Source organism: Psittacula echo (assembly GCF_963264785.1).
Source record: "Psittacula echo genome assembly, chromosome: 2".
Classification (NCBI taxonomy): Eukaryota; Metazoa; Chordata; class Aves; order Psittaciformes; family Psittacidae; genus Psittacula; species Psittacula echo.
The window spans coordinates 13,368,317-13,429,264 of NC_137737.1; the positions used below are offsets into that span (position 1 = coordinate 13,368,317).

Genomic DNA, 60,948 nt, shown 5'->3' on the forward strand with positions numbered 1-60,948 from the left:
TAACAGGAATATTTTGTAGTAGACATTTTAACAGCAGGATGATGATGAAAGAAGAATTCAAACATGGCAAACCTCCTGTCCAAATAAAACATGAACCAACATTAAAAAGTTATCAGAAACACTATATATTGTGTTGCTTTCCTTTAAGTCTTTTCATATTTGTGATGGATGATGGGGTTGAAAGAACTAGCTGCTAGCAAATTCATACATTTCTCACACAGTAATTGGAGTTGTAGGTGTGGAAAAGAGCACTGAAAACCATATTCATAATTTATGTCTATGGCTTTTTTGTTACTTCAGAAAGCTGCAGGAATTTAAAGACAGCATTTTAAAAATCACATTAGATTGGCTGGAGGCTATATGCATGAATACTTCAATCATCATTAGCAACTAAGATAGGTTGAGATACTATCAATTCTTTCATTAACAGAGTGGCTTGTAAACAACTTGAAGCAGCACTAGGTGGGATTAATTCAGATCCTGAGTGGTCTGAAACAACTCTGGCAACATAAAGCTATCCAGCTCCTGCCTGCCTCTGTCTTGCAGCAGCTCCTGTACTCAGGGGACTCAGCACAGCAAGTCAGCAGAAAATCATTCGCTCTTTTGTCAGGCTAGTTTTCTGCAGACTCAACATGCTGAAATGACTAAGGGAAGGTCTGAAAAGCACTGGCGCTAGCACAAGGCAAGGAATGGGACTGCAGGGATGTGTGGGCCACTGTTGCTGACGATTAGAGAAGTCTAGACTGCTATGAAAACAGTGTCTTTTACATTTATGCTCTATTCCCTTTCCCACGGAAATACTTTGATGACTGCTATAGATTTCATTTCGAACAGACCTTTATTCTTAATTACCTACCATAACAAGGGCTGTTTGCAGATATACATTTATCTTTCACAGACAGTACCAAAATGTCGTATTTCTCTTGTTTTGCCTATGGTAACTGGTGTACTTAAGGAAGACAAAAAAGGATGGGCAAATGTTCACTTTCAGCTACTACTTTTAACTTTTTGCCCATCTTCTTAGTCTGAGTTTTCAGAAGCCCGAGAATCCAGCACCTCAGTGCTAACAAGTAAGGGCTTACAAACCCTGACAGCGCCGGGGTGCATAGGGGTTGCCACACCTCCGTTCTCCCTCACTGCTGACCGAGCAGCGCCTCCTCTCCGCCGCTCCCGCACGCAGGCCCGGCGGGCGGGCCTCCCCGGGGCGGGAGGAGGAGGAATAACGCCGGGCATCCCGCCGGGAAGTTTGTGCCTCGATGCACCCCGTACCGCCCGCGGAGCTCGGCTCCACGTTGGCCGCGCAGGCGCAGCACCGCGGTGTTCACCTGCTCCTCCGTTGGGGGGGACCCAGGAAGGAGAGGGAGCGGCGGCGGCGGCTCCGCGGGGCCGGGGCGAGCCGCGCTCAGTCCCGCCGCCGCGCCCCTCACCCGCGCCGCGGCAGGCACTGCCTGCTTGACAGGCCGGCGGGGCGCACCGCGCTGCCCTCGCCTCCGGCCCCCCTGCTTCCTTCCCTCCCGCCACCATGTTCAAGAAGCTGAAGCAGAAGATCAGCGAGGAGCAGGAGTCACCGCGCGGGGCGAGAGGACGAGCCGCCCCGCTGCCGTCGCAGGTACCGCAGAGGGGCCGCGGTGGTGCGGGACTGACCGTAGGGTCGCTGCAGGGGGCGGGCTGGGACGGAGCTCCGGGCGGCACGTAGTGCCCAGCCGGACAGGGCCGCGGTTCGCCCGGGAAGGCCTCGGCGTCCCGGTGCCGGCGGCAGGAGGGTCGTGGAGCGTAGGCTTTGGCTTCCGTGTATGGCGGCCGGTCAAGGGCTGTGGGGCCGGCTCTGTCAGTGTCGGGCGGCTTTGCTGTAACTTGGAAGGGTAGCTGTGTCGTTAGGGGAGAGCTTCTCCGGGGGTTGCCCAGGGTGTTCTTTTCAGCAGCTCTGCTAAGGCTAAAGGCTGGATTCTGGACGAATGTGAAAACCACTTCTTTCTTGAATGTCAAATGGAGTGAAATAGACGCGGGGCTCTTCGTCAGCATTTAAAGAATTACAGAATGGTTCGGGTTGGAAGGGACCTTAAAGCTCATCCAGTCCCAACCCCCTGACACAGGCAGGGACACCTTCCACTAGAGCAGGTTGCTCCAAGCCCCGTCCAACCTGGCCTTGAACATTGCCAGGGATGGGGCAGCCACAGCTTCCCTAGGCAGCCTGTGCCAAGAGTTTCTTCCTAATGTCTAATATCAATCTACCCTCTGATAGGTTAAAGCCATTCCCCCTTGACCTGTCCCTACAGGCCCTTGTAAAAGTCCCTCTCCAGGTTTCTTCTAGGGCCTCTTTAGGTATTGGAAGACTGTCACAAGGTCTCCCTGGAGCTTTCCCTTTTCCAGGCTAAACAAGCCCAGTTCTCTCAGCCTGTATGTCGCTTTCCTGTGCACTGGATAATGATCCGGCATTGTGATAGCTAATTATCTTTTTATCTGTATGTTTGTTCTTTCAGTACCTGTAAGTCCCTTCTGTTTCCATCATTTAGGGGGCTAATCTGCATACCTTATTCTTTTTTTTTAACTGTGGAAAAACTGACAATGTAGTATGAAGCTGAGAGCGAGGCTTTTTGGGTTTTTAGTCATAATTTAACTGGCAATTTTTCTCTTACGTACTTTCACAAGGTTATGATTAGTGTTAAATTCTAGACACTACTGGTTTTAAATTATAATAATGCACATCAGATACGACATGGGTGCAGAGTATCTATGAAGTGACAGCAGCCAAAAAACTGTTGTGATGATTTCATGCATGTGTTGAAGCAGAATAAATGCTCTCTACCTGTTCAGATTTGTGTAGAAGGACTTCCACGAGTTAACTTTGTATTGATAAACTCTGTGCTGAAAAAGGTGATACCTGCTTGTGTTTCTTTGGCTTTTTGCTGGCTTAAGTATCCTTCTCATCTTGGAGTCTAAAAGAATAAAACTGGTACAAGCTCTGTATCACATGAGTGTTAAGCTAGGGTAGATAATTTGGTTAATTCTACAAGTAGGCCATCAGTTGCCTGGACTCGATCTGGATGTAATTTGAACCACAGGGAGATCTGACGCTGCATAGTCACAGTATTAGACCATGCTTTCAAAACTGCTGACATGGAGCTATGTAGTATTTATTTAAATGACTCGTTTGTCAAATGGGGACAGTATTTTTGGAAATGGATCTACTGTAAAGCTTTATGTAGCTGGTTGGGTTTTATTTTAAGCTTTTTCATAGTTATTAACCCTGAGTCTTCTCTAGTTAGTGGAGTTAAATACACTTTTGCCAGTGAATTGGCATATGTGGTGAACTTTGAGTACAGTGTGAAGAGATTGAGCTGCAAAGCGTACTATTTTCAATCAGCAGCAGCTAAATTCAATGAGCAGCATGCAATATTGTGACCCACTTAGTTCAGGATGTTTGGTGCATGTGTTAAGGGATTGGTACTTGCTGAAAATCAGCCTTGTGAATAAATTTAGGCTTGAGTGAACATGTGCACCCAAAAGTGTAATATACTACAGTCTTGATTTGATTATGAAGATGAGCATGGACAAGTTTTGTGAGACCTAATAGAAGAGCTTACAGTAAACGATACTTTCACCTAGTCTGCTATACTGTGGACAGAGTGGATCATGTCACTCAAGGCTTGACATGAAGCAGAAAATAAGAACCGCTTTTCAACATGTAAAATAGTTGTCTTGCAGTATTGCTTATTCTTCAGTTGCTCTCAAGGAACACCAGCAGGAAATTGGAGTTAAATTTGATTTTTAAAAGTAAAATAGGCAGCTCTGCTCACCCCTCATGTCTCATTTGAAAACAGATTCTGTGAATTAGGAAGGAGCAAGAAGGTTTGAGGCCTGTAAAATGTGCTGGAGTCTTGAAGAGAGCGTGGAATTTGCTTTTGTTAACCTTGCGTTTAGTAATTTGGATCCTTAAAATGCATTACACTCATTGGGTACTCATCATATAGATTATCATCTACTTTCTGTCAAGACATTTTCAACCCAAATTTTGCAGACACATCACATTTCTTAGTTGCATGAGGCTTTTGTTTGCATTCATTTTTATACTTTTCTATACCCTGTTGTAGGGAGCCTTCACTCACCATGGCCTCTCTGCTCTATTCTTACCTTCTGCTTTGAGACTAGAAGTTGTCATTTATATTCTGTCTGGTTTGTTGTGCCCGAGATTAACTTTGCTGACCTAAGACTGCTTAAATCCAGAGGCAGAACTTCTCAAGTGTAAACACTTTTTCTGAGGAGGCCTTTGTAGCCTTCCCTCTTTCATCTGAATGCTTAGCTGACTGGTGTCTGTCAGATTTAGAGTACCTGTGCTCTGCCCCTCACAGGCTGAAAACACATCAGTATCTAACTTCTGACAAGGAAAAATGCTATTGCAATTCTGCTTGTCTCCTGAACTGATACTTGTTGAAAATGGTCACCTGGCAAAGAGGGATGAAGAAAAGGCAGAGACATTCAGTGCGGTTTTGCATCAGTCTTTAATAATACTGACAGACCTTGGGGTCCCCTGAGTTGGAGGACCACAACTGCGGGAACAGTGACTTCCCATTTGTGGACATTGGAATTATAAGGTACCAGCTGTATTGGCTGAATGTTCACAACTCCATGGGACCTGATGGGATTCATCAGAGTACTGAAGGAACTAGCAGCTGTGACAGCAGGACCCCTCTTAGTCCTTTTGGGAGTCTGGGGACGTCCTTGCTGACTGGAAGCTAGCCAGTGTTATTCCAGATTACAAGAAGGGTGTGAGGGAAGACCCAGGAAGCAACAGACCTGTTAGTCTAACCTCAGTTCCTGGAAAAATTACAGAGAAGGTCATACTGGTGCTGTTGAAAGGCATTCAAAGAACAATGCAAGCATCAGGCACAGTCAGCATGGGTTCACAAAGGGAAAGTCCTGTTTAATTAATTTTCTATCCTTCTATGATAAGGTCACCTACCTACTGGGTGAAGGGGAGGTGGTGAATGTGGTTCTTCTGGGGTTTAGTAGGGGGTTTGATGCTCTCCCTCCCAGCATCCTTCTGGACAAAGTAGCACGTGGTATGATGGCAGGTCGTGTTGGAAAGGGAGCCGTGGTGGAGTAGATTCCATGCATACCAAATGTCCTGGAAGTACCAACTGTATTTCACCCTAAAACAATTCCTTAATACTACAACTTCTAGGCTGCAGTTTTCTCTAATTCCACTCCCACCCCTTAATTTTCCCACAGACTGTAATACCATGCTTGAACTTTTGGTCAGCCCTGAAGTGGTCAGGTAGATGGACTGGGTGATTGTTGTAGGTCTCTTCCAGCTGAACTATTCTATCCTGTTACATTATCTCTGTTCTAGAGCAGTGAAATCTGTAGACCCATTAAGGGCGGAGTGAAGAGACGAAGAAATACGTTCGTGCTCCTTCCCAACAGCACCAAAGTGGCGATGGTGAACTTGTGGAAACTGTTTTTCTGCTGTTTGGTGAGGGCCAGAAGTGATCTTTAAATCACTGTGTCATGGTTTAAGCCCAACTGGCAACTCAGTACTATGCAGCCGGTCATCCACCTCCCTCCTTCCCCTGTCCCTGGGTGGGATGGGGAGGAGAATCGAAAGAATGTAAAAGCCACAGGTTGAGATAACAGTTTAGTAGCTAAAGGATAGGGTACTACTACTGCTACTAATGATAAGGGAAATAAGGGGAGAAAATACAAAATTAAAAGGGGAAAGGGAAGAGGAAAAAAACAAACACAACTGATGTACAATACAATTGCTCACCACCCACCGGCTGATACCCAGCCTGACCTGAGCAGCGATTGGTTTCTTCCAAGCCCCCCAGTTTATACACTGAGCATGACATGCTGTGGCATGGAATACCCCTTTGGCTAGTTTGGGTCAGGTGTCCTGTCTCTGCTCCCTCTCAGGTTCTTGTGCCCCTCCTCACTGGCAGAGCATGAGAGACTAAAAAGTCCTTGATCAGGGGAAGCAGTAGTCAGCAACAACTAAAACATCAGTATGTTACCAGCATGATTCTCAGACTAAATCCAAACCATAGCACTGCACCAGCTACTAGGAAGAAAACTCTATCCTGGCTGAAACCAGGGCACATTGGTACCAGGTTAGGGAGCAGGAACAAGAGGAGGAGAGTTGTTGGCATGAATAGATCATTGTTGTTTCTCAAACCCTGTGAATATTTTTGGTCTTAAATTTTGCAGCAGGGCATAGAGCTTTCATGGTGAATGGTTTATTTGGTATTAGGCAAGGTGTTTGACTTTTGAGTTGTATTTTCAGGTGGGAGCACTGTGCCAACTTGGGTCAGACCTGTAACTGTGATTTATTTTGGAATAGTCTTGTGTTTTGTATGATGTTGATGTTAATTCATTAGTATCCAAACTTTACAAAATGTGCTTACTGAGTTAGGCTATAAGTTGAGTGTAATTCTCTGGAAAAAGTGTCTTTTTTGGCAATATCTTTTCAGTGGTCTGCTACTCTGGCAATCATGTTTTATTACATCCAACTGTCATGTGAGATAAGTATTTTATAAGGCAGAATTTATGTATGCACCCTCAGTGATGGCGCTGCAACAAAATGTTAAAGGATTTGTGGTAGTTACTGCTGTTTTTGGTGGTCATTTTTGGTTTGTTGGGGTTCTTTTTAAACACTTTGTTCATTCTGATGATAGTGTAGTATATACCTAATGAGAGATGCTGCAAAATAGTTTGTACATGGAAGCTTGTTGATATTTTAATATTCAGTGCATTTATACTGAAGTTTTTACTTGAATTTTGAAGTATGAGGCTGGCAAGCTACATCTGGGATGGGTTGGTGTGGCTTGCTGCAATCTCACCTAGCATGAAGTTGTGAAATTTCAGGAAGAACAGGTTCATATAGATACCATAAAATGTGTCATTTTCTTCTGCTCTTTGTTTAGATTCATTTTTATAAGCATGTTGTTTTTTTTCCTTCTTTTGTTGTTTGTTCTGTTGTTGTTGTTGTTAATCTCTTAAAGGAATCTGATGGTATTCCATATGTAAGTGCTTAAATCCCTTTTAGTTTGTGAAACTTTTAAACCTCAAGCAGCTGTACTATGTTGCTGAAGTATTAGGAGGATTGAGTTTCAAATCTGGTCTAGGAGGAGCATGGTCAGAAATAACCAAAATAACTAATTTTGTTTCATGCTCTTGTAGCTGATTCATGACCTATTCTGCTCTAGAAGCCTTGTAGTAAGGTAGAACTCTTCACAGACAGTATGTGGAACTGGTTGTTTTCTTTAAAAGGAAAATCTAGACCAGGCTTTACTAAGATGCTACAGTTAGTAGTTGTTGAAGTAAATTAGAGATGCTACAGTTAGTAATTGTTGAATTAAATTATAATATGGAATAACTAGTTCTGGACTTTAATATTATTACTTGTTGATATATGTGTTTTCTCTGTAGGTCCCTTCCAAATCCCCTCCACCACTTGGTAGAAGCAGCAGCACATCTTCGTTTACGGATCAGACTGATGAAGACTCTTTACCACCAGACAAAGAGGTCAGATGAAAACTGTGTTTCTGGTTTTTTAACTTGAAGAAACCCAGTCCAACTTGTGTCCTTGATTAACCTTTTTTTCTTTGATTCCTCAGTACCACTATTTTCTGTTCATTTATAGATACAAATAGTCTAAATTTTACGTTAAATGTAGGTACAAATAGTCTAAGTTAAATACTGAAGTGTTTCAGATGAGTAAACCAGACTTTTAAGCTGTAGTGGTTAACCCCCGTATTAGGAAACCTTTTAAATCCTCAGGTTTTAAGTCTTACCCATGAACTGAACCCAGTGGGGTAGTGAGACAAAAGTCACATGCAGAGAGGCTAACTTTGGTTGAAAAGTTGGGGGAATCCAGTTAAGTGCTCAAGTAACTTAAGGCAGGTGAGCCTAAAGGCTTAAACTGGGCCCTTGTGAATGTTTCTAGTCGTACCAGTAATAATTATAAAAATTAAACACCACCCTCACCTCTCCCTGCAAAACCCCACAAACAACAACAAAAAGCTACATTATCCACCATAAAACATCATTAAATTCACTATCGGGGTGATCGGTAGTCCTGACTAGCATCCTAGAATGAACAGAGGAGATAATCTGCCATCAATATTATTTCATGTGTTCAGATATTGTTGGGTACTGCTGATGTCGCCTGCATATATCAGTGCTTTCTGTAGAACTACATTTTGTCTTGTAGTGCTTCATTAGATATATGTTGCCTCCAGCAGACTGCTTTTTTCAGACTACTTTTCCAGACAAACAGCAAAAGCAAAGGATTCCCTGCAGCACATGCTGAGTTATGTTGGAAGAACTATGTGCTCTAAATACAGTGGTTACATTGGGCTGATCAGAGAGGCAGAATGAGAAATACGGAAACAGAGTACTAAAGTGACTTCAGGTTTACAGTTATCCTTGGGCTTGGGGAGCTGTTATGAGAATTTTATTTGTGAAACATACCCTGTAATTAGGAATTCAGAAGGTAGAGAAGCTGCTGAGGGGATGGAAAATCTCTTCTATTTTTTTTTTATAAGAACTGGTTTTACAACAGATGGAAAAGTTTTCTAAACTGATGACAAATTTAAATGATCAAGACATGAAATGTCTTTTCTCCAACTATTTCTTATAAACACTGATAATGATTAAAAGCAAATTGTCTTGGAAATCTGGTTGTTGGATTAGATTTTCATAAAATTCAGTTCAGGGGCAGTATTACTATGCTTTAAGAAGATGTAGATATTGCATACTATCTCTAAAAATATATACCCTGATTATATGGATGCATTATGTCATTTGGGGGGCATGTTTTTCTGCACTGTTCTGTTTTGACCAGGCAGATGTTTCATGTACAGAGGGCAGTGGCATTACAATGAACTGAAGTTGGACAACATTTAATACATTGAAAATGGTTTTTTGAAGAGTATCGCATGCTAAAATGCTCTTGTAGTACACAATTGCTAACCCTTTTGGTACTGAAAGTTAAGCAAAATTACAGTGTTTCATAGTTGTCTTGTATGTTCTCTGTCCTCCCTCTGGGATATTATGTTTTAGTATGCCTTTAATAGATCATGTTCTCATTTTTTTAGTGCTGTAATATCAAAGTTGCAAGTATACATGTGAAAGCTTGAATTTAAACTCAATATTTTTAGAGCTAAATCAATTTCAGAGTGAATTGAAGTTGTAAATGACAGAATTAGTCTGCTCAAAGAATAGAATAAACGGTACAGGCAAACATTTTTGCTTTGTATTCTGCAATGCTAAGGTTTTCTTCTTCAAGATTCCAAAGCATTCTGTGTGTTTAAAAGTAACCATCAAACTTGTGTGCTCCATTCATGGAACACTAGGTAAGCTGCTTTTTCATGCCCACTTTCTTTTCAGCTTCTATTTTAGTGGAGCTGTGGATCTCTGGAGGCAGTGTTAGAGAAGCTCATAATCTTACCATGTATAAGGAAGAAGCAGGAATCTGTCTAGTTCTGTGTTCTGTTCTTGCAAGTAGGTCATAAAATATGAGTACAGTGTTAGGCAAAAGCATATACTGGTACTTGCATGGAACCTCTTCAGAGAATTTGCATATCAGATGCTTTCTAAGTTAGTCTTGGTGTCATTTGAAACAGCCCTGGATGATTAAAACGTGCTTGCTTAGTGCTTCTGGTCTTTTCTAGGGAAGAATAGAAGTTTGGTTTTCAAACAGTTACTGCGTTGACTCTCAAACAGAATTTGAGGTGAAATACATCAATCATATTCAGTATAGTTCCTAGAAGTTCAGATAAGTTTCTGTTCTATATTACATATATTTACTTACAAGTCAGACCCACCTGCAGAAGATAACAAAACTAGTTTGGAACTATCAGCTGAGAGCAAACAGCTGATAGCTTGCTGTGGGTGACTTCCCAGTCATGCAGATCGAATATCACTCACATCCTCATGAGTGTTATGGAATTGACAGCAGAGCACAATATATATAGCTCTCCTTCGAGCTAAAGATAAACTAGCCAAGGTACTTTTCAGTCTCACTCTAGTGCTATGTAATGTCTCTGTTTTAAAATTAATTTAAATGTTTTCCTAGCATGGGCTATTAATAAAGCAGGATAGGCAGAGCTGAAATAATATTCCTTCAGTACCTTTGTTAATGCTGCATCTTTCCTGTATTCATATATTTAATTTGAAGTACTTCTAAACAGACATTGCCATACAAAGTTGGTAGTGGTTCAGGTATGTCTATATTTTTTTCCTCTTTGACATGCAAATTTAAAACTAAATTTTGGAGGCCGTGTAACCTAGTTTGTATCTAAAGCCCAGATTTTACAGCTCCTAATGCATTCACTGATTAGTAAGATTTTACTGCTAAAAAGAAGATAAATATTGTGACAGAAGATCAGCAATACCATAGCCTTAATTTGGTGCCTGAGATGAAGGTCAGTATGGGGTAGGGTGTTCATTTACCCTGGAGTATGTTTGGAGCAGAATGTTTGAAGATCTTAGTAGGATTTCTAGAGCAAGCTTCAAGTGTGCTTTGATGGCACTCTGAGGATTAGAGAAGGTTTCTTAAAGGATTATTTACATCTTCACACATTGTGACTGTTTCCAGAATGCTCCAGGCCAGTTGGATTCCCTGCTTGTCTAGTTTTATTGATCACATCACTGGCATAACACTAATGTGGTGCAAGTGATACGTTAGACAGTATAGCACCAGATACGTTTAATGTTTCTAAAGCCACTGAGATAATTCCAATTGGGTTTTAGGCCACATCCTGAAGTGCAAGAATCCGTTGTGGAAATATTTAAATCTGCTTAATTTTGGCAGACTAACAGATTGTTTCTTGCCTTTTTTCCAGGCATATGTGAATAATTTTTAGTGACTTTTAATACCCTTTTCCCCACCCTAAAGTTCACTAGGTTAGCTAGTTTTAAAGCCTTACTTAATAGGTGATTACAAAAATTAAAAAGTGCAGGTAAAAACACATGTATGTATTGGAAAGCATTAGGTAGTGTAATTATAGGACTCATTAGACAGCTGTGCCTATAATTTAGCTGTAAAGATGTAGCAGGTAGTGATCTACTGGTGTAACAAAAATACTGTGAGCAAGTACTTAAATATTTTAATTGTTGAGTACCCAGCATCGGCAAGTGGAGGGTGAACTCACTAATGAGAAGATGCAGCCATACTGCTCTTGCACCATGACTGGGTATATTCTGCTATTGGTACCTATTTGAAGCATGAAACTTCGTGGCTACTGGGGAGGAAATATCTTGCAATTTCATTTTAATACAGTGTATTTTGGCTGTTCTGAAATGATCTAATGCATATTTTCTGGTTATGTCCTGCCTTTATCGGTATCTCTTGTTTTGTAAATGGCTGTACTGTGATATTTTGAACAGTGTGGAAAAAACAAGTGAAATTGTGCAATGTTCATTACCTTATTACTTGATTTATTTTCGTTTTCCTACTTTTTGCATTGAATGACAGCTGCTAGCTGGGATGATAGCAGAACCTGCTTTTCTCTCTGAGTATACTATCTTTGCTTTGGATCCCACCAAACAACCTAAGCCACAGAGTGGCAGTGTGGTGAGTCCTCCCACCCCTCTTAGTGATGCCTTTAGCAGGGGAGGAGAATACTGTACTAGAAGGCAAACCTAGTGTTGCTTGTGGCTTGTTCTCACAAAGGCATCTTAACTACTCTGTTGCTAACCCTGCACTAAATTTCACAGAGGTAGTACCTGATTAGCTCCTGGCTGGTGTGCTGTATGATGTGAATTTATTGTAACATCAAAAAATTAACACGTTTTCTGTTACACAGGTAACCAACAAATTTAATTGTCGCACGAGTTTGTACATTTGTTACATAGAATTGATTAATGCCACTGAAAGTCTTCCTTTTTATCTATGCCTGTATGTATTTCAAGAAAATGGATATGAAAAATACTGAGATTGAGTTGTCTTTGAAAATTACCTGGTTTTTTGCTGTGTACTGTGAAAGCCTCACAATGTCATTTACTACGAATGGTAGCAGGAAATAATTATCTCACCTAGACTCTGAAGTTCATCTACTCCTAGTTCATGATGTGGCATCTATTATTGTGAGAATAAATATTCTCTTTTTTAATAATTAGATTTTAAGTATGTATTTCTTTGCCTGGTAGTGTTGTTTTCATAGAATCCTACAATGGTTTGGGTTTGACAGGACCTTACAGCTCATCCAGTTCCAATCCCCTTGCCACGAGAGGGGATGCCTTCCACTAGACCAGGTTGCTTTTCATAGTATACAAGTGGAGAAACTCCGTGAGAACAAGTGGAGAAAAAGCCAGCATGGAGAGGAAAGCAGCCTTCTTTCTAACATACACACATACAGAGCTGTATTCTCCTTATTGTCACAGGACTGGGATGGCATCTTTCGCTTACTTTGAAGGCATGGCCTTCCCTCCCTGAGTCTGTAGTGATTCGGAACACTGTGTGTTTTACAGTCCCACCTCATCCTTATGCTTCATGATTACTTTGCTTTTCCAGTTTAGCAAGTGCTTTTTTGCTGCTGGTGCAGAGGCTGAAAATGACAAGTAACTGGAAGCTGTAACAGGAGAGAAATTTGATAAGCAGATGGACACAGAACAACACACTGTGCTGTGTTGGATTTTTCAAGCTAAGCAAGATTGGCTTAAAGCAGTGATTAAAAAGGTGATCTGTGGAAAGTCTTCATTTGTTGTAAAGGGTTATGCTTGTTTAGAGCATGTCTCTAAGCACAAAGTCATTAGTAGCTCAGTTGTGGTGTTCTCAAGATTGAGCTTTTTGATGGGGAGCAAAGTGGACATTCAGACTGTGCCGAAGCCTGTAGTTCTGAAATAGTTTCCAGATCTTTTTATTTTATCCTTTTTCAGTTCTAGATATTTTGTCCATGGTCCAGGTGTAGGGATCACTACTTAAAGTTCCACTGCTAATTTAAGTAAGCTTTTCTACACTCACAGCAGTAAGCAGTTTTGGGCTGGTTTTCACTACATGATGTAATTAATATACACGATGTACATTTACATTCTGAAAAATATATTTCTGTGAATGCTCAAGTGTTGTCTATGTGCTATCTTTTAGTATATACTTTGGTGGTAGGAGTTACTGACTCGCACGTTTATAATACAAGACTGCATACATAGCAAATAATTATAATTTAACTGTATGTGAGTGATCACACATCACTGCAAATGATGTGTGATCCAAGAGAGTGAGCAGCATAGAGAAGTGGCTGTAATTGTGGGGGGTTTGGCATAGAAGAATTCAGTATAACCTCTTCACTAACTAAGCTGCATGGGATTTGTTGCATGAAGAAACAGTTCCAATAGTCTTGGCTGGAAGGGTTTTGTAAAGGAAACTGAGAAAAGAAAATACATACTAAGCTATTCATCCTTCCTTTGTAATTTACTCCATTTTGGAATACCCAGCGAGGGAGAACAGTAAAACGTTTTTAACTGCAGGCATTTAAGCTTTCATTCTTTGGACTTACGAATCTATGTATACCTCTGAGAAATAAATAAGATTAATTAGCTTGCATTTCAGAAATAGGGAATTAAGGAAGCACAAGTTGAGTGAACTTAGTTAAACGGCTTTTAGAGAATATGTGGACTGAAAGATTGGGGAAAAAATGGGAGTGTGATACTTGATCTTCTGTACCATCTTGTGATCTTAGCAAAGGACTTTCAGTTCTGAGGGCTGAAAAGTGGTTTTGGACTTTTGTACTTAAAATGTACATAAAATGTTGGCAATGTCAGATTCATAGAATCATGGAGTGCCAGGTTGGAAGGCACCTGAACGGTCATCTGGTCCAACCTTTCTTGGCAAAAGTACAGTCCAGACAAGATGTCCCAGCATCCTGTGCATCTGAATATTAGAAGTATCCAGTGTTGGGGAATCCACCGCTTCCCTGGGGAGATTATTCCAGTGACTGAGTGTTCTCATTGTGAAAAATTTTCTTCTTGCATCCAGTTGGACTCTTCTCAGGAGAACATGGTGATAAAGTCTCCCCTGAGCCTTCTTTTCTTGAGGCCAAGCAAAACCAGCTCTCTCAGCCTTTCCTCACACAGCTTCTCACTCCTTGGATCCTCTTTGTGGCCATTCTCTGGACCGTCTCCATCCTGTCCTCATCTTTTTGCATAGCAGGGACTAAAACCAAACACAGTATTCCAGGTGTGGCCTGACAAGCCCAAGCAAGAGTGGGATAATGACTTTATCTCTGCTGGCCATGCCCTTGTTGATGTAACCCAGCATCCTATTGGCTTTACCGCAGCTGCATGCTGTTCACTTACATCGAGCTTGCTGTCCAGCAGGACCCCCAGGTCCCTTTCCGCAGAGATGCTGAGTATATGCTGACCTGTGCTGCATTCTTGGGCTGTGTTTACCCAGGTGCAAGACCTTACACTTGTCTTTGTTGAGCTTTATAATGTTCTTGTTAGCCCACTCTTCCAGCCTATCCAGGTCTTCCTGCAGGGTGGCTCTCCCTTCCAAAGTGTCCCCTTCACCACTCAGTTTGGTGTCATTCTTGAAGTTGGTGGCAAACTCCGTCAGAGTTTACTTGATCCCATCTTCCAGATCATCTGTGAAGATATTAGTGGTAGATGTTCTGTGGGTTTGTGGAGAAAAGTCTTCTGTTGGTTTCCAGAAACCCTGATGTAACTCTGCTGGGTTTAAGACTTCCAAAGCACTAGCCTGTGCTCTGAGGTTCTAGTTTTGCTGAAACAGCTCTTAAGGTTTATGAAAGGGCTTTTAAGCTCTTCAAAGCCTCTGGAATCCATGCTTACATGTAGCTACTTCCATTTGTGCTTACCCTTCACAGTTTGGACACCAGAATATGATCCTTTGCCCTAAGGCCCCAAGTCACAGCACAGTGATTTAGAATTGCAGCAACTAGATACTTGTGCTAGTCCAGTTTTTATGTAAAAGATTACCTGTGTATCCCTTTTATGATTTATGCTAATAGAAAGTCTAATCCCCAATTTAGGTTCTATTTTTATTCACACAGATTGAATGCAAAGAATAGGAAGATTTTTAAAGTGGTGACTTCAGTTTTAGTTTTTAAATGGTATTTTTTTAAGGTTCTTCATAGATCCTGAAATTGCAGCTTTTTAAGGATCTTCACAGAAAAGAAGAGCATCTGTGGTTTTCATATTCATAAACACCTTATTAGGTTTAATAAACCCACTTAATCTTGCATTTTAAAGTATACCTTAAATATTATTAAATTATTCTTCTGAATTAGATGTACAAACCTTCAATAGTTTCCTTTAGTACTTTCTAAGGGTATCAGAATATATGATTTTTGAAAGAAGTGTGTGTAGTTAGTTTGTAAATCTTGGTATGTGTCTTCCTCTGTTGTCAGTCCAGCACTACCATGGTAGATGCTTTGTAAACTATAAAGCAGAAGATAAATTTTTATTTGGATTACCCTTATTATTAACCTTCCAGTTAGGAAATGAGAAATGAACAGGTAATGGAGCTGAGAATAAAATGTAGGAGCGCTTTAGTCTAAAACCCAGTAAGAGCTCTTAATCCACTAGGAATAAATCCACTCAGCAGGACGGTGCTCTGAAGCTGAATGCAGATTTTGTTCAAGCCAGCTGAAGCGCGATTTCCAGATCCAGAGTTCTTGTATGGCTGGTTATTGCTCATTGCTCTTTGTCTGGGTGGCTGCTCATTTCCCTGCCTGCCTTCACTGTCTGGATTTCTCTTTCTACTGCGATTTCATAAAGTTTGCTCCATGTCACACCTTTATGGAGCCCTTTTACACTGAATCATTCCTCTTCTACATTTATGCTCATGGACGCTTACCTGCGTATCCACACAGAGCTGAAGCTGTGGGTATATTTGTGTAGCAGATACATATGTGGACGATTATGGTTCATATTTTACTTGTGTATACACCTTAGATTTTACAGTTTGCATATAACTATCAGGGTCCATCTTGATTAAAAAATAAGTTATGTTGCTTTTAGCTGAATTCCTAATGTGCTTTGTTCAATATGTCTGAGTGCTTTGCTTCTCTTGGAAGAAAATCATATCCAAGATGTTTTCTGGCATGTTTTGCTATTTCAAGTCGACCTGGTTTAAACACCAGAAAACCATGTGGATTTGTACAGGTTAGAAAACACCTAAACACAGGACATAGAAAAAGCAGGAGAGACAGATTAGGAACAGAAATCTCTGAACTGTGTTTAAAAAACCCCAACCAAAGCTATTGTTTTCTGTTGTGTTGGTTTTGTTGTTTTGAGTGGGATTTTTTTGTTTTTTCCCTTCTTTGGGATTGCAGAGGAATGTACATGTGAAGTTTTGCACAGGATGTTTCTTTTCTTTAAGTCTTAAGTTTCTACCTGTGCTTGTTTGAAGTCTTAAACAGCCTGTTACCAGCACCTTTTTCCAGGTAGTTTCTACCTTCCATGCTCCTCCCCAGTGTACTTAAACAGAGAAGGATGGTGTGATTCCACTCTTACTTACGTTGACTATAAACAACACTAGTCATCAATTAGATTTTTTTCCTGCTATCATTTTGTCTTTTGGGTATTTCTTTGACTTGTGTTTAAACGTTACATAAATAATCATTATAAATAATTTAATTGGAGATGTCAGCCTTTGCAGATGTCTCATACTAATCCATGCACACATAGCTGCTTTGTAGTTCTGTATATTGCAGCAATCTGTTTTGAATTTAACAAACTAGCTCGTTTGCATGAAGACATCTTAATAAACATTTGAAAGAAAGTACTAAAAACGCAGACAAGGAAAAAGCGCAGATGCTGTTTGTTGGAATTGGTGAATTACAGTCCTTATAGTCTTTTCCTTCTAACAGCTGTTTTTCCTCCTGTAGAACTCCAGTAGAGATCCACTTCTCGGATACAAAGAAAACAATGGAAGTGGATCAGCTTCTCCACAGGTATGGGGAGGATATGTGGGGGTGGTTATCTTATTCACTGCCGTGTTGTCTTCATGGTATGTTGCTTGAAGTGCCCAGTATGTATCTTCATGCTGGAGTAGGGATGATAAATACTTGCCTGTCAGGGTACTAAAGGCAAGTATTATAATATACCAAGGGATACTAAGGGGTTTTTTTTGTGTGTAATCCCATTAGCTGGTATTAAGTGTTGTTGATGTGTGGAGCTTTTTTCTTGTAGGGAAGGGTTAGCGGTATCTGACAGTGTGTCTCATTGCCTATGAATCCAGCCAGCACAGGATACAGAGTGTTAACCGCACTTTCCGAACTGGGAGGCATATTGCATCAATAGAAAGCTAATTTCTAGCTAAAGGGAAAGAAAATAAATGGTAGACTTAAAAAAGAATCATTACTAGTGATCAAGGTAGAAGCCATTCTTCAGTATGTCTTGTAAATGTTCAGTTTGCTGGAGTGGGATTAGGGGTGGCTTCTAACACATGTGTCCCAACACTTGGTTGTGGGGGCAACTTTGTGCAGTAATGCTTTCAAATCACTTCTGTAGCACTAGCGGTATACAGTACCATAGCACAGAACCTTTTGGTTTAGAACAGCATTAAGTACTGCAGCTGCATGAATCAATAATTGTATTTTGTGTAGAAATCGTAAAACCATTTAAAATAAAATAAGAAAAAGAGGGTGTAAGAGTGCATGCTAGAGCTGTTACACAAGGACTTTTACAATAGATCTGTTCTTTTAATCATAGGAAGATATTTTTGTGTCTTTGAGATAAACACAGTCTTCTGTTTAATATGGCAATAAGTGAGTCACAATTATTTTTTATAAATTTGGGACAACAGTAAATGGAACTATTTGTTTGAGTTTACATTTCTTTTTGAAGAGGTTACACAGATACACATTTAAATCAGATCTGTAAATTACTGGATTTAGTTGCTGTCTGAAATTGCCTACATCTGGTAGTTGCATGATTGATTTTTCTGCACAAGGAGATGCTTCTTCCAAGGGAGTGGTAGCTGTTTGGTGTCATGCATGTGTTCCTTTGTCCAGGTCAGGTCTCTGTTTCCTGGACTTTACTGTGTCTGTCTGCCGAAAAGCAGTGCAGAATTACTTGCTTTGATTTTTTGCAGCTAAGTGACACTCAGTCTTTCACCCAGAGGCTTCAGCTCCGAGTTCCCTCCATGGAGTCTTTGTTTCAAAGCCCAATAAAAGAGTCCCTGTTCCGCTCTTCTTCTAAGGAGTCCCTGGTACGAACTTCTTCAAGAGACTTCTTGAATCGACTGGACTTGGACGCAGCCGGTCCCACCTTTGATCCACCTTCTGACATCGAAAGTGAGCCGGAAGAGCCTCTGGGAAAAATGGACAGCCTCAGTAAAGAGCAGCTGCTGCAGCGACTGCGCAGGATGGAACGCAGCTTGGGCAACTACAGGGGAAAATACTCAGAGGTAGGCAATGACTGGCTTACCTGGGCAGAGTGGGGGAAAAAATGAGACTAACAGATGTTGCAGTAGTGGATAAACTTTCTGTTTTCCTATGTAGAGTAAATGGATCAACTTACAGCTAACATTAAAGTGAAATTATTATTCTAAGTCTGGTTATTTTTGGCCTATATTGGTCAAAATGTTTTTCTGGTAATAAAAGATGGAAATCCTTTTCTGTTTGTAAATAATGTGTTGTCAGCAATAGAGATTGATTAGTGGTTACTCACACAAAGTAGTGAAGGTTTTTTGCTGAAAGCTCATAGCAATGGATAGAGTTCAGTGCATGGCTTGTACTTGCATGACAAGCAAATGGACTTTTCTGCTGAAACTTGAAGGGAACAATGCATATTCCATGCGCATGCAATAGGCAAGCATTCTGTTTACAATGAATACATTCTGTGCACCATAATTTCCAGATATTTCCCTGGAAGGAATTAATTCAAGGACTATTTCGTTTGCCATTTTAGTGAAAACCAATGATAATAAGTAGTTTTGCTACTCATTTTACAACTCGTTGGGAAAAGTTTTCCAAGTGGTGGTGTTGGATTTTTATTTTGGTTTTGAATGTGTGTTGTAATTAAAACTGGACATTTGCACTGTTTTTTACAGTTCTTCAAAGTTTGCTGCCCTCAAATACAATAATTCATGTACAGACATTTGGCTGTTAGTGTCAAAATCCCTGGAACCTAAACCATGTATACAGCAAGTATGGTATTCAGCATGTGCCTGAGAAAAGCTGTTTTCTTCCATACTTGTAATTCCGTACTTGCTGTCTCCTGTTAATTTGTCATTTGTTTCCAGCTAGTATAATAAGGATATAGTTTCAAAAAGGTTACATAAAAAGCATTGCTAAAATGAAAACTCGACAGTTTATAGGTTTGGTTTGGGGTGGGTTTTTGATTGTTTTGGGGTTTTTTTTAGTGCAGTCTCTCTAGCAAGTCTTAATTTGCTCCATCAAAAAGGCTTGGGGTTTTCTTTCTATTTTTGTGAATTTCTTCAGTTGGAAAGAATTGCTTTGCTGGAGCTTGGAAGAAAGTAGCTTAAATATATAATGATAAGACACAATTATTTTTTTCCCTTTCTTGAAGTAGGATACAAAGTTAGCATCTCAAAAAAAATGGTGAGGAAAATCATCTAGAGTAGTTTTAGTTTTCTTTTAAGTGCAAAATAAGTACAACTTTGAAACAAAAACTAATTTTGAATTCTTGAAAAAGCCTAATTTAAGTAAGAATTTGAAGGTATCTCTTGACTTAAGAGAATTCTGGTTTTGGTGTTTTGGATTTGTTTTCCTTTAATTTTTCAGCAATTAGAAAATGGAATATTCCAATTCCAAGTACCAATTTGCTACTTCGGCTTTGGACAGCTTAGGCAGTTGTGATCAAATTTTTAATTAAACTAAATTGTGCAGTTACTCATGAAGCTCTTTTGTCAGCTTACAATGAGAAATGGTGCCCACTTCCAGTCTTTTTTTGTCTGCTGGGTCTATGCAGAGCACATGGGATGAGAATATTGAGTATTACACAGACCTTCTTTTGCTGGATTTGTAAGTGTATTTTTTTTAATGCATACTCATTATAAAATTAATTTTACTTAAGCTCTCTGGGACATGTACCCTTACAAATGTACATCCCGGTGGGGTGTCTGGTTGAGATGTAACTTTCTGATACAGTTGGGTTTTGACTGCCTGTATTGAAGCATGGTTGGTCTTGCAGGTCTTTTCAGTGAAGGGAAAACTGTACATGGATGGTGAGTAACCTCGGGTTTGTATGTAGGAGATATTTTATAAGTGGAAAAAACCCCCATTGAGAATATTTAAACAGGGTTCTGTCAGAAGAGCTTTCTCAGGTGAAGAGTTTGAAAATGCAGATGGCAATAGCAGATTATTTTGATAACTTAAGCAGATACATTCATCATTATACCTGGTTTTTGTATTTTAGTTAGTGTCTGCTTATCAAGTTATCCAGCGGGAGAAGAAGAAGCTACAGGTAAGCGTTACTTTTCATCCTCCTATCTGAATGCTTTTCTGACTCTTAAAATGTGTAGTGCAAATAGAGATTTAATTTTCAGTGCATTGTGTGTGTATATGCACAATATGTTGTGCATATATGTTTGTGTGTAACAAGACTTCCTTGTTGGGATTTCTGAGGAAGCCAAGTTAATATTGATTTGTTTAAACAACTATGAAGTTACTGTACTCCAGCCTTTCTTATTGCATCAGCTGCTTTCAAGTGATAGATTGCCAGCCCACAGTTGGCAGTTTATGGTAATACTTACACATCAAGCTTGACTTGAAAGAGAAATACAGATCATTAATTCTTCTGCTGAAATATAATTGTGTGAATTTATACAAACTTCATATAAAGTTACATTTAATACACCTGATGTTTGTTCTTCCTTTTTTTAAGGGTGTTCTGAGTCAAACTCAGGATAAAGCACTTCGCAGAATTGGAGAACTGAGAGAGGTAATTTCCTTTACTGATTATTTACTTCATACTATGCATACATAGGATCTTTCTCTGCCTAACTTTTGGTGTTTGTGTTCACTTTACAAAATATTTTCTCTCACACAGCAGGGTTTTTTACTGCTTGCTTTCATTTGTTTATATAGGGTTATTTCTCTGGCTTGTTTCCCATTCAGCAGCTTATTATTTGCTCTAAGACAGAGCAGTTCGTTGTACCCACTGAATTGCTTTCTGTTCCTTGTGAAATAGGTAGAAATGTGTGTGGTTCTTGCAGTATTGTTGGGTCCAGCAGTAGATGTCCCTGTGCTGCTCTTTATAGTATTGAGAAGTACTAATGTTAGGCAATCCCAAGTAATAGGCACTTTTTAATAAAGATTTTAATGAGTATGGATAAAAAGTTAGGATAAAATTAAAAGGTACTCATCTTGATCTCTGTTGACATTGGGTTTATGGATATGTAGTATAGTTATGATTATTGTCTCCTTAGGTTACAGTGAAAATAAAAGGAGAAGCTCTAATGTATTTAGTACCGATAATAAACATATTGGGCTTAATTAAAGATATGTACAAATTATTGGGCAGAGAAAATTAAAAGGCCAAGTTCACCAAAGCTGTATTGTCAAACCCCGGTAAAGCAGAATGTGAAGCTGAAGCCATTTTGCAGTGCAGCATCAGGTTGGGAGACGGGCCTGTGAGGGCTTCTCTGTCCATGCTCTTACCTCGCTTGGGAGCTGCGTACCAGCCTGCTCAAAGCCACAGGCTTTCTTTGTGGCTGCACTTCTGGTTTTGGCATGTGCCCTGCTGAGCAGCAGCGGTGGTGTGGAGGTTGCAGGAACCATCAGACCATGGTGAGGTCTGCTTCTTTTCCAGTAGCTGAGAACAGTGGGCCAGAGTGCTGGGTGTGCCAGGCTCATCTGAGCCAGAGCCTGCACCCAGACTGTATTCCTAAGCTGAACTAACAGCCTATAGGAGGGTAAAACACACGGCATTACTGGTGGGAGTGGCTTGCCAATGTGGTTTATTTTCACAGTTCACCACAAGATCAAATGGAAGAAGCTCATTCTGTGTTAGGTATATATCCACATGTTCCAGTATGTTTATTTTTCCAGCTTATTGGTGCCTGTTGGTAAAGTTTGTAAGGCATATATATACACACCAGACTTAAAGCTTTCAGTTACAAAAGAGTTGGATGCATGCATAATGTCATAGTCTTTCTGATTCATATATATATGTTATAAATACGTATTTCCAATTTATATACATATGTATTTATCTTTGGTGTAAAATTTAATTTCATTGTTACAGATCTTGTAAATTTAAAGATTCCTTCAAATCTAACACTGATTCTTTTTTATTAATTGAAAAACTTCAAAATGCGGGTTATTTTGGTCTTTCAGAAGCCCACGTGTTATATGTCATTAGGTAAAACATACTTAAAAGAAAAATTACAAGTAAAATGGTACATCTGCATTGTGGAAGCTAAAATGTTATGAAATAGATCATTCATTAATGTAATTTGTAATCAGAAATTAAGCAAAAGAATCCTTTTCTTCATCATATGGTCCATTTTCCCAATAAATATATTGAGTCAGACAAGTTTCTTTCAAGAGGGCCATGTAAGTACAAGCTATCTCCTTTGAAGCCAAGGTGACAGTGTGCAGTAGTCCCTGGAAATCAATGTGTCTTTTGCTAGTTTTCTTCTGTTAAGAGTAATTACTCAATAGCAGTCTTCAAGCAGTCTTCAGTGTTCTTAGACAAGGATCAAAAGGGACTTTGGGATCCAAAGAGGACTATTCCGGTGTTGGTTTCAGTAAATCTTTGACACTTATTCTTGCACTGAGCTGCTTTGGTTTGCTTGGAAGGAGTTACTTCTAAAGCTCAGAAGCACAAGGCAGAAGTGTGATCAGAGTTAAGAACATGAGGCAGTGCAGGGTTAAAAAGCGGATATATGAAAGAGAGAGGCATAGTTTTCCCAGTGACCCCTTCCAGCACTGTCCTGCCATGTTTATGGGTGGTGCTTGCTTTTATACACATATCTTTGCAGAATAATGGTCATAGAAGCATTAGTTCCCTGGGGAAAAATACCAGGAAGATATGTTTAGATAAAGTAAATACATAAAAATTAACATACAAGTTTGGGAAATTACTTGCAGTGCATGCATGAAATGCGCATGGTTCTGAATCTCACAATAAGCAGTTGTGAATTAATTTAAATACATGGATTTCTATTAGAACAGTAATTATTTAAAGAAATTAAAAGATTTCAACTTTGAAAGCGTAGGAAGTAAATAAATCTCCCTAAGGCAGTATTTTATAAGATCATGTAGATCCTACTAATGGATTTAGGGAACAGCAACAAGTTTCTAAAGGTATTCAGCTAAATGACTGCAATTAAGTATCAAATAAGGCCACATAGTTAAGTTCTTGGGCATTCTCTGGCTTTCTCATTTGGGACGTGTTTCAGGAATTAAAAAAAAGCCAACTTTCTGCTCTTATAAATGACGTTTATTATGCTAGACTGCTAGCACACTGAATGAGCATAAGAGAAATCTAAGTTTCTGCTTGTTTATGTTGACTTCATTTGGTGGTTAAATGAAGAATCTAGTTCACCAAAGTACAGTCTTCAACTTCCAGGAGAAATGTGTGCATGGACAACAGTTTTCAAGAGCAGGCTTGGAGTGATCCCTACAGAAACTTACTTCTAGGAAGAAAAAAACCCTTGTTAATTTTGCATCAAATCTAGATTCTTGCTAGTTTAATGTTGGTATTATAATGGTATTATGTTGTGTGGAATATTGTTTAGTAAAAGAAACATCCACTTCATTCTGGGGTCACAACTGTGAAGAGGTATTTTTAATACTGTTTCATAACATTTTGAGAAGCCTTTTAAATTCACATTTAAGTTTTCATTTGAGATGCCTTTATTTATGATTCTCAGGAGCTCCAGATGGATCAACAAGCTAAGAAACATCTCCAAGAGGAATTTGATGCTTCCTTAGAGGAAAAGGACCAATTTATTAGTGTCCTGCAAACTCAGGTAAGATTCCTTACCCAACAGATGTTCTTTAAAACTGCTCTTCCTACTTTTTTAATAATGTATTTCCTATAATGCATGTCCATGGTTTATTGTAATTGCTGTGACATTGTAAAGCTTCTTGAGAATTTAAGATTTTCTGGCAATTATATTCATCTTTGTGGAAGAGGGTACCTTTGTAAAATCTCATTCATGTTCAATATGATTGTTTGATTTGCGTTTAATAACTTTGTAATGTCTTTGTTATGTCTTTGTTACCAAGAACATAATATTAGCACATACTTGAGCTAAAATGCTTTGGCAAAATATGTGTGTTTTGCTTAATTGCTCTTTTTTTTTCCTACTTCTGATGATACTATTTTTGTTAATTGGAAATAGAATTCTGCTAAAAAAAATTGCTAAAAAAAAAAATCAAGCAGATTTTTTTCCTTTCTTTGCTTCCTGATATCACTTTAGTTTTGGAGATGAAAACTTGATCTGCTTAGACTTCTTAACAAAAAGAACATTTATTTTTTCTTTTTAGGTATCATTGTTGAAACAGAGGCTACAGAATGGGCAGATTAGTACTGAATTGCCTGATCCAAATATTCAGTCTGAACCACAAGGGGAAAGTCCAACAAGAGAAATCAATGTAGACAATTTTGTGGATCCTGGAAGCAACGGTAGGTGTTGCAGCTTTTTTAAGAGATCTTGAATTTTGGAGAATTAGCCTGCTGTTACTTAGGATGGAGTAACAGTACTTAGGGTTGAATATATCATAGTAAGAATATATTTTCTAGCAGAAAGTTGTTTTGATAGCAGTATGGCAGCTAGAGGACAGGATGACCCTTCTGAGATTCTAAGATGCTTCCAGTATTGTTTGATTACTGAGTAAGCGATATTCTAATGGTGACGTATAATGAAAGGGTTATTCATTGGTATTTTTCATAAAAGGTAGGGTTCAGACAGAGGTGAACATGCATCTCGAAATGATCTTTGTTAAGCATCTGCCAGATTTTTGTGTATGTGAGGATGATATGAATGGTTAGATCAGAGATTTTCTTATCTAGCATCATGCCTTTGGTAGTGTTTAGGAAAAAAGTAAATAGCCAGTCCCTAAGAATCAGGATTGAAGATGTTTCCTGTACTGGAGTCTGCTTCAGGACTGTAATGTGTAAGACTTATGGTTGTGATTTAAACCTTTAAATTTGTTTTACCCTGTTTTCATGCCAAGTACTCTTACAGCCTCCAGAACACACAGTAAAATATTATCCAGTGTGCTAGCTGGACAGAGAGGAGTACAGCTCACTAAACATGACCATTATCCTGCAGAATGTAGTATTGTCAATCTGGATATTTTAGAGTTAACATCATACCCAGCCCTGGGAAAGCAGGAATCAGTGTGCTTGGCACTTGAGAGATGTGCTTTGATTTGCTTTGCTTTATGTTTTTCCTGCCAGTGAGTTTTCTGTTAGTAGCAGCAGACAGGTTTATAAATCATGGGTTTTCAGTTGTGTAGAAAACTTTGTTGAATAAGAGTTTGGTTTTGAAGCTTGTATGATGTCTGGCCTTTGTAAATTAATATTGGTTGAAAGACTGTATTTAGTATTCTGTTTATTTGTACCATGTTTCTGGTAGTTACAGTACTCACTAGGAAGTTTTGCAGACTTTGCACAACTTTCTTCAGAGCCCTGTGGGTTGCCTGCAATGTGAATGGCGAATGCAGATCTACGTTTTGGAAACAGTATGTGCATGTGATAATGTTGGTATGTTGTCTAATAGGGGGTAATGGAGATTCTGTTAAAACACTGGAAACTCTTCATCAGAGGGTGAAGCGCCAAGAGAACTTGCTGCAGCGTTGTAAGGAGGTGATTCGGTCGCATAAGGAGCGCTGCGCCCAGTTAACCAACGAGAAAGAGGCACTTCAGGAACAGTTAGAAGAGAGGCTTCAGGAGCTGGAGAAAATGAAGGTATGGAAAATGCTCTTAACTTTATGGGTAGCTACTAAAACAGAGCAAGAACTCCAGTATTTCCAGAATCTGTTAATAAGGAAGACCCTTAAACAAATTGCTCAAAGAAAGGTAAGGAACCTTACTGTATGAATAACCCTCAAAAAGGTATCAGAAATAAAGAAACTATGGGAAAATGGGGTGAGGAAAAGACTGTCAGCGCAAAAGACAGGAGGTAAAGTGAGAACAGTAGAGCAGAGATAAACCTTTAAGACATAGTTGAAGAGGCGTAAGTTACGTAAATGAACAAAAAACACAGAAAGGCAGGACAGTGGAGAGCACAATATAGTGATATAGCAAAAGTGGAGTCACAAAGCTAAATTAGTATTTTGCTTATTTTTCCTTTTAAGACCACTAATGCCAAGTGTGGAGTAAAAGTAAAATAGCTGATAGTAATGGGACATGAAAATGTGATAAGTATAGCTGTGCTCAACCTCAGTTCTGGAGATCAGATTCCCTTCCTAGTCTCTGAGCACTAGCCCTGTTTGAAAGAGCTCTGAAAGACTTGAATATTTTAAGGATCTTTTCCAGAACCAGTAATGACCAATTATGTTGCATTGCTGAGATCCTACTGTAAGCTGAGATGCAGGTAATAGAGCAGGTGCCTAAGGCATGCTTCTTGCCAGTTCTACTAGCAGTTCTGACATCCATGAGAGAACTGTGGAGGCTGTAACAAAGCCTTCAGATATTTGATTTATTAGGGAGACCATGTGGCAGCCTATCTATTTAAAAGTAAGCTAAAGCTACCTACTTTAATTTCCCTGGGTTCTGTTCTGTGCTCTTCCTCCAATGCATAATGCAAGGTTAAGAGCCAAACCTAGCCTGATTGCCAGAAGAAGGTGTTTTCTTACCTGTGGCAGTGCTTTAAATTTGTGCCTGGGGTTTGTGTTTTAGGACCTTCAGATGGCTGAGAAGACTAAACTGATTACGCAGCTGCGTGATGCAAAGAATTTGATTGAGCAGCTAGAACAAGACAAGGTAAAAAAGCTTCTCTGTAGTTTTTGAAGATTTTGTAAAACTCCGAATGACTGGCTTCTTGGTTAGAAGCTGTTCTTAGTCATCTGATGTGGCTTGGTTTATGTTTTAGCCAGCAAAAAATACAAGCTACCTGAGAATTTTATTGTATAGATGCTATAGGATATTTGTCTATTAGGGTATAAATACTATAAGATTATGTTATTTAGGATGGAGCAGTTACACTGAATACACTCCTTAATACTAGCTTTAACAAACAAACAACAAAATGAGCCAAACACCACTACCACTCCCAAACACTAATTAAGATGAGATACAATATAAATTAACTTAAAAGCTACCAATGAAGGAAAAGTAACTGTAGTTTCTCAGGAATATGAAGTGTTTTGGGGCTTTTTGTTCCATTTTTTTTTTTTTTATCACAGTCTTGGTACTTGAAGTAACTTTTGGTGGTGTAATAAGTAACAAGACTGATGCTCATTTTATATGTGCATGTTACCTAAGGAGAAGCATGGTGCTTTTAGTTCGGGTTTGTTAACAGTATGTGTATTTCGAATAAAAGTATTTGTACCAGAAGCAGGAAGTTTTCTCTAGGTCTGTAGTGGCTGGATGAGTGTTTTTCACCACTAGATAAAATCTGGGTACTCTTCAAGATCAGCCTATATTCTCACCTTTTTTTTTTTTGTTAGCATTTTCTGTTTCCTGACATGGAAAAATACCATGATCTCTGGTCTTGTAGTAATAGACTAAAGTCTGTTCCTGTCAAGGATTGTGTCCTGGCTTGAAATTGTTTCAGCTATATGTTTTATTTATTTGCTAGCTTTTTATCACAAGGACCTTTTCCATAGGGCATGGTAATTGCAGAGACAAAGCGACAAATGCATGAAACACTGGAATTGAAGGAGGAGGAGATAGCCCAACTGCGTGCTCGGATCAAACAAATGACTACAAAAGGCGAGGAATTAAAAGAACAGAAAGAAAAGTCTGAAAAAGCTGGTAAGAAATTCTGAGGATTATTAGCTTTCACATTTGAACATGAAAAAGCTTCAGTGGGGTCTTCCTGCACTCTTCGGACAGTTGTTTGGAATGGATATTAAGAGATGATTTTCTTCCTTATGTTCCACATCGCACCCCTGCTAGCATCATTACTAACTTCGCTTCTGGTCAGCAGAGTTTAGGGACGTTTTTGACTGGTTTGTCTCTGTTACTCAAGTGGAGTTAGGAAGGAAACTCCTGAAGGGCAGCTGTACCTTCCCGTTTGTAGGAGAAAAGATTGAGAGAATTTTTTGCTGGTATGACTTCCGGAGGGAAATTTGCAACTATCTACAAGTTATCATTGTAATGCCACCACTATTTTACATAGAAAACATAGCAGTGAGTGTGTAAGAGCTTGGGAAGGCGTAGAAACAAGAGCAATGTTCTGCAACCATAATAAGCATTTTCTTTCAGTAATTGTAGCAGAAGCATTTCTGATTTCTCTTTAGTGAAACAGCAGTGATGATTTCTTTCTCTTTAGGCTTAGAACCCAGTGGCTGGGTGACTTTTACATGCTGTAGTTTGCTTTTGATGGAAATTAGGTAACATTAATTACATGTGCTTGGAGTTCTCCTTTTGCTTGAAATGAAGTTGAAAGGTCAACCCACTCCACCTTTGTTTTTTAAACAGTGAAATCATTTTGCACTGTCTGTTTCAAAATTGATAAAGAAAATTTGGTTTCTTCTCATAGGTGTATCAAGGAGTTCACTCTTTTGGCAGAAGCTCAGGTGCCGTTAGTTGACATAAAACATTATGCATATTTTCTTTCTCTAGAAAGTGATGAGAAAGTCAAACAATACAGTTCACAGGATTTAGATCAAACCTTGCAGTTTTAAAGATTACTTTGGGCAGATCATTCTGCTGTAATACAGAAAAGCAGCTTGAACATCCATCTTGTGAAAGTAACACATTTTGATTAGGTGTCCTCCTCTCCTACCTTTTTCAGGATGCACGTGTCTTTTAACTCTGGAAATTCATATTTCAACAGTAAGTCAGTCCTGAAGGAGTTGGATTTTGTTCAGTTCTTGAAGACTAGGAAGCTTTTGTTCATAATAAAAAAAACCCTGAAGAATATTTTAATAAATTGTAGATACAAAGTTAATGTCATAGTTGTTTGAAACACAGCATTTTTTGATGCAGTGGAAACCTCTTAATTGTGAACTAGTATCTACATGCTCTGGTTAATACAATAACTTCCTCAGGTTTGCATACCCAGAAGCTGAAAATAGGTAACAGATGATGCTCTGGATACCTGGAAAACTTAACTGTGGTAGTGAGAAGTAATTCCTTTTACAACTAATGTGTTGAGTACACTGCACTTTTCTAGAGGGAGAGTTTTGTGTTAAATATGCTCTCTCTTAAATAAAAATTTAAAGTACTTATGTTAATTTTTATGGTACATAAGCATCCACTTTACTTTCAAGTGTATTTGTGTACTCTATTAAGCATACATATATAAATGTTAGAACCCTTGGAAAATTAGCTAATACTACCTCAAAGATAAGCAAAATTTTGAGGTGGCCTTTATTAGGTTTTCCTTGGCTTTACATGTGCCAAAAATGTTGTTATGTATAATGGAAGTGTAGTTCAATACACTTGAACTAAATTGTGCAGGCATTTGAGAAGACCACTGTCAATATTGGGAGAGCCTGGAATTTCCTCTAGGTCACAACCTTTGAGTTGTGCCAGTTTTAAGAATGCAGTTTCATCTATTTGAGGTCAGTGTGTTTAAAGTTCTGTTTCTTGGGCAGTTAATGTGAGTTGCCTTTAAATTCTAGACTTCTCTTTTTCTATGTCATGATTTAGTGAGGAATACACTTCATGGAATATTGTATTTGTAGAAATGTTATTTTCATTTAAGTTATGGAAAAATAGTACTGTTGATTTACTTTCATAGTGCTATATTGTAGGCTAAAAAGTGGTATATTTTTTCCATTTCATGTTTTTAACTTGCCTGTAGTTACATGTCTGGCTTTTTTTCTTTGTAACTTAGTGACTTTAGTGAAATGCTGCAGTGTTTGATTCAATGTTACTGCATCTTTGTGCACTGAAATAGTGGAAAGATACTTACGCTTATTTCGTGTGTGTTGTGTAAACTGTAACTTGGTCTCCCCAGTTGAAATTCATTTTCTTTGTGGTTAGAGGTACATTATGTTGAAATCTCACAGAGCATCTTGTTTTTGTGCATCCACACATGCCAATAAGTGAATCATGGTGCCTTTCCCAAGCCTTGTATGAACAGGACTGGGGTAAGGGCTCTCTTTTCTTACATCACACATTGGGTGCTTGAACTGGGCTCTAGAAAGTAAATTCTTTGCTTCTCAGGCACTTTCATTTGAAGTAACTGCAACTGATTTTTAATGCAATGCAGTGTACATAGATTATTTACATTTGACTTTAACAAAGCTATTTATAGTATTTGTAAATTTACTGATAAACTGAAGTTGGTTTCTCCTAAGACTATTTGGCGTAAGTGCTTTCTGACTTCTTGGAATGCAGATTATTGACTTGTATTCTATACAGGAAACAAAAAAGTCTTTAGAAAGCAAATTCATCTTGCTTTACTTTGCTATTTGTAGGCAATGGTTCTTTTGCAAGCTTAATTAACATATGCTGGGCACCTTTCTACAGAGAAACAAAAAGTTTGGACTGTGCATTTAAAAGCCTGCCTAGATGCACAAATCAACTATAGGGAATGAATTTCAACCTTTTTTCCTCAAAACTCCTGACAAGATGCCTGCTCCCAGCTTTCAGTAATGAAATGTATAAATCCCTCCTTTGCCATCCTGTTTAGTGCTTTCCTCACAATTTTTAGCAGTAGATGGCACCATAGTAAAAGGTAACACGTCTTGCTGCTCCAGAGAGTAAGCAAGAAGTCTTTGCAATAACGACTGATGTTACACTGGGTAGGAGAGGCAAGATGAAGAGAACTGGGACTGGCACTTTGGAGTAGAGTATGTAAAGCAGCACATGTTTTATAAAAATCAATTCTACAACCTTGCATTACTAGGGCAGTCTAATCCCCCTGTACTGGGCACTGGTGAGGCCACACCTTGAGTCCTCTTATCAGTTCTGGGTCCCTCACTACAAAAGAGATTTTGAGGTGCTGCAGCGGGGCCAGAGAAGGGCAAACAGAGCTGGTGCAGGGCCTGGAGCACAAGTGTGACGGGGAACAGCTAAACCTGGGGGGGTTTAGCCTGGAGAAGAGAAAGCTCAGGGGGGACCTTACTACTCTCTACAACTGCCTGACAGGAGGATGGAGCCAGGAGGGGGCTGCTCTCTGCTCCCAAGGAACAAGGTGCAGGACAAGACAAAACGGCCTCAAGCTGCACCAGGAGAGGTTTAGATGGAGGTGAGGAACAATTCCTTCCCCAATGGGTGCTCAGGCATTGGAACAGGCTGCCCAAGGCAGTGCTGGAGTCACCGTCCCTGGAAGTGTTCGCACACTGTGTAGATGAGGCCCTCAGTGCCATGAGTTAGTGGCAGCCTTGGCAGTGCTGGGGTTTGGACTTGGTGATCTTAAAGGTCTTTTCCAGTCTCACTGATTCTGTGGTTCTGTGATTCTTAAACTCTGCTCAGGCTTTTTTTGTGTAATTTATATCCTGCACAGGAAGGTTTCCAGTTTGGTCACATGAATGGGACTTTGCAAGACTCTCTCCTGAGACTCTGTTGGTGTGCTTGTTGCTGGTTCTGATTTGCCACTGTGCCTTTGTGAGACTTCACTGAACCAGTACCTTGGTTAAATATCTTCCTTCAACAGTAGCTTTGCTGGTTGGGAAGAACACAGGCAGTGCCTTTATTCTTTTCATTCAAAATAGATGCATTTGGATAAAGCCATGGACTTTTATTACAGGTTTTTATCCACAGTAGAATTAAAATCTCCCATAGATTAAAAATAATAAGAAGAATCATGATAATTTAGACCATGTTGTGTGCCTGCATAATGATAGTTGACCTTCTGCTGCTTTGAAACTCAGTTGTGTCATGCTACACTAGAATGAACTACTTTGAATAAAACTCTTCTGGTTTGCTTAAGTGCTAGAAGTGCCTGAGATGCATATAATTTAACTTTTAGAGAGCTAAGTGTGTTTCTATGAAGTGTTGCTTCTTTGTGCTTTCATACCCCCTTGGCTTTTTATCCATCAGCTTTTGTGTAGCTTTTGTATTGGCATCCTGCTTGCAATTATAGTGGTGCAGCTCTCATACTGCATGTTGCTCAGCTATTACATATCAGTAGTCAATCCTAGTGTGAACCTGGATCTTCTCTGATGGATTCATGAGTTATGCCAAATGCATTCTGCTTCCTTTTGTAGAAGTAACGGGATTCTTGAATAAAAATTAAGTATATGTTGCTCAGAACAAGACTCAGAAAACACATGGAAAAGTGAAATAACTTAATCTTTTACTCACAGGCTTTCCAAGCTGTACTTTGTCTGTAGGGTTGTTTGGATTTTTAAGCCATTTATGGTGCCGTAGTACTGAAGGACTTGGCCAGTTTTGCTGGCTGTGCGGGCTTTTGTTAGGGCTGAGAGGAGCATCAGGGAAGTCAGTGCCATTCTCCAAACGCACTTGCATAAGCTGTGTTCGTAACAGAGTTGTCCCTGGGTGGCAGGAGGGGAGGCCTCAAGTCGTGTGAGTCCTAGGTGGCAAGTGCCTTGATGGGGACTGTGAAGGACTGTGCTTGGAAAGTAAGAAGCTGTAAGCCTCATGCATGCTTGCATTATGTTTTAGACTGTTTTCCTGCTTGATATAATCTCTAGTGCTTTTCATATTTTTGTAATGAGTTTTAGTATTTATGTACATCCAGGAGTGAAAAAGTGGATACTGTGATGTGCTTTTGTATTGCCAGAGTCAATAACAACCCTGTTTTGTCCTAAACCGTGATTGTTGCTGTGAGTAGTCAGAGAAGGGCTTCCTTGGAAAACAGAAGAAAATTCTGGATGAGGTTGGAATTTGCGTGAATGCAATTCTATAAATTAAATTACTTGAAAACATATTTGCAGCATTGCCTCAAAAATACAGATCATGGTTAAAAGCTTCAGTTTTAAATGTTATCAGAAGATGTGGAATGGAAATTATTCTTCACTTCCCAAATTCATGCCTGAATGTTATTAAAGATACTTACTGTTAAGTGGTGGTGAATCAAGGAAACTATTGATGTGTATGTCTGTGATTTTCTTTTGGGGGTAGAATTAAGTGGAAGAAAGCTTAGCATACTAATTTACACTTCAAAGATTGTTTTGTTCTGTCAGCTCCCAGAATAGTATTCAAGTAGTCCAGGGCATAATAGAAGAATACACTTGTAGGTTTTTGCTCCTCTAATAAATTACAGTCTTGATATTGGCACCACGATTGTGTATTTCACAGAGGTGTTTTGCCCAAGTTCTTTTATGCAAAAAAGTTAACCCTGTAGTAGACTGCTCCAAGTCTGAATTTTCCTTTGATATGCAGCAGGGTTTTTCCACATCCCTATTCAGGAGAAGAGTTTTCCATAATAGTGATCAAATTCTAGTCTTGTGTAATTCTGTACTGATTCTGGCATCAGTTTGAGTGAGGAACTCAGATACTGGTATTGAATAATAATAATACAGTTCAGAACACAGGAATTTATTGCTTCCTTTTCATATCTAAATGATCATCTATGAAGAGTATAAGTATGTTAGAATACTCCTTAGCATGGGAAAAAGCTGTGGAATTATTGCTTCTGAGTTGTATATTAAAATGCTTCAGCAGACTTGTGCACCTTATGCAAATGTAAATAAATTCCATCACTGCAGCTTGAGAGTTCTTTTGAAACTTCTTCTAGATATTCAGGTTTTCTGAGAGGAAATCTTAGTATTTTTGTTCTTCAATTTTATCTGCAAAATTATATATCATGATACACAGGCATTTTTCCAGTGTCTCTGAATTGCTTTGATAGTAGTTTACATTAAATGTAAATAGTGAAATAATGACATTAGCAAAACCGTCTATAGGGACTCCACCAAACCCATAGTTTAAAGAGAAGATTATCTAGGTTATACAGTTTGAAATGAACAACTCTGAGATAAATAAAGTGCCTGGTATTATACTTCAGTGTTCTGCTCAGGAAGAACTCTTTCATGATTCAATAAAAACTGACTTGCATAGCAGTCATTCCTGGTATATGCTTATGTCTGCTGTTTCAGTGGAAGAGCAAATTGTGAATTGCCTTTTCTTCATGCAGCTTTTTTCCTCTTCTTCCAAGTTACTCAGCACATATAGGAAGAGGAGCTATAGTTTATTTATGTGGTTTATGTATTTTACAGTGATTTTAGGGAAGAAATAGAAGCTACAGAATGTATTGGAAGACATTCACAGCCGTTTGTCAGTTCAGTTTCCTTTCTGGATAATAACCCCATGTGAATTCTTGGTGGATTTCTAAGTTCATTCTTCTGTTACTTGTGTAATTTACAGTTATGAAGTACTCTGTTCTTCTGTCAAGGGACAGATATTTCTCAGTTATGATATGCTTTTTTTATTTTCTTTGCAGCTTTTGAAGAACTGGAGAGGGCTCTGAGTATTGCCCAAAAGACAGAGGAAGCCCGGAAAAAATTGCAGGCAGAAATGGATGAAAAAATCAAAGCTGTAGAAAAGGCAAGTGAGGAAGAGAGGGTAAATCTTCAACGGGAGTTAACCAGAGTGAAACAAGAGGTGGTTGAGATTATGAAGGTAAAATCTGAAACTCACCTTGAATTATTGGCTTTTAATCTAATAATTCAGTTACAATTAAACTATAATTGTAAAATATATTAGTATATACTTATATTTTTATATTGTTATTAATATGTGTCTAATATATATTTATATTTAATAAATTCTATAAAAGTAATTTGTGGGATTAAAGATTTACTTCAGCAAAATAGAAAGCTCCTCCTTATTATCCTAACCCCATATGCTTAAACGTTTTAAGAATGTGTTGCCAAACTGTTTGCTAGTTCAGAATTGCTTATATCTGCTTCTTCTGGAGTATTCAGGTAGGGATCACAGGAGTACTGTGCATGCCTTGCCAAGCTGTAAATTTGAACACCTTTGAATTGCAGTTCTTGTCTTGATATTTGTGTTATTAGTTTCTCTGAGAGAACGCACTGATGCTTTAGGGGAATGACTGACTTGCATCACATTATCCTTAAAGCATGTTATTATGTAGGTTGTAGGTAGCTGTCACCACTTACTATTCTGGCTCATGAAATAACAAGAATACAGGGAAAGCTATGGAATGAAGTTCTTTTTTCAATTTAATATCATATGTGAACTGAAATCAAAAACACTTAAGTTCATCTTGGTAGAAAAGTCTTTAGAAAATGTGGTGTTTCTTATAGTAGAACTGTGAAAGACTTGAGAAGGAAAATGGATAACTTCAAGCTTGAAAATAAGAACTGTTGGGGCTTAATATTAAGCACTTTAAATGATTGTTATTTATTTAAAGGAAGCAAAGAGGTGGTTCTGGTTTCCTCTCTCTATGGCACTGCTTTTCTTATTAAGAAATAATACAAAGTGGTTCAAATCAAGAAGTGATACAAAGAAATCTATTTATTTTCAAAATAAATTTTTGAAAAATTTATTTCTGACTTTGATTCACAGAAGTCTTCAGAGGAGCGTGTTGCTGAACTAGAAAACTTCCATAAAAAAGAGCTGGCTACCAAAGATCAGGAGCTAAATGAGAGATTACAAGCCCAAGAAAAGGCATTCCAGGAGAGGATGAAGGCAGCTCTTGTAAGTATTCCTAAAATGTGTAGAAAGACATCTCTGCAAGTGTGAGGTGGGACTAGAAGTCTTAATCTGACCCTGTTCTGCAGTAAGAGTCTTTCTGCACTCAAAGATACGAGTGTTCTTCAAAGGTCAAAGAGCTCAGAGACATCCAATGAAAGGAAAGCAGCTGCAGTGATCCAGCCTGAATAATGATAATGAGTCACTATCACTTCTCACTAACAGCTGCGTCTTGTGGGAAAGACTTCTTATTTTGAAAACTCTTTTATTTTTAGACTTGTTTTTTTTCATTTCTTCCTCTGGATCATTGGCAATTAGCCACAGCAGCTAGAGTAAGAGTTATAAAGAATGAGGCTGTTCTTTGAAAACTGTCAGTATCACCGTGTCAAGTTGTGTTGTGTTATGTGAACAGAGTTGACTATTCACAGTGTTTGACCTTGGAAAAGAATTTTCTTCTAGGTCAGGCTGGGAAGAATCGTTTGGATTCTTTGCTCTTTTTCATAAGGTGTAATCCACCTTAGAGCATCATGTAATTTTACCTGAGAAATAGTGGATTCTGTTTTGTGCTCCTCCACAATGGTGTGTGACTGGGACTGAGGGACTTTGACAGTCTCTTTCTGACTATATTTTTCTTTGTGTTTCTCAGGTTGTTTTTTTTTAATTATAAGAAATAGAAGCTTAAAAATACATTAACAGTGGAATTAAGTGAGGACAGGCCTTTTTTCTCTAAGGTGTTAATCTCAGTCGTGACAAACAAACCAAAGGGAAAGGATGGATTGCATTACGTTTTTCGCACAAAGAAAAGTGGAAAACAGATGGTTCTCAAGAAGAGAAAATGGAAATGATTTAACAATTTTGTTCTCACAGATGAAGTAGAAACTGTGTGTGCAGAGAAATTACAGATTATTAGTGTATGACCATTAACTATTAGTGTAAAACTATTAACTGGTTTGTAAATATCCTGTTATACTGGTTTTGAAGGTGTATGACTCTAATTTGTTGGTTTAATCATGATTTTTGATACAGGAAAAAAATCAAAGTGAGTGTTTAAAAACCCTTCAAGAGCAAGAGCAGCAAGAATCCTTAGCCTTGGAAGAATTGGAGCTGCAGAAAAAAGCAATACAGTCAGAGTGTGACAAGAAGGTTCAGATGATGCATCAAGAAGTAGAGACTTGTAGAACTGTGAGTAAACATTCCAAAAGGGTAAATGCTCACAAGAATGCCCTTCAATATATATTTAACTGTGTCAGGTTTACAAATACTGTGGATTTATTGTGATTGGGTTGGTTTAATTTCATTTGGCTTCTTGTAGTGACAGAAATTTAACGTATTGCCATGGTATCCTGCAGGCCCTACTTTTTTACAAGATCAGATGGCAAAGTATAGAAATATATTCAGTTTGTATCCTGCCTTGGGATATGAGTTTGTATCCATACATAGTCTTTATGTATGTTATACAAGACAAACTTCATAACTTCTGGTTATTGCTACCATACAAACACTTCTAAGTGTACTTGAGTAAGTAAAAAATTTGCTTAAATTTTTGAAGAATCCTTTGCTTTCTGTAATGGGTGAGGTTGTCTTATCTGCTAATGAAAGTTTGCACTGGGTTCCACCACTTCCAAATATTAATTTGGAAGTTTTACCTGTGTAAGTGTTTTAACTTTACAGCAGCATTTCCGTGAGAGGTAGAATTAAGATACATATCATGTGCAAAGCTCCATAATACTTGTGTAGTCTCCCAATGTCTCATCCTATGTATTGGTATTTTAATATGAAAATGTGAACACATCTTTCATAAATATAATGTGAATTATTTTATTGGAAGTAGTTAAATTCTTTCCAATTTTCTATTTTATCTATTTTCACTGCAGTGAAATAGAAAATTTTTTTACTAAATAACTAAGTCACTATAATGAAGCGAAGTTGAGAACAAAATTGAATGAAAGCCTTATATTAAAAGTTGACATTCACCAAAAATAATGAAATAAGTGATTTGTGGTTATGTGAACCTGGTGAGATATTATTAAAAATGTAATCAATGTGTTACCTTTTGAATATTCATATTATTTTAAAACTGTGTTCTCTAACAGAGGATTCTTGAACTGGAAAGCTCACTTGCAAAGTATTCTCAAGATGATAGAAAGCAATCAGAGGAATTAAGTACTCTGATGGAGTCTGAAAAAGAGCAGCACAATAAGGAAATGAATGAAATGGTTGAAAAACACAAGAAAGAAATGGAGAACATGAAACAGCAGCAGGAAAAGATTTGGACTGAAAAACTTCAAATCTTACAGCAACAGCAAGTAGCTGAAATAGAAAAAATGAGAGAGAAACAAGAACAAGAGATAGATACAATTCTGAAAGAGAAAGAAACTGCTTTCTGTGCACACATAGAAGAGATGAATGAGAAAACATTAGAAAAACTTGATGTGAAACAAACAGAACTAGAAGCACTGTCTTCTGAGCTGTCAGAAGCACTAAAAATACGTCATGATTTAGAGCAAGAGCTCTCAGAATTGAATAGTAAAGTGTGTGAAGCAAAGCAAGAATTGGAAGGGAAGTTGGAAGAAGAGAGGAAACGGCACAATGAAGAGCTGGAAATGATGTTAAAAGAGCATGAAATGTCTATTCAAGGTGTTGAGAAGGTACTCAAAGAGGAGCTCAACAAACTCAAGCAATCATTGGAGGAGAAAGACAGACATCTGGAGGAACTAAAAGCACATGAACAGAAACTAAAGGAATCTGCAGAAAGATCTGAAGCTGAACTTGTCCGAATGTCTGCAAAGCTAGAGGAGGTTTCAGAGTCTCATCGAAGCACTTCTAATGAGCAGGCAAAGACTTATGAAGAGGAATTAGCGAAGCTGCAGCAGAAGCTGGCAGATCTTGAAGGTGAAAAATTGCAACTTAGTAAGCAGCTAGAAAAAAATCAGTCTGAGTTTAATGAAGTCAGGAATGAGTTAGAGGCATACATCTCTCAGGCACATGACCTGAAGCAGCATTTGCAAGAGCAAAGCAATGAAAACACACAAAAGTTAACCTCTCTAACACAGCAGTATGAATGTCAACTGAAGGATCTGCAAAGAGAGGCTGATGAGATGAAGAGAAGTCTAACAGAGAAGGAAAATGAAATTGAACACATGAAGAAGTTACAGGACAAGCAAGTGGAAGAGCTTAAACAGAAACTGTTAGGTGCGGAGGATAGAATTGGTGCTTTACAAGGAGAATATGAAAGTAAACTGAAACGTCAGGAGAATAAAATGGAGAAAATTAAACAGAAATCCAAAGATATGCAGGAAACTTTCAAAAATAAACTTGCTGAACAAGAGGCTAAACTAAAAAAGGAGCTTGAAAACAAGCAGTTGGAGTTCAGTCAGAAAGAGAGTGAGTTCAATGCTAAAATGTTGGAAATGGCACATGCCAGCTCAGCTGGAGTCAATGATGCCGTGTCAAAACTGGAATCTAATCAGAAAGAGCAACTGGAGACTCTTGCTGAGTCTCATAGGAGGGAGTTGGAAGAAATTGCCCAGAGTTGGGAAAAAAAACTTAATCAGCAGGTTGAAGAGCTCCAGGAAAAACATGATATGGAACTACAAGAGAAAGAGCAGGAAGTTGGAGACCTAAAACAGAAGCTTGCAACCTTCAGCGCTGAGGAGGAGAGCTCCAGAACAGAAATAACCCAACTGAGGGAAGAGCAGGTGAAAAGGGAAGAGTCCCTGAAGGAATTGCAAGAACAACTAAGGCAGTCAGTGTCTAAGGTGAGTGCTTTGTCAGATAAGGAGAGTGACCTGAAAACACAGTTGAAAAAATTGGAGAGTGATCTTAATCAGTCCCTGAAAGAGCGGTCAGGACTTGAGGAACAGCTCAATAAACAGAAAGCAGTTGAAGAACAGGATAAAGCCAGAATTACCGAGCTGGCTGATACCCTGAAAACCCTTGAAGAGAAACTCCAAACAATGCAGTCTTCTCTGTATAAAGATCATGAAAATTATGAGAAAAAAATAGAGGCAATTCAGCTAAAAGAAACTGAGCTTAAGAAGCAGACAGGAGAACTTGCAGCCCAGTTAGATGCTTATTGGAGGAATGCTGAAGCCTTATTACAAACAAAAAGCAGTGAATTAATTGATAAATGTAGTGAGAAAATTGGCCTGGTAAAATGCAAACTTGCAGATTGCGAGCGCCGAACTGCAAAAGTTAAAGAAGCAGTGTTAATTAAAATGAATAAGATTCCTCAACTAGAAGCTCAACTTAGAGAAGTATCAGAGCATCATTCTGCTGCAAATACTTCATTGCAGAAGTCAATGCAACAGCTGCAAGAGAAGGACAATTTAATTATGTCCCTGAGAACTGACATTGAGGGACTTTTGACGGAAAAGGAACAGTTGCAGAAAGAGGGAGGGCATCAGCAGCAAGCAGCATCAGAAAAAGAAATTTGCATAACACAACTGAAGAAGGAGTTGTCTGAAAATATCAACGCTGTCACCTCAATGAGGGAGGAACTCCAGGAAAAAGAATCTGAGATCTCTGCTCTTAACAAAACAATTAATGACCTTAATGTTAGACTGGAAAGCACAGTAAGTTTAACAGAGAAGGAAGCAGCCATGTCTCTGTTAAGTAAGCAACATCAAGAGGATCAATTGCAGTTGTTAAACCAGGTACAGGAGTTATCATCCAGAGTTGAGTTGCTGGGTCAAGAAAAAGCATTGGCTCTTGACCAGGTAGATCAGTGCACGGCCAAGCTGTCAGAGTGGAAAATGAAAGCACAAACCAAGTTTACACAAAATCATGACACTATTAAAGACTTGCAGAGCAAACTTGAATTAAGCAATATTGAAGCCAATAAAAAAGATGAAGAGCTCAATAAATTGAAGGAGCAGCTAGCTAAACAAAGCAAAAATATCGATAGCTTAAGAAGTGAATTGGAACAAAAGCAAAACAGAAGGGGAAAGCAAGAAAGTGAGTTAACTGCAAAGTTAAAAAACCAAGCAGCAAGAGTTGCTGAGCTAGAAGAACACATTGCTCAGAAGACTTCAGAAAATGATTCCTTGAGGGAGGAACTTAAAAAGTATAATGAACAAAAAGAAACGGAGCAACAAGAGATAGCTTGGCAACTCCAGCAGGCAGAGAAGGTGGCTTTTGAAAAGGACAATAGATTTAAGGAGGCTGAAGAAAAGGTGCTTCATCTTGAGAAGCAAATAGGTTCGCTGAAAGCTGAATTTGAATCAAAGGAGAGGGAGTTTGATCAAATGAAGTCAGAAATACTTAAAAGCAAAGAGGAAGAACTGAAAGAATTAGAGGAGAAACTGAATGCCGAGAACAGCACTAAGCTGGCAGATCTGAAAAAGAAGGCAGAGCAAAAAATTGCTTCTATTAAAAGGCAATTGATATCTCAGATGGAAGAAAAAGAACAGCAATTTAAGCAGGATAAAGAAAATCAGTTAAGAGAATTGGAGCAAAAAGTGCAGGAGAGAGATGCCAAAATTGAGTCCTTAGAATTAAAAATTAAGTCAACAAGAGATCCCATAGCATTAGAGAAAGAGATGCTGCAGAAAGTAGAGAGTGTAAAAGCTGCTGTAGAACAAGATAAAAACAACATGCTTGAGAGTGTCAAACAGACATATGAAGAGAAAATTCACATATTGCACAAGGACTTAACTGAAAAAGATGGATTGTTGGAGAAGTATGAAAAGGAGCAACAAAAGAGTATTGACTCTCACCTAGAACTGCAAAACAAACAGGAAGAACTCCTTAAAAGACTGGAACACATTGAGAAGAGCCATCAGGAGGAGCAGAGTAGGACGGAAAGCCTCAAGAAAGAACTTGAGGAGCAGACCAAGAAATACTCATTGTTAGCAGATGAGCATGCTCGTTGTGGTGGCGATTTAGCAAGCAGTAGGGAAGAATTAAAAGCTAAAGAACAGAAATGTCTTGATATGGAGAACGTAGTTGGAGATTTCCAGAAAAAAATGCAGGAAAGGGAGGCATTCAGTCAGTCTTTGGAGCAGAAGATCAAGGAGTTGGAAAATAATCTAGTGAAGGAAAATGAAGTGCATAAGATTGAGGTGGAGGATGTGAGTTTGAGATACGAAGAAAAGCTAAAAAGTTTACAGCAGCAGTTGGATGAAAGAAATGATAGTCTGAAAGCTTTTGAGGAAAATGCTGCAGAGAAGGCAAAGTCAGGTTTAGAGCTGCAGAAGTTACTAGATGATACGCAGAACCAGCAGAAGGACTTGCAGACTAAACTGGAAGAGACTGAAAGGGAGAAACAGAAGCTACACAAGGAAGTGAATAATCTTCAAAAAGACTTACGTGCTCTGCGGAAAGAACATCAGCAGGAGCTGGAAATAGTGAAGAAAGAGTCCTTAGAAGAAATGGAGCAGAAAATCAGGTAAATTCTTTGTTCCTGGTCTTGTTACCATTTCTCTGCTTTATCTTTAACCACTAAAACCTGAAGAATACTTTATTAAAACTCAGTTTGTAACACTGAAATAACAACCGGTATTTTTCTGTCATTTCTCTAAATAGACTTGGAGAAACACCAAGAAAAGAGCTACTTGAAATTAGCACTTCATGAACACACAAAACACTATTTGAGTCATCAGTTTAAAAAGCTGTTTGTCTTTTGGCAAAGCGATACTGCTTTTGATTTGTTTTGGTGATGGTCATTTTCAGCATTGCCAGAACATAAAATATAGTTCTATTTTCCTCAAGCAGGAAAGAAGGTTTATTAAAACTTAGTACTGAGAGCTTCATGTTCAAATGATGTCAAGAATTGTTCATACGTATTGCACAAAAATTCGCTAAACTGCTCAGCAGTAATGGTTTCTCAAGGAAGGAATTCCCTAAAAATGCTGCTTTTACATGGCACAGTCTTTACTTTCAGTTCTTCATCTTCCTCAGCAAAAACTCCGTATTTGTTGGAAGGGTTCAGTTCTGGGTTGTTTTTTAAGTGAAACACCTGCGTCTCTGGGTGAATTCAATTGGAGGGGAACAAAAAGCCTCTGTGCATCCCACAGAGGGATCATTAAAAATCATCCCTTTCTAAAATCACTTCAGAGAAATTCCCAGATCTCCTACCTTGCTTAAACTGTAGTTTATGTACAAGTCTCACACTCTCTTTGAACATTTTATTTCCTCACTGTATTTCTTTGATGTTTTTTACAGATGTGAACAAGAAGACATAGAGTTAAAGCACAACTCCACCATAAAGCAGTTAATGAGAGAGTTCAACACTCAGCTGGCTCAGAAAGAGAGAGAGTTGGAAACAGCAGTAAAAGAGACTATCAGTAAGTGAAATACTAATATAACTGTAATCAGTAAAATAGCCAGAAAACCAAATCTTCAGGTGCTCTGGGGAAAGGGCTTTATCTGGGACTCTGATAAAGACAACACATAGTTTATGGCTCCATAAAGAACTCAGAGAAGGAACTTCTCTTGCTTAGGAAATAACATATAAATGTTAATTGTAGCACAGTTAGGAAAATGAATATGTAGCTGTTCTTCCTTACCCTGCAGGATGGATCCTTGATCTAGCACTACCTCTGTTTGCATCTATCATGACAAGAGTTACCCGTGATAGCCATAGGTACTTTTTATCATATGTACAAAGGAAAAAAAGGAGATTAAAGTTTTAGAGGTGAAAGCATGTTGGTAAATTTTCATTGTAATATTTCTTTGGCTTCAGAAGTACGAACCTTCAACACTCCATTGTTGAACATATGACACCAAAGGGTGCCTTTTAGAGGAGCTTGAATGCACCTGAGAATCAGAATTGCATTTTCTTAGCTGTGTCTTTCAGACTTCATTCACTGTAACCACTAATAGCATATATGAGGTCTGATTGCTATACCATGTGGCTAGAACCAGAGTGTGCAGTGTATTTCAGGTCCTCTTTGCCCATCTTTTGCCATCACTCTAAGAGGTTGTGGTGAGCAGGAAGTATCTTTTGACACCACAGTTACTGGAAGTACACCTACAAGTGAGGAATTTCTGAAGATTTGCAGATGTTTCAATCACTTGTCTAGACAGAGCAGGAAATAGAATTAGTTGATAAATATTGGTTGTCCTATTAACTTTTAGAGAAAAGTTCCAGCATCAGAGAGAAAGAACTGCTCCGGGTACCAAACTGCAGACAACAAATTTCATACTAGGTTCAAGTGACGTAATTATGGCTGAATGTGGAAAAATAAATTTGCTTGACAGGTTTTCCTTATAGGTTGTCTTGTAAGTTTTCTTTATTTAATACTGTTGTGACATGATTTAAAGAATTAATATACTTTTTTTTTGTATTGCCTGACTTTTGTATTCTATAGGCAAAGCCCAGGATGTAGAAAATGAATTGATAGAAAATCATCACATAGAGACAACACAGTTGCATAAAAAAATTGCTGAAAAAGATGATGATCTAAAAAGGACTGTGAAAAAATATGAAGAAATCCTTGAGGTATCTATCTGAAAAATTATGTGGCTGCATCTACTTCAGAATAATTCTTCCTTTTGTTTCATTGCACAACTAGACAGAAAAACTAATTCTTTCTAGTAAGGATCTTACCACTTGAATTACACATGATACATGTGGTGATCTAGCTTGCAATTTAGATGTTTGTTTCTGTGTTTTATGAACATGAAAGAAAAACAAAAACTAAGGCCCAGTTCTGATAATTCAGTAAAAATTATGTGGTTAGGTCCTTTTGTCCTTGAGCAGGAAACTAAAGTTTGAGTTTAGTTCAGCAGTGGAGACATGCACTTTGAATTAGAATGCTGTTTTATAAGCTCCCTAACATGTTTTCTCACAGAAAGGCTAGAGGGGAGACTATCTTAAAATATACTTGGTTTTGCCAAGTGCCACAAAGGTGGATTAACTTGCTAGGATTTAGGTCATCATATTTTTCTCATATAAACGTACTCTTTACACTGTCATTAAACGTACAGGAAAAATTAATTTCTTCCCTGCTATTCTTGCCACTGCTTCTTTCCTCCTCCATACTTGTGAACAGGAAGTTGTTTCTGAAAGCGTGCTTAAAAGTGCTTTAGGAACATCTTTGTGAGGGTGAGTGAGGAACGGATTTAAATCCTTGTCATATTCAGAGTATAGGAAGTAACTCTTTATCATCACGTGTTCCTTTCATGAAGATCATACAAGCAAGCACAGTCTCTCCAGTAATACAGTTGCTGACATATACTCAAATGCTGGTTTTGTGCCAGATAGAAATAGCTCTTTTTTTGTAATATTCGAAAAACCTAAGTGTAATCTTAACTATGTAATCTTAGTTGTCAAAGGTAAAATCCTGTTAAGATCCTATGTTTGTTTCTGTATCTTTCCTGTAGTGCTCTAGTGTAATTAGACTATATCCAGAATTTCAAGCATATTCTTTCTGTGTATAGCATAGCCCCTTTTTTGAGTGCTTTCTGTCCCCTGCAGTTAAGGTTTGGAGTGGTTAGATGATTTGTTGTGTAAATAATTTTCTTTTCCTATATTTTGAAGGCTCGTGAAGAAGAGATGACAGCAAAAGTTCATGAGTTGCAGGCACAGCTAGAAGACTTGCAAAAGGAACACAAAGAAAGGATGGCAGAAGAGGAACGCTGGAACAATGAAAAAGTTAGCTGGCACTATTCATTTTTATATCTTTAGATGTGAAATGTTTAGTTCATAAAATTCTGTAGTTTGCTCTTAATTGGATTTATCTATCTAGCCTTCACTTTTCCATATATTTCTATTGGTTTAGGTGTTAACTTCAAAAGTGAATCTCTTTGGAACCTGCAGTGTTTGATACTACTTTTTATAATGGCATGTTAAAAAGCCCAGTTATGTTGAGATTATTAAGGTGGGGTTTTGTTGCCCTCTACATGTGTGTTTTATGATTTTACTGGAAGCTCTTTAGAAGGAAAGGAAACCACATTGGGTCATTTTCAGTGTAATTTTTTTAAATTCAAATTCCAACAGGCTCTGAAATAGTGCCTTAAATATATCAATTATGGACAGAGAGGCCTTCATTGAAAGAAGGCCAATTGCATGCCTTTGTGTTTCTGAGACCACATGTTAGTTTGAGGAATTCTTTGATGGAAATGTAACCAGTTACTGTTACACAGAGAGGAGGAAAAGTATCTGAGGTGTTGAGTCATTGATAAGAATTCGTATTCATCTTACTTTAAAATTTTTCATTTTGACGACATGCAGCAATGGGAATATTAATATGTTTATTGGACACTACAGACTTACAGTACAAAATTACAACTTTGAGTTATACCCATGACTACTGAAGCATTATTTTCCTTAGAGTTGCAACAGTGAAAGATAAAAGTTTCAGCTTAGAATTGTTTCTGTACTTCATAAACATTGCTGTCTTTGCAAGATACGGAGTTCATGAAGCTCTTAAGCTGAAGCTGTTTTCAGGTAAATGTTCACATTTCCAAATACAGTGCGGAGAACTAAGGAAAACAATACAATATTCTAAATAGTGTTGATAGTAGCTAGGGTTTTGTGGTATGTGCTTCACCTTCATTCAGTTATCATTCGTCTCCAGTATGTTTTTTGTAAAGATTTGGAAATACTAAGTTCTTGAAGTTATATTTATGATAATTGTCTTACACAATCAAATGAGAGTATTTAAAGATGAGCTTTATATACTGTCAATACCAATAGGTTAAGCTTGATTTATGGGACTAGTTATCTTTATATGTGTGATTTGGTCACTTCTATTTTTATCATTTTCAAGTGACACATTGTGTCGAAACTTGGTGATTGATAATTTCTTTCTTCTTTTTTCACTCATGTCTAGTGCTTGATGTACTCAGTATTTTCATACATTTAAATTTAAATTGTTTTGTTGTTTTCTAGGTCACAATAACAGAGCTTCAGGTAAGTCTTAAATTTTATTGACTTTGCTCCCTAGATAATTCTGTGTCACAGCAGTTTGAAAGCAGAAATACTGCTTATAAATTTGTGTGTGTGTGTGTGTGTGTGTGTGTGTTAAAAGGAGAAAAAAGTTTATTGAAAAGGTACCCAAGATGTATCTTCAGCAGTTTCTTAGTGATTTCCATATGTGGCTGTTCTTTCAGGCCCAGCTGGCACAGAAGACCACACTAGTCAATGATTCAAAACTGAAAGAGCAGGAGTTCAAAGAGCAGGTAAGGGTGCTGTTTGAACAAGTGGAAAATATTCTTTGATACTTTGTGTTTGCAACAGCACATCTCCACTCAGGTACTATGGAAGAAATATGCATGTAAAATGGTTTTGACTTGTACTTGCTCTCAGGAGATCTGTGCGCTTTTCAAAGTACTTTGTCCCCTGAGAATGAAAACATTACGTGCTTGTGATAATACAGGTTTGCAGAACATACGCACAGTGAAGAATGGAGCACTGCACATCATGAAATTAGAGACACAGTTTAGTGGTGGACTTGACAGTGCTGGGGAATGGTTGGACTTGATGATTTTAAAGGTCTTTTCCAACTTAGTGGGTTCCATGATTCTAAGGAATTATGGGTCTTCTCTTTTTCTAAACTAAATCTTTTTGATAAGTACAATTTTTGTCATGTTTTCTTTGTGTATGTTTATATGTGTGGATATATGCATATATATTTTGTGTGTATGTATATAAATACATATATATGCATAACTTTTGCTATATTCTTATGTATGTATACACATGTACACACATTTCCTTAAATAGTTTAGGAGTTTTTAATAACAGTTTTTTAATGTTTTCCTTCCTTAGAAAGCAAATGTATTTTGTTTTCATAAAAGAGATGATGTTTAGCTGAAAACTATTTCAATTATGCTTATTCTACCTCCTTGTGAACAACTTTTATCATTTTAACCATTCTCTGTTTAGATTAATGTACTAGAAGACAGGTTGAGAAATTATGAGAAGAATATGTACGTCACATCAGTTGGAACACCATACAGAGGTAAGTACACAGTTCTCATCACAAGTAAGTTGTTTGTTTGAAGGATATGCTTTGGTTTAGACAATTTGTGAAAATGCCAGTCTCCTTAAAATACTCCTATGATATTTTTATGACATCCTTGTTTTGTCTTGTCTATTATAATACAACTGGTGTGTCATTTCAGATGAGCAAATCACACATCATTTTGTTTGGTATTTGGTTTTATGACATACAGTTAAAAGAGCTCTGTGTCAGAGTTCTGCAGCTTTCTGTATCCCTAGGGTGAGTGGTAAAGGCTGTGGTGCTCAGAAGTGGCTGGGCAGGAATTACCCATTTGTCTTGGCTAATTAAATATACATGTCCCTTGACAGGACTTGGTGGGGTTGGAGGTCCCAGAGGAGGCCAGTCCCAACCATTGAGGCCTATAAGCACCCCCAGGGCCCTGGCAGAAGTATACTTGCGCTGCTCGTATGCTCTCCTTTAGACATTGATGGCTGGCCACTATGGGACAAGAGTATCGGGCCAGATTGACTTTCTCTCTGGTGGAGTACTGTTGTTCTTAGACTGCTCTGATTTAGCACGACAAGCATGTTTTTCCATGGGAAACAGCTCAGGCATTTCTAAAAATTAGTACAAGGAGCAAACAAATATCCATGGGTAGTGGATCAGCTTGAAAAGATTTGCAACCCTTTAGTTGGTGAACCACCTCTCCAGGAATCCTCTTCTAGGGTCAGACCATCTTTCTGATAAAAGAAATGTTTCCTCATGTCAGGTGCAAACCTCCCTTGACAGATTTAGCTTTGACCCATTCCCACACATCTTGGCACCAGGGTGAAGAGCTCAGCACCTCCTTTTCCACTTCTGCTCCTCAGGAAGCTGTAGGGAGCAATGAGGTTGTCCCTCAGCCTCCTCCTCCCCAAACAAATCCAGTGTCCTCAGCCACTCCTCATAGGACAGCCCCATCACCAGTTTTGGTGCCTGCCTTGGAATGCATTCAAGGACCTTTTTAAGTTGTGGGGGCTAGAACTACATGCAGTACTGGAGGTGAGACTGCACTAGTGCTAAATACAGTGGGATGATCACCTCTTTTGACCGACTGGTCATGCTGTCTGTGATGCACCCCAGGATGTAGTTTGCGTTCTGGCTGCCAGAGCACACACTGCTGACTCCTGCTGAGCCTCCTGCCAACCAGCACTCCCAAACCCCTTTCTGCAGGGCTGCTTTCCAGCCACTCCTCACAGTTCAGACCTGCAACCAGTGTTACTCCATCCCAGCTGCAGATTCTGGCATTTGTTCTTGTTCAGTTTCATGCCACTGGTGAAACTTAGATTCATATGAATGACTCACTATAAATATTCTCTTATTTTTGTTTATACAGATGGAAGCCTTCACCATACTGACGTTTCCCTCTTTGGGGAGCCTACTGAGTTTGAATACTTGAGGAAAGTGCTCTTCGAATATATGATGGGTCGAGAGACAAAGGTATGCAAAGTTGTATATAGTGACATATGATTTAGGTTAGAATACAGTTTAACACCCTTGTTGTATAGGCTTGAAGCACCATGTGTTTGTGATTCATTACATGCTGTTTATTAGCGATATGGGATTTGATAGGAGGATTGTCACATCTCTCACCAGTGTACTTATGAAGACAAAACTCTTTATGTATGGTTTTATAAGCAAAAGTCAGTCAAGTTGTGAAAAGTATTGTGAAAGCTGGTATGCACAGTATTAGCAAAAGTGCTCTTTTGATGTCATCTGGACACAAACATGGTAAGTAACAGTTGGATTAAATAAGTTCGTTAGTAGCTCTGAAGATGGTGAAATACCTCTTTAATTGTTGCTTAAAGATGTTTTATAGGCTTTCCAAATCTCTGTACCTTCTCTAGATAGTATTAATTTACTCTTAAAAGTACTGAAAAACTGCACAGTAGGCTTCTTGTGATACGCTGCAATCTTGTGAAATTGTTGGAATTTTACTAGCTTGTAACAATACTGATGCTTAGAGATTGACCAGGTTCAAAAGAGGTATGTCATAACACAAACATTTTTCTTGGATGACAAATGCTATATGGATGAGTGGTTTTCTGTTTGTTTTGTTGGGGTTTGTTGTTGGGTTGTTTGTTTTCTTTTCTCTACTCCCTAGAGTTCTTCCATTCTTTGTTGCCCTGCCTTCAACTGAGAGTGCTATTAAGCAGAAAGGTTTTCTGTGTTAATTAGCTTTGTTCTCTTTGCGCTCTGCACAGAATAAAACTTGGTCTGTGCAGGACATCTTGTCCTTACGGGATTCCTTTCTCTCTCTCTCTTTTTATCTGATTTTTCACTTTGATATGAATTCCTTTTTTATTAAAAATACAAATCCCTGATCCAAACCCCCCAGAATCACATTGCATTCTGCTCACAAGCCTGTGACTCATTGGATGGCTCTTCAATAACAAACAACTGAAATCATGAAAGAAAAACCGTACATTACTGGATTTTATGATTTTGAATTGTGAGGGACTTAGACAAGCACAAATACTAAAAATGGCAGCAATGTTTCAGCTTCAAACAAACCTTGAGACAGCTGCAGATGACTGTTGCAGGTAGCTGGTATATGTACCAAATTTGCATTCCAGGAAACCTGATTTAAAACCTCTTTTGCACTCATTAAGGCTTTTTCTTGCTGATTTCCAAAACATTATTATACATGTCGCAAAACTTTGGATGACAAATTGTGAGGTTTTTCCTTTTTAACAGTGGTGTTCTAAAATTTGCAGTTGATTTCTTCAATAACAGCAACAATGAGTGCAAATGTAAATAGACTTTGTCTCTCTCTTGCCTTTCTTTCAATTGTTTTGATTAAAAGCTATATGAACAAATATCTATAATACATTCATGCATGTATGTATGCGTTTATGTGTATGTATGCCCTGCAGATTATATCGTATTTAAATCAGGAGATGCCATTACAACATTGCCTGCATGCTGGCTCCCAAACAAAAGGTGGATATTGGGAGGAGAAAAATAAATCAGAAAAGATAGACATCTGGTTCCTACAATAACTTGAGAAGGCATTGTTTGGATGTTGATATTGAAAAGGGAAGCGTATTTAAAGAAACAACCCACAGAAATAGTTTTCAAAGCACTACATTTTTTTTGCTTTGCGAATTTAGATGTGGAAAGGTAAGGGAGAATGATGAGAGTTCTTAAAATTGAATGTCTACAGATGTGTACAGTTGTCCAGCTGTAGTGCACACTACCCCTTCAGTCTTGCAGAAGTCCTAGGTTCTACTTGTTTGGAGTCTGTTCTGAAGCCAGAAAAACAATCTGAGTTTTGTATGCCTATAACAGATGTGTGTGTTCATATCAACCACACGCGTGGAAGAATGTAATGGAATACATCTTTATGCAGATCTTTTTCTGACACTACAACATGCTCTTGCACATTGCAGAAGAACAAGGGGTATAAAACAAAGGGTAAAACTTCGATAGTGAAGGTTCTGCCTTTGACCAGCAGTTCTTGAATCATTGAAGAGACTGATAGGTATCACTGTAAAATACTATTTTCAGAGATGACATTTACCAACCTCATCAAAAGAAATGGGAATGCAAACTCATGTCTTGCAGCAGAACTAGCTATTATGGTTAGGAAAGCTGAGGGTCTTTCTATAGATCATTATAGACACACACTCAGGAACATGTGTGTGTGCTCATATGCTAGAAGAGTTATTAGGGGGTTTAACAGTAGAATAGGCTGTTAGAGCGATAACGTAAGCCTATATTAAACATTACTATCCTAAGTTCTGCAATCCTTCTAACTTTGTTTTCTAACTATGCAACTGTGAGTAGTGTTGTATAATTCTGCTTCAAAATGTCCCTTGTGGCATCAGAGATCTGGAGAATTTCAAGTCATTCCTAGTGATAAATTACAAAATGGATGTTCTCAGAAATGAAGGTCTTAGCCCCTATTTAAGTTGGCACATAAATATCTCTGCTTTCATAGAGTATTTGAAGTGTTTGTAGATTTTTCTTTAAAATTTGCATGCCATTGTGTCCTGTAGAATATTGTTGAGAGGGCTTTCTTTATAGCCCTGTTACAATGAGTTTGAATAGATTGCACGCTCGGTGCTTGCTTATCTTTTAGTCCTAAATAACTGATGAGGATTTTGGCAAAAGAAATCAGAAAAGTATGATGTTAGTTTGTGGCGTTGAGCACATTCCTTTGTGTATCTGGGAACTGCAGTAGAGGCACTTACTTCTTAATTACAGGAACTATTAATGTGTTAATATTGAGCCTTTTTAACTGAAAGTGCTCAACTGGGCCTTGTTTGTTTTGCTTTCCTTTGATTTCTGTCAGTAGTTAAGTTATATATGAAAACAGTTGTTGCAAATTAGAGCTTTACTTCTCACTTTTAGCTGCAGTAATTCTTGTCCTGCAACTGCTTTGTTGCTTCAGCCTCCCTCTTCATTCCACATGTGAGACTGGTAATAAACAGTAGACATTGAAAGTAACAATCTTATCTCATCCACATTCCTCAGGAGCAGCAGTTACTGTTTCTGTATCAATCACCTTCTGCTTGAGCTGCACTCCAGCTCTTACTGACCTTTATTGTAAGAAGTCACCTGGACTTTGGTTTTGTGCCTTTTGGAGTTTCCCACTCATCTGTTTATAAAATGGAAATAATCGTTGTCTCCTTTGCACAGAGCTTTGTTGCTCTTACATCTTCTGACTGAGGATGTCTAAATGGTTTTGCTCTGTAAGTATGGGGTTACTGTATACTCACTGTATACTCAAAAAATATTTACTCAATTGGAGTTCCATCCACATGTGACACTTGAATCTGCTTTCTCAAGGTTTCATTTCTTTACAAAATATTTGGATGATGTGAATGTAGCTGAATCCATAGGGACTCTCCTGGGTGCCATTCACCTGAAATGTGCTTTTCAGAAAGGCCACAATAAGAACAAATGTGGTAGGAGCAGTATTTGTACCAGTACACTGTCTTATTAATGCACTATATTATTTGAGCATAGATACCGTAGAGTTTACCTCTTACAGTGACCGGAGTTTGTGACAAGACTCTTCACTGTTTTCATGTAGTTAGCATAACATACCCAATGCAAAATACATTAATATCTTACTCATTTCATCATGTTTTCCACTGACATTACTCAAAATAGTATTCAGTATTCTTAAATGAAATGCATTTTAAAATATCACAAACCATTGTAGTGCATGTGAAATTGCTTATAGGTGACCTGTTTGTTTTTAGACGATGGCCAAGGTTATAACAACAGTGCTGAAGTTCCCAGCAGATCAGACTCAGAAGATCCTAGAACGAGAAGATGCTCGGCCATTGGTAAGTTATAGAAGTAAGCCAAGTTTATGCAAGAGATTAGATGGCAAGAATAAGGAATTAGAAACTTTCTTTTAAGTTTCCTTTTCCCTGTGTCCTCATTCAAGAGAGCTCCTTTTCTCTCTCCTTCCCTCTTCCTCAGTGGATGTCAAATTACAGCTGTAGGTTTGAGTTCATAGTAAAAGGGAGGAAAAAGCATATTTTCTTAACTAGTATTCCTCATCATTGGTTAAGCCATGTTTCTGATAGCTGTGGGTGCAACAGAACAAATACACTTAATATTAGTATTTGTAAATATCCAGTATTTATATCTCATGAGCAAGAGTGTTCTGAGCTACAACTTATATGTGCATTTTTAACATAAAGCTTGGTTGTTTCTGTATCTTAGCTTATACACAAAACAACTATAAGCAATTTTAATGTGTAATTCCTAGTTAAATGTATTACTGCAAATGAGTAAGTGTGTGTAGTACTAAGTATCTGTGAGTAATTATTTTCCCTCTTAGTGGGCATATATTTAACAGGTTTCTGAAAACTTAACAAACTCCTAGGTCAATAAACATATGTTAGATCAATGTGTCTCCTTACCTAATCTAGCTTTTACTGCACGGTTATTGTGATCTAACTGCAGCAATCTCATCCTAAGCAGCAGATGTCCACAGACTTCTTATCTACACTATTAACAAAGTAGTCAATAAGCTGTTTTCTTCCTGGCTTTGTAGTTTGCCTCACCTCGCAGTGGTATCTTCTGAAAATCCCATCAGTCTGTGCTTAGTTAGCATGTGGGTGAGTGAAGCCTAATTAATACATACTTGTTTTAGTTAAAGATGAAACCTGTGGTATGAGATTAATCATTCTTCTGCTTTTGTTTCATGCCTGCTTTTGTTTAAAAAAATCAAACTTTCTGTTCTGTATGCGTATGATAAACTTTGTTCCACTCTTAATCATGTTTTGCTTTACAAAACCAAGTTTGAAAATGGTAAATATTGATTCAAAACTAATCTGAGTTATAAGCATAACTTCAAATGCTGATTGAGCTACAGAAACCTCTGTTGTAGAAGAAAAATCAGATTTTAAATCAAGTAGTATGTAACATTGAATTTTATTGCACTTGGCTTTGTTTTGTCTTTATTCACTTTCTGAGCTCCTTTTTTGGATAGGCAAATAAGTCAGATCTATGGGAAACATACACTGTACTGCTTGAAATGAATTATGGCATCTTACAGACATGACAATGTCTATATCACTTATTTTAAAGGGTGATAAAATTGCTCTCTAGAGGAATTTGTATGTGATTTCATTTAAACATCAGTACCTTTCTGAATCAGAGCTTTGGCCTGGTATCAAGAGAAGCTAGAGCAGAGAGATTAGGGAGAACAATTTGGGGAGCTTTATGCTCTCAGTTTATTGTGCATTTCTTCGGGTTTTATTAAACTATATTCATTATGAATTTGCAACACTGATTGTAGTGTTACAGGAAAACAACAGCTGATTTAAGCCTAAAATGCAGGTTGCATCAAACTAGCCAAGCCAAAAAATCACACAGCATTAGCAGTTGAGAGAGGAGTGGAGAGGAAATGGAAGTACACAGGTAAAACTTTCTGCGCTGCCTGGCAAGACTGTAATTTGACTCATTAGTGGTGTACAATATTTAATAAACTCTTCACATGGATTCCGTACAGTCAGCCCAACTTTCTTTTCTCTCCTTTGCTACAGGAAAGCTTGCCAGGAATTGATTCGGTGCATGTGAAGCTATCGCTCTCTGTCAGCTGAAACACAGAGCTTGGCCTGCAGTGGAGCAAAATGGATTAACTCTGCCTGTTTCCGTGCCAGTTACCACAATGCAGTTGACAGGCTATATCCCTCCATTGCAGTCATGCAAATAGAGCCTTCAGTACAAAATAATATCTTTTTTCAAAGGGAAAAATCTGTTCATCATAGCAGACAGTCATGGTTTCCACTTCAGCTTGCATTCTTTTAAACCTTTCAATTTGATAACGAATGCACTTTATTGCACTTTAATTGCTATAGAGTTCTGACTGTCTGCCTCCTCCTGGCCTTGATCGCTTCTTGACAAAATCAAGTGTTTTTTCTAGCCCTCTATTGAACGTAATTGAATTGTTGGTAATGATAGGACAAAGCTATTTACAGCACTGTTGCAGAAAGCATGTTTGAAACTTAAATTCTCACTGTGCTGTTCATAATACTGGTGTTATAAAAAGTTGAGGCATTCTCAGCCGTATTTGGAGTATATCACAGAAGGGCTTGGTTTTGACCTCAGTGTCAGCAGTTACCTGTTAATACTGGTATATATTGAAACTGCAGACCTCATCATTGTGTTGTAGTTTATTACTTTATCTCAAGTATTTTTGTGGCTTATATCAGTAGATAGCCAGCAAATGGGATAATATTCTTGCATGTATGAAACTTAGAGATTAAGACGATACTGTCTTCATTATGAAAGCAATCATTCTTTTCCTAACAGAGGAGCCTTTTTGCTAGCCCCCAAATTTTGTTTCATCATTTTGATGGTAGGCCTTATGCAGAGAGGACAATTTGGATTGGAGTAAGTTGCAGCGATGTGGTAGACTGTTTCCAGTGAGATTCCTGAGTGTTTTGCTACAGGTTGTTTTGGTTTCATCACAGTTTCTCAACTGTTTTGCAGCTACTGGAATGGAATTACTTGAAATCAGTTAATCTGGCAGTTTGACTTACCTGAAGTACTTCCATCTCCTATTCCTATCAATAAACAATGTCATTATTATTTTAGTATTAAGTGCTTCTAAGTTGCTCTCAATAATGTAACACTTGTTTTAACTTTCCGTTCTTCTAGTCATGGCGACGACCATATTGAAGAAATTGTGATGAGACTCTCTCATGACACTGCTGCTTAGAAATATGTTCATATCTCTGTTACCATCCCTTGAGAAGGGACAAGAAGAAAAGCTATTATTCAAGCTCACAAATGGAATAGCAAGAACCAAAACTCAGCACCACCTTTGGACCATGAATATGGTTAAAACTGCCTTGAAGAGAAAGGCTAATCAGGGGTTATCTGGCGATGACTCTTTTTTTCTCTTCTATTGAACACTGTCTTCTATTTTGTGTTAAAGGTTATTTTTTTAAAGGAGAGAAAAGACTTTATCCTAGGAAGGAGCTGCCGCCCACTACTGTATCTCTATACAGGCTTTACTGGGCGTTTTTTAAGAGTTAAAATAAATGGTTTGTTTCTTCTATTTATTTTTTTAATTTTTGGATGAACTGTGCAATACAATTTTGAATAGGTAGTGGTTGAGGCGATTTTCCTGATGAACTAGGCACCCTTGATGACTACTCTCTCCCAATTTGATCTTATGATTGTTAGCTAAGGATCACTTCTATATGCTTTTGCCTACAATAAATCCAACTTGCAGTACCTCATTTGTTTACTCCTAGCTTTTGTACTTATATTTTCTGGAGAAAGAAAGTATGTTCCTGTAAATTGTAAATAGTTAATACATAACTGTATCATACGCTGATCTGTGACTGTTGACAGCACTAATCTGACAAGAGCTGAGATGGAATAAAGTTTATTTACTGTATAATTTTGGAACCTCTTTGGTATGATTTTCTTTTGAAAGGATCCACCAATTCTTATTCCTGCTCGAGACATCCTTAGCTAAAAGGATGAATTCCAGGCTGAATTGAGAAGAGCTATTCGAGTATCTTGAGGCGTGAGCGAGCGGTCAGTGGCGACCTTCAAGTTTTCAAGGGTTCACAGCCTGTGAAACAGACCTGTGGTGAGCTGAAGAGCTGGCGTTGGAATATAGGCAATAGGGAATTTTGCTTTGTAGAAGTTTATGTATTTTTGTTCTTTTAAATAATGCCTGTCTGGTCATTTTGGCGTGTAGGTTGTGATCTTCTGAAGCAATATGCAAGTGTGGATAAATTTAACTTGTTCTCCAGCTACTTTGATACTTTCCCTATCAATAACTCATCTGTACTGTGTATGCTAGCTTGTCAAGATGGTTCAAGGTCCTCTGTGAATACAACTCTTAACAAGTGTTTATAGGAACAGCAGTCCTCTAAATAGCTAATCTCTGAACATAAGCAGGCCTTCTAAATATACTGCCCATTTGAAAGACACTTCTAAAGACTGCTAGGAAACAATGGTTACTTACTGATTCTGTCAGGTCTGGAACATGTATCCTGCTACGGGGATGCTCTGTCCCCCTGGGTGCTCTCCTGTTAGCCAAGGATAACAGTGGGTCCTCCTCACAGCAGAAGCAGAAGTGTGGTGTGGTCCAAACTGACAGATGCGATTCACTGTTCTGTTCCAGCTGTCAAGGGCACTACCCAAAATGTTGTATTTCTCATACATTATCTAGATAATCTCAGCTTCATGTGGCAGTTGGGTTGCCATTACCTTGGCATTGTTGGCATTTCAAGACTGTATCCCCACTACTTGCCTCTGGTGGTGAAGTTCAGCCTTTTCTTGCATAATTCCCCCATATTATCAGTCAAGTTCAGCCATTTCTCTTGCTATATCCAGTGGTTTTCCATGTGCCATTTAGTTGGCTTATTCTCAGGCCAGAGCACAGTAAAAGCCTAATATTTGTGCATGGCTCCAGAAAATAAGTACAAGCCAAAGACATGTAAGAGGTTTGATACAGTTGGGGCTTGGTTTGGTTTGGGTTTCTGTTGATTTGGTTTGGCGAGCCTTCTCTTCTCCAGGCCAAACCAGCCCAGCTCTCTCAGCCTGTCTCCAGAGCAGAGGTGCTCAATAATTTTATGCTATAAATTCAGTCATAATACTTTTTGTTTAATGCTAGAAATTTTTATGCTGCTTTGATTATTTGTAGATTCTCAGTCTTTTAGGGGAAGTGGTGTGAGCTTTTTCCTTTTACCAGACGTCAAATATATGAAATTGGGTTTAAACCCCCCAATATTCTTTGTAGTGTTTTCAGTTAGAAGAGCTCCTCTTTGCTTCTGTTGGGTAGCAGAGAAGCATCCTCCAGTGCATTGACTGACACAGCAGCAGCCTGGACCAGACTCCACTTGCATACTTTTGGCCCTGAAAAACATATGTTCCTCTCGTAGCAGGCTGAGCATTTGTAGGATTTTTTGTAGGATCATTACAGCAGTCTAAATTATAGCTTTGAGTTTCAGGTTTCCATGTAAGGTATATGTTGTCTTGGGCTTCGGGAAATTAAATGCAGGGATCTGTTACTTTGACAATGACTATCACTATGATCACTTTCAGTTTTCTTGTCCTCACAAAAGGGCTTTTTTTCATGTTTTCTGGGTTTGTTCTTTTCCCTTTCCATGATAGGCACTAGTTATGGACTGTACTTTGTCAAGCATGACTGAAGTGCAGTGGAGCCAACTGAAACAGTCTGTATTATATTCATACAACATTGGATGGAATAAATAATATTTTTTCCCTTAAGTGACCTGACTAAAGTGCACAAAGGAGATTATAGACTTATCCTTGGTTTCTTTTTTCAACTAAAATCAGACAAACACTCCCCAAACTTTCGATTTTGAAAGTAGTCTTTTTTTTTTTCCTTCTCTGTGTAAGTTGTAAGCAATCACATAATGGGAAAGTGCGTTAAGCCCACGAGTTTTGTCAGACTGAAGTTTTAGCTGCTTCTAGGTTTATTTTTCTAAGAGAATATGTAAATAAGGCATTGCTTTAGAGTTTAAATAAAGGAAATGAGTTAGAGTGAAAACATGTAAGTGAGAGCTTCACTTCGAGTAAGGTTTTTAGGTTGGAGTGTTACGAAATACTGCTGCTAGAAGTGCCAGTGTGACTATAAACTAATATACTTCAGGCCACAGATACTTGTGATTATAAAATGCCCTTGTTTAGACACACATAGCTAAAGCCAAAGGCTGTATCGAAGTTTTGGCTGCCTTTTCAGCAAAGGTTAGAGGAACCCAAGCTCGTTCAAACTGGGCTGATAAAAGATGCTGCTGTAAGAGAGTGTATTTGGATTGTCTTATGTTGACCTTGCCCCTAGTCTTACATGCAATATACATCTGATAGACCCATACATATGGGCATAGAAGAAAATGTGTTGCTGTATTTATAAAGATGAGCCTTAATGTTTATCAAGTGTCCTCTGATGTCCTAAGGATTAAACATTGTTAATTTAGATTAAAAATGCCAGATTTTTTATTCCTCTTTCTAGTGCCTAGGCTGGTTTTTATTGGCAACACACGATTTCAAACTTCTTAACAAAAACATTCTGATCTACAAATCCATCAAACTTCCAGTTCTGCCATTTATAGTCCCTTTTTCTGTGAGCTATACTAACATTCATTTTCTCTCCTCTAAATTGGGGATTCTGGAATCTCCAAAAGCTAGGATGAATGTTGAGAAGATTGGTTTCATTTTGCAATTCATACTTCTTTCATACAATCTTACTGTCCATCTGTGTGTGCTACAGAACATGTTCTTTCCCCTTTTTGAAGTTTGTTAAATGGAACAACTTATTTTTCATTTGCTTTTTAAGAAAACATGGTTTTCTTTTACAATGCCATTACTGATTCATCGTGGAAATCAAGAGGAGCAGAACTGGCAGCTTGTGGGATATCCAGCTGCAGCTATATAGGAGTCCTTGTGGCTGTTTCTAGACACTGATCCTCAAAAGCATTGCTAGCATGGGATTCGCAAACTCTGGTTGTTGTATATTCACAAGTTGCAAAGTAGAGATGCCAGAGCAGAAGAAAGCAGTAAACTGTGTGTTACTTTACATTGTGTCTGTAATCTAGGAGTATGCCACCTTTAATTTTCTCAGGCAGGCTCTCGTTTACACTGATTGCAGTTTTCCTCTGTTAATGATGAGTTAGTTTCCTGTATGTATTAGCGTAACTTTAAAGGCACATTGGCTCAAATTAAGCACATCTCTAGAGATTTCTTTCATTATAGACCAGTGACAGCTATAATTGCCTATGGTTGACAATACCCTGTAACATTTCAGAGGAGCAGTAAGTAAGCTCATGGTAATTTCATGTTATCTCAGGGCAGTGCTAGCACATCACAGTGCAGCAATGGATGGCGATGGAGGCCAGTGTGGTGCAGACATATGCTGTAATGAATGACTTACTCTTCTTGGTTGCACATTCTAGAGCAGCCCAGGTCATGTCATCGCTTGGTGGCCATTGGGCTGATGAATAAAGTGATTATGTTCTAATTAGGCATGTTGCCACAACCAAAGCCACTTTGATTTGGCAGGTAGCTCATCCAAATGGAGACCAAGGCCTGCCTGGGGGTTAACCAGGTCCAAGGACTGGAGGACACCCAGGGGGCTGATGCTGAAGCGAGTCAGCAGAGATGCCTTTGCCTGCTGAGCTGTGCCAGCCTCTCTTTGTGGCTGGGTGGCTAGGATCTCCAGCATTTCTGTAAGTATTTAACTCCACTGAAAGGAAAAGAGATGGAAAGCAGAGCGTATGTTGTAATCATTGCCACTGTTTATATTTTGGAAACTTCAGTGGTCCAAGGAAATATTTAGCCATCTTATTTAGATCCATGATTCCTATTCGGTACAGTGCTGATGTCTGCAAGAAAAAATAGCCATTGCATTGAGCAGCATTATGCATCATCCAGTTTTATTTTGAGTAAGGGAAGCACTGAAAAGTTTGCTAACTTGGATAGGCAGTAGTGTATCATTTCGCAAATGAATCAAAATGATCAAACAAACAGTATGTACAAATTTAGAACAGGCATCTCCCTGTGCAGCCAACATGACATATGCTCTGTGGTTCCTTAACTGCTGAGTCCTGCCAGCCTTTCTCACTCAAGCCACAAGCTCTGGAGAAACAGCTTGAAATGGAAAACCAAGCATCTGGATGGAGAAGTAAGTACAGAGTAAAGTTATTTGAGATGTAAGATTCCTCATGGCAGATCAGAGGAGAAGTATTAAACACGTTACAGGTTTTGTGGAGGAGTTTTAAGTTTACCACATTTGCCATGTCTCTGATCAACCCTCCGGTTGTTCCTGGAGCTGATCAGCTGTTGTGGAGGGGGTAGAGCAGGCACGAGCTGTCTAGACAGAGACCTCCCCACTGCCCATGAGATTTCATGCCCCAGCACATGAGAATTGCTGGAA

The 60,948-nt window shown here is 38.4% G+C and overlaps 1 protein-coding gene across 4 annotated transcripts; it reads left to right on the forward strand.

Annotated features, from left to right (window-relative positions):
- Positions 1–1,368: 1,368 nt before the first annotated feature.
- Positions 1,369–56,267, forward strand: GOLGA4 (golgin A4). 4 transcript variants are annotated; one of them, XM_080609832.1, is made up of 25 exons: positions 1,369–1,609; positions 7,426–7,521; positions 16,848–16,913; positions 18,056–18,370; positions 20,344–20,391; positions 20,812–20,868; positions 23,807–23,905; positions 24,426–24,564; positions 25,664–25,851; positions 26,785–26,868; positions 27,714–27,861; positions 34,412–34,590; positions 35,503–35,634; positions 36,655–36,810; positions 37,722–42,016; positions 42,793–42,914; positions 43,941–44,071; positions 45,113–45,226; positions 46,466–46,486; positions 46,687–46,755; positions 47,462–47,537; positions 48,895–48,998; positions 52,772–52,858; positions 53,578–53,641; positions 55,689–56,267. In XM_080609832.1, the coding sequence occupies exons 1-24, from the start codon at positions 1,523–1,525 to the stop codon at positions 53,605–53,607; spliced, it is 6,843 nt and encodes a 2,280-aa protein (XP_080465958.1). In that variant the 5' UTR covers positions 1,369–1,522; the 3' UTR covers positions 53,608–53,641; positions 55,689–56,267. The 4 variants fall into 4 exon arrangements, with proteins under 4 accessions (XP_080465958.1, XP_080465960.1, XP_080465959.1 ...); XM_080609834.1 differs by having other exon boundaries at positions 18,083–18,370; XM_080609833.1 differs by lacking the exon at positions 53,578–53,641.
- Positions 56,268–60,948: the final 4,681 nt, after the last annotated feature.

Coding starts and splice junctions, on each gene's coding strand:
- GOLGA4 (XM_080609832.1), top strand. CDS start 1,523: ATGTTCAAGAAGCTGAAGCAGAAGATCAGCGAGGAGCAGGAGTCACCG. Junction 1,610..7,425: donor CCGCCCCGCTGCCGTCGCAG/GTACCGCAGAGG, acceptor TTTTCTCTGTAG/GTCCCTTCCAAATCCCCTCC. Junction 46,487..46,686: donor TCACAATAACAGAGCTTCAG/GTAAGTCTTAAA, acceptor CTGTTCTTTCAG/GCCCAGCTGGCACAGAAGAC.